General features: G+C 45.2%; 1 protein-coding gene across 1 annotated transcript; it reads left to right on the forward strand.

Annotated features, from left to right (window-relative positions):
- The first annotated feature begins 9882 nt into the window (after positions 1 to 9882).
- Positions 9883 to 55137, forward strand: LOC135915672 (nuclear RNA export factor 1-like). Its single transcript, XM_065448809.1, has 24 exons — positions 9883 to 10077; positions 10645 to 10803; positions 13133 to 13226; positions 13624 to 13685; positions 14802 to 14875; positions 17437 to 17520; positions 17645 to 17749; positions 20054 to 20125; positions 21925 to 22083; positions 23650 to 23757; positions 25044 to 25156; positions 29069 to 29105; positions 29758 to 29826; positions 33685 to 33740; positions 35112 to 35172; positions 37648 to 37688; positions 37955 to 38013; positions 38503 to 38618; positions 39547 to 39589; positions 46467 to 46539; positions 47579 to 47636; positions 49927 to 50057; positions 52317 to 52377; positions 54896 to 55137. The coding sequence occupies exons 1-24, from the start codon at positions 10041 to 10043 to the stop codon at positions 54932 to 54934; spliced, it is 1911 nt and encodes a 636-aa protein (XP_065304881.1). The 5' UTR covers positions 9883 to 10040; the 3' UTR covers positions 54935 to 55137.
- The last annotated feature ends 16952 nt before the right edge of the window (positions 55138 to 72089 follow it).

Below are 72089 nucleotides of genomic sequence, written 5' to 3' on the forward strand. Positions count from 1 at the left end.
CCTTGCGCTGGTATGCGCGAGTTGGCGGGTTCGAATCCCGGCCACGGCGGCAACATTTCGATGGGGAGCGAAATGTAAAAAAAGCGCCCGTGTACTGTACATTAGGTGCGTGTTAAAGAACTTCAGGCGGTCAAAATTAATACGGAGTCCCCCCCACGACGTCCCTCATAATCAGATCGCGGTTCTGGCACGTTAAATCCCATAATTTAATTCACTTACGTTGAACTTACTAAGCTTGTTTGTGCGTCTCTACGAATTCACTTCGAGTTGGACAGCGGTATAGGATCTGCAGCCTGATTAGGTTGTCAAGGACTATAGGGTTGTTCACAACATACATTGGAGACAACTTTACGAAGGCTATCTGACTTCTCTCAATGCTCGCATTCTCGACCAAAAATAAACTGTGTCGTATAGGACGTTCCAGCTCATTCGTTCCTAGCCTTACAGAAATAATCCACGAGCGCGCTCCAACAATGCAACCAAATTAGCTTTGTTTGCTATCCTCTTGAGTAACTCGAGGTATTTTTTTACTCTGAGCACAGATATTTAATTATGAAGAATTAATTAGCCCCATCTTAAATTATTCCTCTCAGCGCAATATCTTCAATCGAGAGGAATTGTAGAGCCCTATTGAGAAATGTCCAAATCATTTATTTGCATAATGATATCCGCTATGTCCTCTTCTTTTGTTTTAATTTTTCCGGGCTGTAAAAGAAGCGTGCGAGATTCGAAAAAAGAAAAGTATCACGTAATAGGTCCCTTAAGGATTTAGGAACGACTCGTCGAAATCTTTGGTTCGACGACATCTCCTCTGGTACTCCCGACCAGAGGAGATGGCTGGTTGACACGCAATGGTGGCTGTTCGAGATTACAAACGTGTACCACATACAAACGTGTACCACACACGGACTATGTGCGGTGCGTTTGTGCAGCCTGTTCTGGTGCTAACACTAAGGGCTGTGCTAAGTATGACATACAGGCTGTGTTCAGTACCTTCTCTCTAACAGGGGTAAATCATACTCTTACGCATCCTCATTATTTCGTCTTACATCCTCAAGAAATGAAAGTCACGCAGATTCTGATATGTCATAATAGGTACAACCTATAGGGCCGGCATAGCGTATAACTATTCCAATCTGTTTTTATTCCAATTCCGCCATTAGTGCTCCGTGATAGGTCAGAGGGGTTCGGGTCCAGCCCATATAGGGGCGGGCGCCACACCCATATGGGCAGAGCCCGAGCCAGTTTGACCTATCACGGAGCGCTATAATGGCCGATTTGGAATGAAAACAGATTGGAATGATTTTACGTCGTACTACTCATGGCCTAAAATACGAATATAATCGCTCTTTTGAGGAAGAAAAAAACGGACTTAGGCGTGTGTGTGGGGGACCAATGAACCTCCATGGAAGGGGGGGGGACCAATGAATTACCTGAAATATTTCCGTGCTCATGCAGAAAAAAAGCGGAGGTTACGGGATAAGCTGCCTTCTTTCCCGAGACACAACGTGATGTCATTGGCGAATGATGTCGCCTTCACAACATCGCCGCCAGGTAGTGGGAGGCCTCGCACGTAAATGAAGGTCTCTCAGTACTGAGCACAGAAATGGTTCAAGGCTGAGCTCTAGAAGAGGACTGGAAATAGAGGACACCTGTTGACGAACACTACGGGTAACGGAAAATGGTGCATTTTTAAGTCCATCAAGAAACACTGTGCTTCGGATATTTGCATAGGCATTTCTGAGAAACTCAAAAAATTTTGACGTAAAGAAAGAAATGCTGTCAATGCGATAAACAAGTAGCTATATATGTCCAAGGCGATCAAACGCTCTTTTTTTCTTTATCTATACAGTGAAACCAAAAGACTACGTGACTAGTGCAGCGTGTACGTCATACGTCACGCGTAAAAAACGAGAGGCTACGTATTTCTCTGCGACAGACATGTTGATGTCCTGATAATGTCCTATATAAGGAAGGCCCCAGACATCCCAAGTGCCGTATGAAAACAGCTGGATAACGGTTTTGTTGTCAAGGCTGAGAAGCGTGATTGGCCTCAATTCTTCTGGACGAGCTGATAACATGTCATGCTTGGGTATTAGGTCATGCTTGGGTATTCCCGTCGCGAACACTAACCGGGAAATCAAAGCTCTCAAAGCAGTGGCAAAATACAAAGGCTTTCGAAAACGGCACCAACACCTTTTCAGACCATTAAGAGTAAAACTAAGCGGACAAACCGACCGGCCCAGCAGGGGCCGCACGTTTCATGGAAGATGATGCGGCCTTTGCCTCATCAGCTGACGCAGTGCACAAAGGCAGTCGGCCACCTCAGGTGGAACCTAAGGCGCACTTAGTATCGTAACAAATCCGGCGGTACCATGACTCATTGATATATATATATATATATATATATATATATATATATAGTCATGCGGGCCACGTCCTTCACATGCGCTACAACGATAGGGATCAGGCGCAGGCGGTGACGTGACAGGTGAGTGCAGCTCTTGCAGCCGTAGAACCTAATTCGGGCTCGACTGGCTGAGGAAGCGCCTTCCTTGCAAAGCGCAGAACCCCGGGTTGCGCACATGGATGACGTCTGCATCGCCAAGCCGCAGCAGCTGACAAAGAGGATGCGGCGAGGGGGGCGCTGGAAACATCTCCGTAGGGCTTTACTCCGTAGCTCACGCTGCCATGCAGACATCAGCGGAGCCAGTCGATCAAACCGAAGGAAAATACGGAGCTTCATGGTAGTCTCCGCTAGTTCTTCTGTACACACGACGCCTGATGACACGTCCTTCAACTGAACAGTGCATGCGCCACTGTACCCACTACTCTGGACCAGATATAGAAAAAAAAATACAGTGACGTTTCACTTCTCGAACGCGGGTTATGCGCAAGCGCATGGCTGCTATTCCTTTTTTGTGCATTTGCGCGTAGAAAGTTTGCATTGCGGCAAGCCGCCCAGGACGTTCCTCGGGATCCTGTTGGGCGCGCCAAGATCGCGCCTCTTGCCGGACAAGTTCAGCTCGTGCCCGTCGCTTGGCGATGACTTCGGGGTCTGTCGAATCGCGCTCGGCTTGCCGCCGCTTGCGTCGCTGCTCCGTCCTTCTCGCTTGGCGCTCGGCCTCTCGATAACGAGGCGAACCCAGTACGTCCAAAGCGCGCACAGAACCCGCAGCAACTGCCAGAGGAAGTCAACCCAGCGCGCCTCCGCCTACCCTCCTCCTCCGCGACGCGTCGCCTCCTTTTCCTCCTCTGCTTCGCTCAAAGCCACATAGGCCTTCCTCTACAGGTGGCATTGCTTTGCCGAGCGCATAGATTGCACCAATATTTACTGTATATGCAAAAGAGATCCCGTAGGGAGCATATGCGGTAACTCTATAGAGCGCATTAGAGCGCATATTGTTGCACATGCAAAGAAGAGACGCCGCGAATATGCACGGCGAGCAAGCACCGCAGCGTCAAAGCACAAACGGAAAGGGCGCGAACGTGGTCGCGGACGCTCAATGGTGCGACGCCTGCAGTAACCTGGTGCGCGATTCCCTACACTCGACCTCCTCGGTGGTGGTGAAAAACTTTTATTGATGAGAAGGCCAAAAGTAAAAACAAATTAAAAAGCAGCGTTGTGGGCGGCCTTCAGGCTGCCGGTTGTGGCGTCCAGGCCGGCGCTCGCTTCCCTCTCGAGGAGAAACACAATATCGCCGATTTTACAGGCGGGGCATGTACGCTTGCGCGTAAAAGAGACGCGTAAAAGCATGTGATCGCTCGATGCGATTCAAGAGGCCGCGGCCTGTCCGCTTTATTCCCGATAGACCTGTAAGGTTGTGACGTTTTCGTCTAATAAATGTTTCCTCTAATAAAGAACGTAGTGCTTGTGCATCATTGTAATCGCGCGCCATTCGCCTGGGCGTTCCGCGTTTGGAGCGCCTATCATAAATTTCTAAAACACAGTTATAATCACATAAGAGAGAAAGAGAGAGAGAGAAAACATTTATTCGGACCATCGAGGTGGTTGCTCTTGAGGTCGAGTGGGTGGTGTCCTCATTCCAGGACTCCACTGGCCATGGCTGCTCGACGTACTTGCTGGATGAGAGCGTCTTGTCCCGCCAGGGTATCGCCGGTCAGCTGTACCTCCCACCGCTCAAATGACGTGCTAGGCGTCTTTAAGTGTTGAGGTTTGCCCCCGCACCCCCACGATATGTGGAAGAGTACAGGGCGTGTGTCGCCGCACCAGGGGCTGATGCCGCGATATGTGTGTGGGAACATTTTACTGTAGCTGTGTAGGTTTGGAAATGTGTTGGTCTGAATAAGTCTGAGAGCTATTGCATAGAGAGCGTGATCTATGCCCTCTATGTCTTGAAGCAAAGACGATATCACTGTGTGGACGTCGAGGGCAGGGTCGGAGAGTTGGATGGAGGAGACCCTTCAGAGAGTGGCAAAGACCGTGCACGAGTTCGCTAAATCGTGCGGCCTCAGTTGCTCGCCACAGAAGTCCGAGTTACTCGTCATCAAGCCAAGAAGAAAGAAAGGAGACCAAGAGAACGTACGCATCACCATCGACGGGACGACCATAACACCAACCACGCAAGCACGTATCCTGGGTGTCATCTTCCAGAACAATGGCAAGGCGGGAGCGTCGATCGACAAAATCAAAGTTTCAACGGAACAAATTTCGAACATGATCAGAAGAGTCACAAACAGACAAAGGGGATTGAAGGAGGACGATTTACTGACGCTCGTCCAGGCCTTCTTGACGTCGCGCATCGTTTACGCGGCGCCGTACCTCAAGTTGCTGAAAAAAGACAGGGACCAGTTGAACGTCATTATACGAAAGGCAACCAAGATGGCGCTGGGCATTCCGAAGCATTCTTCGACCGACAAGCTTCTCGGCATGGCCAAGCACAACGTCGTCGAAGAGCTAATAGAAGCTCATCTATCTAATCAAAGAGTTCGGCTCAGTCAGACGTCGGCGGGACGTCGCGTTCTTGCCAAGCTGGGCTGGCAAGAGGCAGAGCGGAAGGAAACGGGGCCGTTACCCAGGTTGTGGGTGCATAAAATCCACAGTAAGCCACTGCCTAGAAACATGAGGTCGGGTCGTAACGACGGCCGCAGAGCAGCTCGTATAGCGGCCTTGACGGAGACTTTGGGTCAAATAGTAGAAGAGGAAGAGGGGGTCACTCTCTTCACAGACGCTTCGTTACCCAAGTATTCATCGAAAGCAACGCTGGCAGTTACGACGCGGGATGTGCTCGTAACCTGCGCCTCCATCAAGACGTCTTTTCCAGAGGTGGCAGAAGAGGCCGCTATAGCGCTAGCACTCGCGCAGCCCAAGGTGGGAAGAATTGTCACCGACTCGCAAAAGGCGTATAACAACTACAGGAAGGGGTGGGTGTCTCTTGCGGCACTAGATATTCTCCAAAGTAAACGCGACGTACCTGAAAGGAAAGTTGAGTTAATATGGACACCGGCTCACTCTGGGCTGGAGGGCAACGAACTTGCCCACCAGTTCGCCCGAGAGATGGAACACCGGGTTGAGGAAGATGAGCCACAGTCCATATTTACTTACAGAGACATTACGAACCATTATAAGACGGAGAGGCGCCGTTACCCCGATCCTCACAAATCGCTTAGCAGAGAACAGCAAGTGATCTACAGGCAATTACAGGCAGGATCCTTCCCGCACCCTTACCTTCAAAACAAGATGTACCCGGAAAGGTACGAGAAGGATTGTACCTTCTGCAAAACTCATTTAGGCACGCTCCAACACGTCATTGGAGTATGCAATTTCATCAAGGCGATCCCCCCACCTCTTAACTGCCCCACTACCCTACCCCATGCCTCATCCACCCTTACCGAGCGATGGGAGACCTTGCTAACCAGCACCGCCCTGGAAGACCAGCTCGTCCTGATCTCCAGGGGCCAGGCGGCTAGGGAAGCATATGGGTCCCGTGAAGAGGGAACCACTTCCATCGACGGCGTCTAAGAAGATGTCGAGCTCGGCTCAATAAAGTTGTTTCTCTCTCTCTCTCTATTGCCTCTTCAGTGCTGAGCTTTCGGTGAGGGGGAGGATAAATCCTGCGGTTGAGTCGCTGGATCTCGAGTCGGTCGCAGTAATTGGATGGCAGGGGCACGAAGGTAAAGGGTGGGGATTGATGAGACGATTGGTTTTGCCCCACTCGGATGATTAGCGCTCGAGCTAATCACCTAAGAGAGTGCAATGACCTTAGCTGGTCCTACGAGGTAGGGTTTCAATGACTGAATATGTTCTCTTTGACCGCGTTTACAGGAAACTTTAATTATTCTTATACAATTATCTAAATTAGAGCTTAAAATGCGACCTGCATTGTCCCCTCCATAGCGAAGTACTCTAAGGTTCAAATCGCGAAGAAAGAAAAACAATTGTCGCGCCAGCTGAACCATTCATACCAAAATTGGAGTAACATTTAGTGCCAAAAGTTAAATCGGATAACTTCATCTGATGGATGTGGTGAAAGTAAGTTTCTTAAAGCGCCGGGATGTCATTTCTCTTCTGGCGTGTCAATTATTTTCGTTCCGCTGAGAGAAGACCCACCGTGGTGGCTTGGCGGCCATGGTTTTGCGCTGCTAAGCACGAGGTCGCGGGGTCAAATCCTTGGCGCGCTGCGGCCGCATTTCGATGGAGGAGAAAGGAAACATCGCCCGTGTACTGTGCACTAGGTGGTCAAAATTAACCCGGAATCCCCACTACGGCATGCTTCATAACCAGGTCGTGGTTTCGGCACGTACAACCCTAGACTTTAATTTACTTCAATTTAATTGAGAGAAGCTAATAGCGATCTTGGAACGACGGGGGGGGGGGGGGGTGATGTAGGCGCGCCTAAAGAGAAAAAGTTAAACGCAGCCTTCCTATTGTGAAGACGCAACAACAGAGGGCATAGCATCGCTAGATGATGTCGAGTAGGGGTCGTCCGGAACAATCACATTTTCTCGGGTGGTAAGACTCGCAGAGGTCAGTGTACACGCAGATTGATTTGAAGCCCTATGGCTCGCCTTCTGTATACTATATACATTCGTCAGATGTACTTGCAAGTACTTGCCGCTTAGGTTGTGGCTTACCACTCGAAAATTGCAGCTGGGGATTTCATCGTCTGAATAACCCCGTATTCCTTCCTTATTGGGGACGGCAGTAGGGTTTTTCTTTTTCGACCTGCGTTTTTCTCTTGGCCGCACCCTTTGGGCTGTATGGATCCAGTGTTTTTGTGCTGATGAGCTCACCCTTGGGGTGGCAACTTTTCTCTGTTCTTGAGCACCTTCTTTTGTTGCCTGCTGATCACTGTTAGAAGGTGGCTCTGTTGACTGCCCAAACTTTCCTCTAGCTTCCTTTTTCTTGAGTGCTTTTGTCCTCTGCCTGTGCTGCCGAAAGCGGTGGGAAACACGGTGCGTAATGACTCCCAATAATCAGGCCAGGCCAGAGCTTTCTTTGTCTCCGCCAAGCTCCCGCGCCTCCACAGCAGCCAACGTGCCTTTCTGGCACTTACTGACCGCACGGCCTTCGTAGCCGCAGTGCCGGCACCCTCACACAGCACCTTCAAATTCACGCTGTACTGTGGTGTCTATCATCAACAGAAAGTTTGGAACCGCGGATTTCATTTCAATTTTCACGCGGAGGATGTAGGTGGTCATTGGTCACGAAAGGAAACCTTGGAACACTGTCGCGTGTCACACTCAGGATATTGCCATACTTGCCTAGCGCTTTCGATAGTTTAACGTCTTGGTAGTAGGCGGAGCACCCAAACACTTGGACGACGTTTGATCGGGTCCCTCGATACTCAAATTGAAGTGCCGTTTTCCGAATCACGACCGGCGACAGGATCGGATAGGAACCGTTCAGCCACCGCGTGCGTTTTCAGGAAGATGTCTTCCTTCCCGCCAGTAAAGACTTGCACTTCACCTAGCTCATTCCACGAGAACTTTTCAGCGAAAACTTTCGTTAGCTCTACGGCACTAACGCATTGAGGGATGCGCTCGAGAAACTTTAAGGAATTGAGACGCTTTTGGCTAGCCATCACCGTTGCAGTATCGCGTGACTTAACGGTAAACCTTTGGCCACGGTACCAGACTTACGGAGCAGCACACGCAAGAGCTACCACCGCCATAACATCGTGACCTTAACAAAAGCGCCTAGGGTGCTACCGTCCATTAAAGAATCTTGCTGATATAAAGCAAACAAATACCACGGGACTTCCTCCACACTTTTATTCTGGCGGGCGGACTGGGTTGTTGTTGTTGTTGTTGTTGTTGCTGTTGTTGTCCTGAGTGGCCGTGGCACATGCCCACAGTGGGGGATTGGCCATGAATCGGATGGTTCAATTAGGTGCATCAAAATAATAATAATAACAAGGGAGTTGACAATTTGAGCGTTGGAGTTTAAAAGTAAACGTTTTGTGTTTGGAGAAAAAAGAAATAATCGGAAGAAAACCGGGTACAAAGAAAAAAATAATAATTTATAAGAAATAAAAGAAAGCTATGGTGGGGAGGGAGATCGATCAGTCTAACATGGAAATCGATTGGTTTCCATTGGGTAATTTTGGATTGCCAGGCAAACATTTCTGTGTCCCAACACAATAATGGAGGCTCCAAAAGATAGGATCACAGGCGCTGATAAATTTAGATTAATTGTGCGAAGCGGGATCTCGAGTAGTCGTTTGCTTATAATAGAAAAACGCCTGCAAGGCAACAAGAAACGGTCGTTTGTCTCCGCTTCGCCAGAGAATGAGCATAATGGTGAGGGAACCAGACCGGACCTGTGGAGATGGAAGTTCAACACAGGTATACGGCAGCGCAGCCTCATGATGGACACTTCAGTTTTCCGTGTTCGGCAAAAATGTTTGTGCCAAGAGTATAAGACATGTCGGTAACCCACAAAGTTAGTAATTGCGGAGCCTAATACTGCCTGCATAAGACATTCCTACGAAATCTAGCAGCTGTAAAATGAGCAGTCAAAGGGCAGTAAGGGAGAATCGGGCCACTTATCGATGCCTTGGCTAGAGAGTGTGCAATTTCATTTATAATTAGTCCTTTATGGCCAGGCACCTAAATCAAACGCACGCTTCTCAAGTACCCAGGTACCAATGATTGAAATGTCCTCATCACGCGAGAATCACGAGAAGCAGTAAGTGATGAGCACAACGATAACGAATCAGTGACTATCACGGTTGACGTAATTGATGGTCCTAATTTGCGTAATGCTGTACCACGGCCATGAATTCAGCTAGAAAGAGTGGTATGAAATCTGGCAGCCGAAGAGAAAATGTCCAATCGAGAATCGGGGAAAATACTCCTACACCTGACTTTTCTTCACATTGTGAAGCATCTGTCGCAGTTACAATGTTTGTTTGAAGGTTCCTCAGATGGGCTGGGTAAGGCTAAGCTAGGTCCTTTCCTCAGTTTTGTTGTCTTCCACATATTGTCAACAATACAGATGGTCTTCGTGATTAATTTTGATGAATCCGAGGGAAGCACACCTTGCATTGTTTTCCCTAATACGACACGCTGCGCACAAATTTTGGTGCGAATGATTTACTGTAGCTGTAGCCTACGCGTCTAGAAAATTTGTCCGAACCGTTTCAGGCACCCCTTGAGAGAAAGGCAAGAAACTGTTTCAAGTCTTCAGTGAACGATCTGGACCATAAAATGCACTTGTGATGCGAAATCCGAGCAAAAAGAGAACAGTTGTAAGCGCAACTCTTTTTTCCCCTAAGATTATAAGCGAAATATACATATCTCTGTTGATCGCCCCCTTTTAGACATCACCTGTTTCGGTTTCGCTTTCACAGCAAGCCAGAAGTCAATTTGAAAGACAACTCACAAGTCGTTTCTCGTTTCCTCCTTCTCCCCCCACTGCGCCTGCGCACCACTGCTGACTCTTGCCGACGGTGTGTTAGTCACGCGAGTAGAGAGTCCGTGAAAACTTTGTGCATTTTCTTTTTATTTATTTCTTCAGTCAGTGCAAAACTTCATATTGAATCCCAGATTGATATTGTGGACATCCGTGCTCTGCTATGTCGTCGAGAGGACCCCGCAACCAAGGTTTTTACGGTAAGATAATTAGGCTTAGACTTCGCACGGAGCTGCTATCCGCTGTTTTCCTTCGCGCGCTGCATTCACTATTTGCACAGCACTAGCTTTTAGATTTCTGATGCTCGTGGCGGAAATCAGGCAGCATGATTAGCCTGAATGCTGTTACCGTGATTTCGAGTGGTTGTGGAAGGTGTCTGTTGCTGCGTGTACGAGGAAATCGTGCATGCATGCAACCACGTTATCGCATTGCGCAAGGTGTGGATGAGGTCGAAGGAAACGTTGCTGGTGGCCCTCAAGTTGCCTTAAATTGGCATAGTGTAGCGGTAATCTTGCCATCGGCGATGCACTACTTAGTGAATAAATCATAGATCTGTCTACGATTACCTCAAAGTTAGCAGTTAACAAGAAACGGCGTTGTCGTTTAGTGAGACTGGATAGTCTGACCGCATCGAACTCCAAATCAGCGTGTACTGAAACAACGTTTGTTTTGTAGACCAAGGCATATCTGGCCGTTTGCTGGCTGGATTTTTCGACTGAGTTTTTGTTTGGCCTTGACCACATTGAGCGAACGGCCGTCTTTCCCAGGACATGACGACCGTGTTGGAGACCGCGGAGGCAACCGCGGACGTGGTGGTCAGCGTGGCGGAGGCAGGATGGGCAACAGAGGCGGATTTGGTGCTCCTATCCTCAAGCGTTACAACCGCCCAAAGTTCGGTGGCGCATCAGGTGGACAACCTGGCTACGGTAAGCGTTCAACCGCGATTTTTTTTTTACTCCCACGTATTTTTCACACCCTCACGTTGATATCGACATGCCGATGCTCTTTGGACTCCGCCTGAAATGTTACCATGGCGACTGGCACGTCGCGTGAAACTCCGTCCGTGCCAGGCACGGTCGACCGCTGGAAGGAGGAGCAACAGCCAATTTATTCTGAACACAGCTATATTGTTTTGTTGAGTGAGTTGCTGCCTAAACCTTTTTCTTCGGTCGTATCATCTGTGTCAGTAATGCTGTCCTGACAGTAAGACAACTTTGTGAGTGTAAGTTGAGGAAGGAGATAACCACAAGTCGGTCCATTTTTGTTTCTGAGCTTTCACATCATCGATTGACAACTTTCTCATAAACAAGTACGGTGAGTGAAGCTGGTTGAGGGAGCAGCTGTTAGACTTTTCTTTTGGTTGTTCATGTATGGGTATCACTGTCCTGATGTTGGATGGCTTTGCGAATGCAGGTTGAGTAGCAAAAAGAAAAGAAAAAAGAATGAATGTCAGTCAGTTTTGTTCTGTTTCTGAGCAAGACTGGTTGACCAGCTTCACTGACATACTGGGTATGTCTGTGAATGAAATTGGTTGGGAGTGTTAACTGTTAAAATTTTTCTCTGGCTGTGGTGTCTGTGTTAGCACCAGAACTATACTCAAACAGCAGGACTGATACAAGGACACACAGAAACACAAATTTTCTTTGAGTATAGTTCTGAAGATGAGCCAGCTAGCCCTCACCAAGATGTCAGAATCATTCTCCCAAATGTGACAGCTTTGCAAGCATAGAAGAAAAAGAACACACATGTCAATCAATGATGTTCTTTTTCTGATCTGTGGCGTCACATACTGGCACAAGTTGCTCTGACACAGGTGCACCTCTCAGTGAAACTGCTTGCAGCGATTCTCATTTTTATGATTGGATCATCTTACAGCTGCTCCTGACTTGTTTGATTGGCATTTAGGCCTTCGTTTTCGCATTTGCTGTTCTATTGAACCTTTGCAAAGCTGTGGGAAGGAAAGCTGTAAAGAGTACACTTAGTGTCTGCAACACAGTAATTAACCAGAACCGGTGGTGAGGAACTTTTTGAGCGCCCTCAGTGTTTGCTTAGTAGGGAAGGCATGACATTGTACTCCATCAGATGTAACGCTGTGGAGGCTGAAGATACTTTTTGCAGTGACTGCATTTGCACTTAGAAACAGTTCTGTCTTGACCGATTTTTGTGAAAACGTTCTTCATATAAGGTCAGTTCTGAATGAAAGAAAGAATTTACCCTTCGAAACAAACAAACCATGTGCTCATTTTGCTGCTAGCACGTTCTTCATATCAATTTGATTTTCTGTTTTTTATTTGCAGCCTCGCGTGCATGCTCACGTGAGCAAACGCCACTGGCGCGCTGCGAAACATAGACGGAACGCGCGGAGTGATAAAATGTGGAGGGTGGACTACTTGTGTAGCTTCTGCAGCGTTGCACCTGATGTATCAAGCAGAGTATAGTTCTAGATGCTTTCAGTCCGAGTGTGAGCTTATGTAATACGTAATACCCCAAAGGGGGTCTCGAAGGAAATAAAGTAAAAGGAGAATTTTTGTGTTACCAGGCGTATTGCTTGTAGCATTACACTGCTAAATGCGAGCTTGCAGGATTGAATTCCAGCTGCAGTGACTTGCATTGTGACGGGTAAAATACAAAAAAAAAAGGAAATTGTGGACTGTACCAATATATTTAGGTGCCTGTTAACATGAGCTCGAGGGGGCAAAAAAATTGTCTGGAGTGCTCTTCTGTGGTGCCCCTTTCACAGATTTGAGACACACAAGCAGCTGCTATAAAATGTTTTTTTTTCCAGAATTTCTCTTGCAACCCCAACTTTTGCTGTCTTCTTGTTACTTAGGTCTTTTAGAGTAATACCTTGCAACGTTTGCAAGCTTTTGCTCCTTCTTAAATTGAATGGGAGGCACGTTTTGCAATAACGATTCATTCTATAAGTCTCGCTAAGTTGTTGCCACAGTTTGTGAGGTCATTGATTCGCTTCAGGAATGTGAAGATTGAACTCCTGTCACGCCAAGCACTTCCGATAACAATCATGCCCAAGCGGATTTGAATTCCTTGATCACAATTTGCTACTTTCCACAGCTTGTACAATGGACCCAATCACAATAGAGAAATTTGATCCCGGTCGGGTACTATTGCGACTGAAAGTGCACCTGTGGCAGTGGCATTGGACATCTGTGTCCATTATTCACTTAGCTCACACTTGGAGGCGTTCGTGTCTGGGGATTGCGTGGCCAACTAATTGCTTCTTTTGTCCTTTTTCAGGTCGGCGAGATGGAAACAGGGCCAGGTTTGCAGATGAAGATGGGGACATCGAGATGCAGGGGGGCAACCTACCCGACCACATGCGCAACCGTTTGTGAGTAGATTGGCCAGGCATTGTTTCTATCACTGGCCCTCTGTTGCTCGGCTATAAAGGATTTCCGATGTGGCATTTTCTGATTTTTTTTTAATGTTTTTTTGTGTTCAGCATTCTTTGCCTGCTTAGGGCACTTTGGGTGGTATATCTATCTGTCTTGCCTCTTATGCCATCGTGGTTGTTTCTTTAGCTCGATATAAATCCGGTTATGCATGCCATGGTGTGACATGAATGCCATGCATCTCATGGCATGACATGTATGGCATCTATGACATGCTTGTCATCATCGAAATGCAAGAGAGGAGCTTTCACTCTTAGCAAACGAGTTGTGTGTTTCTGACCTTGTGTAATATCGTGCATGAAACTGTGGCAGTAATTTTCATTTTCTGACTTCCAGCAAGCCGTACAACTCGTACAACCGCAACAGGAAAAGGAGGGGCATGCCTGACAGGAGAGGAGGTGAGAGCATGGCTTTCTTTTTCTTTTTTTCTTTTTTGTACAGCACATAGTGAAGTCTTAAATTGCCATATCTACTCAATCCTAACATGCACCTCTCTCTCTCTCTCTCTCTTTCTTTTTTTTTTGTAACATCAAGTGTGTGCTTAATTTCTGTGCACATCTGTTAAATATGGTTTGCTGTACCATACTTGCTATATTCTGACGTGCACCCAGTTTGCGTGGCTTCAAATAAGAACATTTTGAAACCACAAAAACTTGGTGCATGTTAGAATTTAGTAAATACAATAACTAATTCATATCCGAAATGAAAATACATTCTTATATCCGATGTTTGTTAGTGGCACATCTTCATTGCACGCTTGTCTCGTAATAAACATTAAGATTTAATTCACATGCAGTAGAACCCCATCGATACGTTATTCACTATTGCATTCTCCTGGCTGCTCTGTCTGGCTGCTCTGTCGCATTTTCATGGTCCTGACCCAAATCCCATTGTCTCCCATGTATATATTATGTTCCCTTTTGATACATCGCCATTCTGTAATGTTCCCGCATCTATGTTGTGTTTGACCGTGGCAGTACTGTAAATGTGACGTTGCATCCAGCTACTACATTGCAACAAGCAACCAAAGCTTCTAATAAATGAATAAAGTTGCACAAGCCAGTCGCTGCACAAGCTTATCAGGAAAAAATGTGCACAGAGCAGTTAGCGAAGCACCCAAAAAAATGTGCATTGGTTAAAACATACTGGAAACCGCACACACTGGGTCAGATCTGCCAAGCTAGTAAATGTTAGCCGAGCGCAGGGCTACATTTATTTGGGGCTCGTGAGGGTCTTATATTCGTAACATAATCGCTGGTTCTCTTCAGCATCGCCGCAAAAAGCCTACGTTTCGCAATAATGTGAGAATGTGGTATGCTGGTTTCTCAGGTCAGTGTGGCAGTATCAAGGAAAGGTGAATGGTTGATTGAGCGTGTTCGAAAATTTGTTCGTGTCCCTTGTCTTTAATGTTATCACCACTTTCTGTGCTGTGTTCTGTCTGTGATCTTCGCTAGGAAAATATAGTGTATGAGAATGACAAAGACGCATCTTGCTGGTGTTTTGTTTCTTTGTAGGCAGGGACAGGGCTGTATACGTTCCGCCACACCTACAGAACAAGAGCAGTGAAGGCACATGGTACAGAGTTGTGGTGAGTACCATGAGCTATATTGCACAGTCCAGAAATAGGACCTTTTGCAGACACGAGCTTTTACTCCGCGTTGTTGTGGTCAGGAACTGTTCTGAGTGTTTTGGATGCCATGCAGAAAAGGCCACTCGTGTGAACGCATAGTAATTTGTTTCAGGAAGTGCTCCTTATTCCTGAAGCTCTTGTATTGCCTGCGGTCTCCACCCAGCATCGTACTTTGGGCAATCGCCATGGCAACCGTTTTCTCTGGGCTCTTCATTGTCACTTTCTTTTTCGGTCCTCTCATTTGAGGATGTTGGCTGGTAGCCTGGAGCAGAATATATTTTTTCTTAATATTAAAGAGTATATTCATATACATAAAGCACGCCTTCTTTTCCATAAAATGCGCGCTGAGAAAACGGTACCATTATTTCAGTGCCTAGCAACATGACAAGCACGCCGAATTCCTTATGGTCTGCGGTCAGAAATGTGCTGCCTTTTCACAGAAAGTGCTGCAAAGTGCAATTATCAATAGTTCAAAATGTTACCAAAAATTGCTGCAAGAAACACCAGAAAAAATCGCACAAGGAAGCATGGATGCATGTCTGGCACTTTCTGACACCCGACTCCTAGGAATAGCTTTGTGTGTCAGGTGAGGCTTGCCAGCAAGCCTACAGGTTCAAAGAGAAAGCAGTGTATGGTGGTGGTTTCTTTTTTATTATCAGGTACTGAAGATAGCTTGGCTATTCATGACATAATTAAAAGCGGTGCACTTGGAAATCACAGCCATAGTGTGTCTTCGTTTTGTGCATCTGTGTTGTCCAAGTGTGCTGCCCTTAACTACACCGCGGTTTTGTTAATGAGTTGGCATTTCGGCCATCCTGAAATGGTATAGGCTGGGCTCTATTCCTTAATGCTCTTTAAATCCTGTCGTAATCCCATTTCTGCCCTGTCCACTGACGGTGCCGACCTACTTTGGATAATAGCTAATAGCACTGCCTGGGTAATAGCTAATAGCACAGGTCTGAAAACGCGCAGCCGTGGCGCCAGATAGTAGCACGCGAAAGTCCTAAAACTTGACGGGAAAATGTGAGTGCTTTCTTTGTCTTTATATGTCACCTGTCTGTCACTCAAGCTCTGGTGTTTAGTGAGAAGTATGGAAAAGCTTGGTTGACTGGGGATGGTTAGTACTGTCGAACCCTGCAATAACAAAGTTGCATGCAGCACAAAAAACATTTCTTACATCCAATACATGTTATCAGAATACACAGTCGAACCTCGACATAGTGAGCGTGGATATAACAAAGTATTGAATACAACACAATCTGATGCGTGTTGCACTAATGTCGGCATGTAACGAATATCTTTATAATATATAACGATGGTATATTCATGTTTGATGTAGCCTCTTTCATTGAAGTTCAACTGTGTTCATAACATGCTGATTAACAGCAATAAAATTTTAGGTTTGCTTTGTTGCACTTGTGTGCGTTATGTCAAGGTTCAGCTGTTGCACTCGTTGCATGAAAACTGTTGGCGCTGGGACACACCGCAAGTGTGTATACCGTATGTACTCGCATAATGATCGCACTCGCGTAATGATCGCACCCCTAAATTTTGTCGTCAAAATTCGATTTTTTTTTATTTCCCGCGTAATGATCGCACCCCGAACTTGCCGCAGCGATATGCCGTGTGCTAAGTCTAGCTAATAATTATCGCGCTTACCATCTGTCGAATGCTACGCGAACGACTCTTCAAGACAAGCCAAGCGGCCTGCACGCACCAAACATTCTTAAGTAGATGCCTCATTTCATTACTTTCATCACTTTCCGCACATCTATGACAAAATGAGGTACAACCAAACTTGCCTTTATTATGGGTTGGCTTTATAATGGTTGATGTCAACAAAAACAATAAAGGCGCATTTCGATTCTTTTCATCTGCTTTTGCACTCGTGAGCACGCAACAAATCGCGCACGGCAATGATAGTAGCCACGTTTACTCTGATATAAAAGTGTACCCTATTCATACACCGACGCTTGTAACACAGCTAAGATATTCGCCCACCCTTAGCGGAAACGTGCCGTATTAGGATAGTAGTGAAGACAGATGTCGCAGTTTCCGCAGCATGTCGCCCATGCATTTCTATGTCACTGGCAGCTAAGCGCGCCCACCTGTTTCTGTCCCCTCAAAATGGACATGGCTACGTTACTACCGCAAACTTGCCGATATTAACGATATTATTGATCACTGATACGGAAGAAACTGTTTCAATACACGTAATGTACTCACGAGAAGAAGAAAAAATCGCGTTCGGTGCGCTCGGCTTGCTCTGCCGGCCGCCATTTTTGTTTTGGTGTCCCGCACCCGCAATCTCGCATCCCGCAGCAAACGCGGGGCGAAAAAAAAAAAAAATTTTTTCCCGGGAAATTTAACCCGCGTAATGATCACACCCCTGAATTTGCGTCAATTTTTCTGCCAAAAAAAGTGCGATCATTATGCGAGTAAATACGGTAAATGTTGGAGCACCTGACAGAAAAGCACATCACAAGTCGCTTTGGTTTTGTTTCATTTTTGTTTTTCAGATTCCTCATGGCAAGAAGCATGGGAAGGACTTCATCCTCAGAGAAATTAAGGCGAGGATGAGCATTCCACTCATTCCGTACAATGTGAGTCATTGTTTGCCGTCTTAATTGCTCGTTGTGGCCAACCCTTGCTCTGCTGTTCACACCTCACTTGCTGACTGTGCATATTTTTCACCTTCTGTATCAATTTTTTCCTTTGTCCTTCCAGTTCCAGTTTGACGGCCACAATGCTGTTTTCTATCTCAACGATGTCGCAACTGCTGCAGCGGTGCGCAACCTGAACAAAGTCATTGACACGTCTTCTGGTTTCAAGGTTAGCTTCTGTGTTTTATTGGCAACAATCTTTTTTTTATTGTTTGGGAGGCCGCATTGCTTGTCCATCACTCTACGCGCGGGAATGCGCAAATAAGGTGCCTTGTTGTTGCTGTTCAATTGTTGCTGTAATGTTTATTGATCGCTTGTGAGTAGGGGCATGCAAACAAGCAACAAATAGCTGTTGCTGTAAATTTTGTTTAAGAATCTTGTATTCACTCCTTTCGAATTTAGTCAGGGTCCGAAAAAAATGAATGCATGCCCTTTGGTGCCCCCTGAGGCACAAATTCCCACAGGCACGTCCGACAAAATAGCTGGGCCTAGCGTTGCCACGGTGGCTACGACTGCCAGTGTATTGTTGTGCTAGATAATCAAAAAGATGGCTTTGATTAATGCTGTTTTGAACCTGAGGTCATGGCAATAAGCAAGGAAAATTGGACGGCAAAGGGTTTCAACGTTCGAAATTTCAGGCCTCCTTATACATTGTCTCTACGGGGTTTTTAGCGGTACTGCGAAGGTGTCCTAATTTTCAGGCATGTTAGAAAAATCTGTCGTTGACTTTATCTGATTGAGCCAGGGATCGGTTCCTAGTCCCGATTTCAAATACAGTCGAACCCAGTTATTCCAATATTCAAGTGCCACGAAAATTCCATTGTTATAACTGATAGATGTTATAACCAGGCTGCATGACAAAATCAAAATAGGGGGATGGCAGAGCTGATGCGAGAAAACTATAATGGTGTGGAGGCCAGTGCCCCATCACCTTTTTCTATCCGGCTGCTGATTGTGTTCACTCGTTTAACTGCTTTCTGGGTGCTGCGATCGCTTGTAGCAAGCCACAGCTGTCGGCGTTAAACACTGGCACTGCTATAACAACTGCAAAGAAAGGGTCACGAGTGGCAAGCAATATGCGAGCACTTCGAGGCACTACTTTGGTAGCCCCAAAAGCGGCCTTTTAGAAATTGCAAGAACGCTGCCGTGGCAGCCTGTCAGCTTGAGAAATCCACAAGAAATGCTGAGGCGAGATTGCCACAAGCATCTCGCCATGTACTTCTCACTGGCTTGCACTAGAAAACCCTATGTCGGTCAGCCTTGCATGCTTTGCGCGAAGCTTGCTGATATCCTTCTCCAAGGCATCTAGGTGCTCCACGTAGTGCAGCAGAAGGTTCCTCGCGAAAACGAAGCCCCGGAGGGACTGAATCATCTGCCCGGCCACCTGTAAAGACAATGTTGAGGCTGCCTGCCCTACCGCGTCATCGCTGTCGCCGTCGCTATCAGATGCAAGCGTGTTCGCTACGATCGCCTCATCGGTTAGAAGCACTTAGGATTTCTTTTCACCGGCAACATCGTGCATTGCTGATGATCAGCGGGCACATCAGCCATCTTCCTTTTCGGCGACGAGTCAAACGAGCTGTTGGTCAAACAAGGCTGAGGAACCGCGTGGCTAGGCACGATTTCGACACAACCAACAAGCTGTTCGCAGAGCTGCACTGAATGAGAAGCCAGCGAGCAAGATGCGAGCAATCTCTGAGCAGTGTAGTTGGCACGGTCCATTTGTGTTTCGGAGGGTGAGGCGCCTTAGAGCTATGGGTGCAGTCCATGTTCGGAGAGGTGGAAGAGCAACGGGAGAGAGGCGCGCGGAGGCGGCTGGAAAATGAACGCACGGTGGCTGTTGAAATGGTGGCCCATCGTGCGGCGGCTCGAATTTCTAGTTTTTTTTCTTTTCAAGGATTTCCCATCTCACTACCTTTCGGCTCATACAAGCAGCAGCCAGACTTCGTCGTTATAACGGATAATGCAGCACCAGGGCGTTGTAGTAAGCGGGTTATTTCACCATGGAAGACATAGAGAAGTTCATGGTGCAGAAACTCATTGTTACAGCTTGTATATTGTTAAAACCTGTATCATTATAAGTGGGTTCGACTGTACAAGTCAAAGAATTTATATTCAAGATAAGTCAATATGATTATGTTTACCAGTTTTTAGTACAACTCAAAAACATTGTAAAAATATTTTTTTTTCTTAACATAACTGCATCACACCATCTGGACCGCAATTTCATAGTGATGCCTTCCACTTAATTATCCACACTTCTATGATCATTGTTCTTTGCCTGATGATCCCGTTGAAATGCAGGCGCAGTGTCAATCTGACCACTGAGGAAGTGTAAATAGGAATAGTGAAGAAATTGCAGCTCAAATTTCCACGATGTCCCAATGTTTATATTGAATGACTTGCAATTTTCGTAGTCGTGTGTTGTGTCTGTCACTGACACTTTTCTCCTGCGTCCACACATTGTCTGCAGATGGCCATCATAACCAAGGGCTCCGATGTGCCGATCGTGGCTGTCGATGATGACATAATGACCAGTCTCAAGGTAAGGCTTGTTTGGGTGCGTTTAAGGTGTCTGAATTTCTTTTGCAGACAGTACAAGTATTGTATTTACCAGATTTTAACCTGTGCTCGGCTTATTTATGGCTTCTGCGTAAGACAGCAATGTCTACCCAAGTCTGACATGCGCTCCAGCTTATGACGCGAAAGCAAGGTATCATGCCTCCGAATTTTAGTCTGAGAAAGATGAAAATAAAAATAAATTATGGGATTTTACGTGCCAAAAAGTACTTTCTGATTAGTAGGCACTCCGTAGTAGGGACTCCAGAAATTTGGACCACTTGGGGCTTTTTAATGTGCACCTAAATCTAAGTACACCGGTGTTTTCACATTTCTCCCCCATCGAAATGTGACCGCCATGGGTAGGATTCAATCCCGCGACCTTGTGCTTAGCAGCCCAGCACCATAGCCACTAAGCAACCAAGGCAGATAAAAAGATGAAACTGGTGGAACTTCTAATTTATAAGAGGAAGCTTTAGCTCTGAGCGAACTCCGATTTTTCTGCAAAAGTATGTGTAGAATGCAAAACTCTCTTGTGATACAGCCAGTGGATCAGTTTGAATATGTTGTGTATGAAAGAGAAATTTAAATTCTAAAAAGTGTAGGAAGCAGGACTTTGGATTTAATGTCTCAGAACTTTCTTGTACAAAATTTGTCGAACATTGGTAAGGCTTAAGTGTATAAGCGTGAAGCTTGCAAATTTAATTCAACACCAAAAACAGATATCGCAGTTCTGTAAACAGCGTCTGTCGGAGCATTGGGAGCTGACAATTTCATGTTTAGTGTGTGCGTTTGCTTAACAATTGAGCTACAGCAGTGGCCGTCTTGTGGTATGCTTTCTTGGGTATTTGTGTATGTGTACAGGCTAGTCCTGTGGATGTTGCTACTACTCATGACCATGGCGGCGCATCCTTTCATCTACTGGCATCGTGTAGTATGTGAGCTTGGAAGCAAGGGAGTGTCCAACTAGGCCTTTCACGATGCTAGACAAGGGGCTCAGTTTCAAGCAATGACACTCACACACTCAAACAGTTTTGATGACTATTGATACCATAAATTTGAATCTAGACTGACATTTTTTTTTTTTCAAATAATCATATATGTACGAAACTCTATGGTCGTCTTGTAGAGAATTTTAAAGAACATGATAGTTTTTAATTAAAAACGAAAAATATGGTGCATAGCTAGCACCATCTAGAAAAGTCTGTATCGCAGCTGCTACTCGCCGTGCCACTAGCCAGCTGAAGTACACGAGCGATGTCGCCATTTTGACCTGTTTCATATCGGCGTGCAGCGTGGCATTATTGTAATGGCACCAAACAGGTGACACCACTATAGTGCCGCTTTCAAATTAAAAGCTGTGTTAGACGCAGAGACGTCATCAAATGTTCAAGCAGGGCGGGACTTCAGCATTGATGAGAAAAACGTCCTTCGTTGGAGGGGCAACGGAAGACGTTTTTTTCTTATGCTGCAACGAGAACGAGGAGACGACAGCAATAAGGAAGATAGCGACGAAGCTAGCAGTGATGATGATGTAGAGTGAACCCAGCATGTTCATATTGAATAAAGGGCATTTTAATTTTGTGAACGCTGGTAAGGTTCTTTTTTTCTTTCGTTTCCCTTTTTTTTTTCTGCCTTCAGATCTTTGGGAGTCGGCTTAGAATTGAGTACGGCCTAGATTCGGCTAAATACAATATCTAGTAACTATGTCTCGATACATGCGAGCAGTTTGGTGGAGCTGATGATAAACAGCAGTAAACATTGTCTCGATTGGTCATTCTCCAGTTGGTGATGAGCAAGCGCTACGATGCCGCTCGCGGCCACCTCGACTTGTCGAACTTCCAAAAGGACGAGACCCTGAAAGAGCTCAACCTCTACATCACCTTTACCCGGACAAGCATCATGTCTATTGCGGTCAAGATCATCGTGGAGAACGTTCCTGAGGTAACCTTCACAACCTGCGTAATGAGCTTTTACTATGATTGTATGAATGCAGTTAAACCTCAGTATAATGAAGTCAGTAAAATCTGCAATCTGCTTCGCTATATAGAAATTTTGTTATGTTGAAATTCAATCTTTTATGTATAGTCGCCGGTGGATTTCTTTTGCAAATAAGTGGCTGGGAAATTATCTGAATCATCAGGCAATTGGAAAAAAGCAAATTTGAATGAGAAAAGAATCATGTTGCTGAATACAGAGTCGGTGTTGAAAGATGCAGTTTCATGCCATGTCGACGATATCTTCACTACGGTGGCAAGAAGCGAGCCGGCCACGATCTGCACCCACTCTACCCCGCAACTGTTAGTGTCGCCCGCAATGGTGGGACAACGCTATTATGAAAAGTGCTAGTAGCGGGGAGGGAATGCTTTGTCTGCCACTCGCTTCAACGGCGCTCATCAAGCCAGTTTCTTAGTTTTTTCTTATCTCAGTTTCTCAGTTATCCTTTTCAGTTCACCCTTGCACGCTTTCACTTCCACGCAACGCATGCACGCATGAGGTGTGATAGGATCTTACCGCACTTGTGCTTTATCCAGATAATGATGCTACTCCGCTTCTGTGGCGTAGCGCACAGTTTGAGGGGTGCAGTCGCATGTAATGCAACCATTTGACCATCTGCATCTGCAGAAGTTTCCGTTTATTGTCTGGGTATTTCTTTGCGGGGGCACTGAAATCTTGTTATGCAGTTGGACTTGCAAGAACGAAATCGGCATGGAACGTGAAAAAATTTGCTTATGTGAGAATTTCGTGGTTGCGAAATGAAACGGTACACATAGGCAATGCGTCGCAGAACAAAGCTTTGCTATCAAAATTTTGGGAGCCTACTTTGGTAAGCTTGCGAGGATATAGAGCCGCATTGCCGACAGTACAAAGCGCATTGCACGCATCGATCAACAGTGGCAGCGTACAGACTTGTACACTTGTCTTAAAGCCCTCAGTTTCTCAAAAAAAAAAGGCTATGAGTACAGTAAAGCCTTAATTTGTATTTCACAACGCCAGGGAAGAATTGTTGTGTTGTTGAATGTCTCAAGAAAACGTAAAACAAATGTTTATTACATTTGCAAATCTTCAACCCTCATTTCTGTTTTGCGCAAGATTGTGGGAGCTGCAATTCTAGTCATCTTGTTTGCAGCGGAAAAGGGCTCTTGGCATTTTTTGTAGTGCAGCAGCAGCAGGAGACATACTACTATATTCAAGTAGAATTGCTTTTCCTCTTTTTTAATGCGTGCACATAAACCGATAATTTTGTCGCCAGTGAGCTGGTCTGCAACTGATCGTTTATTGGGATGTTGTAGCTGGCTGATGAGATACCAGGGTTCGTGCTGCTGTCATTGCTTATTATCCTGGGCAGCTTCTACCGTGTTTGTGATAGCTGGCACTTACCATTGCCATTTGCAGCTGCCATGCGCATTGTGTGTGTGTGTGTGTGTGTGTGTGTGTGTGTGTGTGTGTGTGTGTGTGTGTGTGAGTGTGTGAGTGTGAACATTGTGACAACTGGGTGCTTTCGTGCAGGTTCAGACACTGGACTTGTCAAACAACAAGTTGACCACGCTCTACCCCCTTGGTCCGATTCACAGCGCATGCAAGCAGCTGCGCTCCCTCAACTTTGCCAACAACCGGGTACGTGAACATGCCATTCTTGTGGCTTCATCACGAGTGGGATTCTCTTACAGGGACCACAAAGGAAAATATGAACAGCGAGTCAGATGGACAGATTGTTTGTCTAGAAGTCTGTCACTGTTTCTTGTGTGCCAATATGACGCTGTGTGGCTGCTCAATCTTGAGTTGGCCACTCCATGACCAGTGGGTTGACGTGTGAGACCTCCCTCATGCCCTGCCGCGGTGGCTTAGTGGCTATGGTGTTGCATTGCCAAGTACATGGTCGCAGGATCAAATCCCGGCCACATTTCGATAGAGGCGAAGTGTGAAAACGCCCGTGCATTGGGAGCACGTTAAAGATTCCCTGCTGGTCAAAATTAATCTGGAGTCTCCCACTACAGCGTGCCTGATAATCAAATGGTGTTTTTGGCACGTAGAACCTCACAATTCAGTTACCTCTCCCTCTGCCACTTGGTGCGAATTGGCCAGTGCTGACGTGGTATGAGAGGTATCGCAGTTTTAAAATGGGTGGCACCACTCGGATTTTGATTTTTGCATCTTCGTCATTTTCTGGTTTGCAGAAGCTGTGTTCTTACCATGAAAGATGGATTTGTTGCTTATTATAGAAGCCTAATCTTTCAATCTAGCTGGACTTTACATTTTCCTTTAGTCTCCTTTGGAGTCGGAATTATCGCAGGAGGCGCTATGTGGGGTCCAAAGTTTCAGTCGTCCCTATGTATATTAAGTCTGTGGGGCTAGTGGCAATGCCGCAGGGCTGTTTTAGTAATCAAGCATGTCCGGGGAATTGGCTGTTGACTGTATAAAATGTATGCACTGCAGTCGGGACCTCACAGAATTTCGAATAAAGTGATTTCGTTATAGTAAAGATTTATTCTAAACAGCTAATAGTGAAACTCGATCCCAATTCATTTTGTGTGTGTGTGTGTGTGTGTGTGTGTGTGTGTGTGTGTGTGCACCCCACTAAAGTCAACCATCAGTTTATTTGGGTGGTTGGTTGGTTCTTTTTTTGTCATTCTTGGTTGCCATTCATTGGTGCTTCAATGTGCTAAACCACTGTTTGGTGGTAGGTACTATGTGAGGAGGGTGCAGTGTCAGAACTCTGGATACTGGCATACGGCACCATGATAAAAGCAAATGACCTAGTAGCATCTTCACTTTTAGCGTCTGTGACCTTCCATTGAAAAGGGGGCCTCACACCTTTGTGTCCTTGTACTTCTAGAATACTGTATATGACAACAAAGTATAAAAAGTTGGTGTCCGCCCCTTTTCCGATCGATGCACAATAGATTCTCAAGATGGCCGAGTTGGACAGCATGAAGGGCATGTCTTCTGTCCAAGAGCTGATCCTGGAGGGCAACCCTGTCTGCACAGCATACAATGACAAGAGCGAATACATCAGGTAATGGGCTCGGACATTGAATGACACGTCGCTTTCTCTCTAGAGAGGCTGGTATGAAACCAGCGGGACCCTTGCCATCACTGTCCCCTCTGTAATTTATCTGACAACTGAACTGTAGAGGGATGCTTCAGCTTTGGAACATCCTTAACTGTGATGGTAAACACACAATCCTATGCACTTGTTTTGATTTGAATGGTTCTTTCTAAAACTTTTGCGCAGTCATGTTTCCTCTGGAGCATCGTTAACCAGCACGGTTACAGCGCTGAGTCTTAACCTATGCACCTATTCGGATTTGGGCTTTTGTCTAACCCTCTACAGTACGAAATTTGTCAGCCTGTGCTGAAGAGCCTCCCTCACTCAACAAAATCTGTGAATCTTTAATAAGCAGTCAACATCTGTATAATCACATACGTTTTAGTATTTCTTTCACTGAATTTTAGTATTTTTTGGTTTCTGCATTCATGTTATTGAATTCTGAGGCAGGTATGCAGTTTGTGTAACATCGACTCTTTCAAAAGAAGTTATAGGCTTGTTTAACATCAAACATTAAGTCAACTTTGAGGCATACTTTAAGAAACAAACAAAAAAAGAGAGAAGAAAGGAAAGCTGACACTGGTAGAGCTTGTGTGGAAAATACTTCGCACCAAATGTTGAGAATGTACTATAGTCAATGAGTGCAACTGCAAAGGAATTTTTTAAGCGAGCGCTACATTTGTGAAGCTGCCTTCTTGGGCAACAATTTTGCAAAAACGTATTGCACCATTTATGGAAGTACAAAAACATTCAGCGAAGCACAAAAAAAAAAAGGTTAGACTTGTCAATTTCATTGGTTGACTGACAAACGCATCTATCTCTCTAAGCCTTACCACTACTGTGTGGCCAGGTGGACTGTATTATTTCTTCATTTTTTTATTAAATTCCTGAAATCTCCTTTAGATGGCTGCCAACATCTTCGAGGTGTGTGAGCCAGTGATAGCTCTCAAATTTCTTATTCTGCCTTCAGTGAATGCGGCACCAGTGACATGGGAATCGATAACGGTGTAATTGCACCACTGTCTAAATTTTGAGAGCAAATCTATCGAAGTGCTACTTCAGCCTTAGTGCCACTGTTCTAGCGTATTAACGTTCATTGAATGCGGTAGTAGACCTGCTGCTCTGAAAGCTAGCATACTCGAGCACCGCTCAACAGGATATGCACGTGACATTGCTGCAAGGGAAATTTGGGAAGGGTTGTTGATTCCATCTTGTTGATTCGGTGCGTTTGACCTTACCCAGCACCGTTAGCCGAGCAGGGAGCGCTGCATTCAAGTGCGCGAAATTGCAAGATCCGGGCTGCGGCCCTGGTGCGAGTTGCAGGCTCTGAATTGTGTGTGCCCAATCCTAATGTTAGCTGTTCCCGACAAAAGCAAAGTCTGCTGTGAATTTTAGCAGGAGGGACGTTTCGTCACACCTCTCTGCCATCAGCAGCAAACGGAGTAAGAGCGTTCCATTCAAAAGACACCCGTAATACCTCGTCGCAAGACAGTGCCGGCGTTCCACATCTGCTGTTTGCTCCATCCGTCCCTACTGTTTGTGTTGACATGCTCCGAGGAAGTCCCGACAAAAAGCAAGCCGCTCCGGCCTTGGTTTCACCAACTCTGCGGAGAAATAAAATGGGGAGGCCCTGCCTTCCCAGCTTCGAAGGAACCGCGTCAAGCCAATTTTTACTAATTTCTTTTTGTTTGTTCTTTGTTAAAGTATCACATTAATGCAAGAACTTCGTCAAGAACCCCCTCTTTTTTTTCAATGGGCACGGGAAGGTTTCGAGACTCATCCGCGGCAGGGAAAGACTCTGCGAAGGCAAATTTCTTTTTCCTTATCTCTCCCCATCTCCCACTCGGCTTTTTAGGAAATGTCAGGGCACCGGCTTGTTGAAGAAGACAAAAATCGGAAGAGTCTGCGGATCCCAATGACGGTTGGTAAAGTCTCTCTGCTCCCCGAGGGCGCCAGCCACCAGGGACCGACCTGCCTGGTTCGGATGTTTTGCTGTCTCTGCCACCGTGATGCCAAGACTGCTGGAACGAAAGTTAATATAGCTAGCTCAGATCCAGTCACGACTGTAAAACACGCTTGGTTAGAGCCGCCTCAAGATTCCCCCTCCCCTCTCGGTCCCCTATATCGCCCGTGTCGTGAATCTTCGACTCAGCAATGGCCTCTTCACCATGCCTTGCACAAGCCGGCAGTCTGGAGGTGGCACCTCTTGCTGCTGCTTAGAGAAGAAGATTCCCCCTTCCCAAAGTCGCCGAACAGATGATCCAAGGCACGGCTTGCAAGGATTCTCCCTACTGCTTTCTGCAGCTAGCACTCGAAGCCACAATCACCGTGGCTTGCGGCTGTCGGAGAAGCAGGCTGCGTGCAAGCGCAGCTGAGAAATGAAACACAGAGCAGTTCGGTGGATGAAGGAACTGGAGAAGGTGGCTGACTGGTTTTGGTCGGTGCAATCGGCCGAGGTTTGCGGGTCCTCGATGGTGCGCTTAGAGCAAAATTTTTTAGACACCTCAGTGAGTGAACTCTACAAAACCTCTGCAATAAGCTCTTCCGTGGTGATCTGTGCGCAGTGATCTGCGCCACGCTACTACCGTTATCAGAGCCCCGGCCGGCCCTTGCATTTCCGTGCAGTTGTCGCCTGCGGTCGCATGCTCGGCAGGGACTCTCAAAATTGCTGCAGCTATGCGTGCTCTGGCAACTCTTGTTCGAAGTTGGCACAGTGTGATCCCAGAAAGGCTGCTTCGAGGATCTGTATGCCTGCTTTTGACGCTGCAATTCTACTGCAACGCAGGGCCGTTGCATTGAACGGCGGTGGCCTTGTTTAAAATGTGAGATTGAAAGGCTTTGTGAGAAGCTTTGAACTTAGAACAGTGGATTGTTAGGATTTTATAACTGATAATTGATCAGTGATTTTTGCGTCCTAGAATCGGGTGGACATTTTGAGGTGGCTTCAGTGGGTCAGGTTAACGAAAGCGAATCAAAATTGTCAGTACCCACTGCAGCAGTTCTGGGGTTATTGCATTCTTCTACTGAGCAGGACTCCGTGAAATTTGATTCCTGGCTGCCGCAGTCACGTTCGAGTGCAAGCAAAATGCAAAAGTGATCTTGTACCGAAATTTAGGTGTACATTAATGAATCCCAGTTGGTCTGAAGTAAATCCGAAGCCTCCTCAGTACGGTGACTCCAACGAAATGTGTTGTTCAGTGCATTAAACTCCACACCTTATTACTTTTCCAAATTGTCAGGTAAATAGGTGCATCTTCTGGCTCACGCAGTGAGAGATATTTGGCAGACAGCTCTGGGCAGGAGTTTTGGGGCAGAATTTTCTTTGTCTACTGATATCAGCATGCAGGCTTGCATGTGTCAGATGTATGGAAGGTATTTTTTGTGTTGGGTCTGACTGCAATACTATGAGGTTTCATTGTTACCGTAAAGAACCCCGGAACTCCTTTTGGAGTTGTGCAATGGGTCCATAAGTAAAGGAAAAATTACCCTATCATGAACTAGTGGTAATATCCTAGGGAGGTAGTGAACAGACTTGTAAAAAGCGGTTGTAGAAGACGGCAAATAAACAATAACTAAAGCTCTAAATCTGAGGTAGATGCAAGCTACGTGCGACACGTCCTGAAATTGGGGGCAAAAACCCCTCTTTGTGTTTCACAAAAAGCTCGCTTGTGTTTGGCCCTTCCCGTTATGACCACCGCCGAGTCTCTGCTCGTCGAGGGGCTCTTGTGTGCCGTGAGTCTCTTGTTTTGGCAGGCACGTCTCCGGCCGCTGAGGTGGCAGGCCGGATTGGGCGGACTTGTGGCTGACTGTGCTTGCGGCGCGTGTGCGCGGTGGCGGGGCCCTGCTCCGCCCTGTCTCTCTCTTGTCTTCTCTTTGCAGCGCGGTGCGGCTGCGCTTCCCCAAGGTCATCCTGCTGGTACGTGCCCCCGTCCTCCCTCTGTTCTCCGTGACCGTTGCCTTGTTTGCTTTATTTGTTCTGCACGCAGTTTCATACGTAGCGAACTACGCTATGCAGGCTAGGGCGACTTCGACTTCTCCCCTCTTTCATTTGCTTGCCAAAAAATAGTCCGTCACCTTTGAAAGATGAGACAGGCTGCTTGTAAAATATAAAACCCAGAATTTATATTCTTAGGCTACTTGTAGATTAATGTAACATTGTCTGATTTCTTATAGACAGCTTTGGAATAGCGTCCCTCGCCTTACATATCATAAAAACAAGAATTTCACAAGATGTGACGATGCATGTCACTCGGTAACTTTTAGTTTAACCTACGAGTACGCAATTGTAAAATAATATTAATGTTAGTGTGTGTGTGTTTCTTCTTTTTTTTTTGTTTGTCTTTCTTTTGCTTTCAAAGTCTTCCCTCACACTACAAGTGGTAATTTCACTTTTGTAAAAGCATCATTTACGTATGCAGCTCAGCATATTTCTTTTCAGTGTACCTTTAAATTATATGTTACTATTAACAAACCTGTAAAAAAAAACTGAAAACAAGAAGTTTCTGGGTACTACCTCCCATGCAAGAGGCTGTACTGTAGCTCATGCTTTTCTTTTTGGTGAATCGCAGGACCACAACGAGCTCCCACCTCCCATCTCATTCGACCTGGGCTTGGAAGAAACGATTCCCTTGTCAAAGGTAACCAGGAGGTTTTATTGTGATGGCAGTCATGTTAGTTTCGTGTACTTTCTTTCGAGTCTAGTTTCCAGCATAGTTTTGTACTGTATTGAAGCTAACACAAGTACAGGTGTGCTATGTAGGCATTTTTGGTAATACAGTCGACGATTGATAACTTGGACTCCACGGGGAACATAAGTCCGAACTATTGAATGTATAAAAAAAAAATGCTTTATTTATGTTTTAAGGCCCCTGCACACGGAACAAGTGGTTGATGCGTTGCTGCACGCACTTCCGCTTACGTGCAACCAAGTCCACTTGTATTTCTGCCAGTATTGAGCTTCGGTGTACGCCGATGCAAGAACTTCAAAGGCTTGAGTCAGATCCGCATGTGGAAGGCTCTGCAGGACACGGCACATCATCATTTAAGTCAGAGTCACTGTTCGACGATGGGAGAACTTGCTCAATTATTTCGTCATCATTCAGTTCAGAACACGACGAAACTGCACTGTTGACGTCTGCAAAGTCTCCAAATCTAGCGGTGGCAGCAATTGGCACACCGCAGCCCAGCAGGTCATCAATGCTGCCCGCATTTGAGCTCCTTGTGATAAGCGGCAGTTCAGCCTCTTCATTTGCGGAGTTTGGCTCATTCGGACTGCGACTCGAGACTCCTTTGGAGTTTGGCTGCGAGGACAGCGTTGGCGCCATTTGAGACGGCGTATATATAAGTTCACAAGAAAGACTAGTTGGAGTCAGCAGGGCGCTGTCTGGATCCCAAACTAAACAAACAAGCATAGCACGGCAGAACACTGTGTGCAAGGAAAACACAGAATGACGATAGCAGGCCATGCACGGGGGTTCCGGAAAAGGATGCGATGATCGCGATGTTGATGCGACCTCATAATTCAAGCAAAACCTCCAAGATTGGCAGTTGCCGTTAAATCTCGGAGGTGTATAGTGGCGATTAAGGCACCGCTTCTGAGATTACCGTCTAGTGTGTAATCTCTGAGGCCATACTTGATCTCTTGTCGAAGTTGCCAGAGGAGATAATGGTGGCAGAATAGGTGTACGCAACAGCCGCAGATGGAGTCCGGATAATCGAATGTAGAGCTGCTGGCAGCTGTCCAAAGTATCGGCCATATTTACACATTCTATGGGGCTAAGTATGGACAGCTGGGCTAGTTGGTTGTGATTAGCATTATAAAATTATCGCGGTCTATGGGGCCATTGGCGGTGCCACGAAGCTGTCCGAGTTACCGAGCATGTCCAGATAATGGGTGTCCAATTTATTGGTCGGCGACTGTAACTAGAATTGTGGGGATATCCAAAATTTTGAATACGAATTGAATACTCTTAGCTATTCAGTTTCTACTCGATTCGGGAACTATTTGAAGTTGTCAAATATGACACGTAGCAAAACTTGGAGCTTTTCTATTAAAATTACTAAAGGGAATCCTTGCCCTGCAGTCCTTCAACTCCATGGGAATGATGGTTAGCACAGTCGAACGCCTTTATAAGAAAGTGCTTGGGACCTTCGGAATCATTCATTATACAGGTTACTTCGGTGTAAAGGTCGTGCACAGCTCACAGTAGCACTGCGACAAAATTATTCCTTTGTTGTAGAGGCGTTCAACTGAACATGGATTCGTCCCATCTTCATGCTTGCATACTCAAGCGTGCTTGCGGCCTTGTTTACTGCACTTGATCTGCCTTTATTGGCTGGCATTTAGAAGCAATTCTTTCTTTTGAAAACAGAGAAGGCAGTAAGACTTTGTACAAATGCATAATTGTTGCGAATCACTGTGTCTGTAATGCAATATTTTATTGAAAATGATCAGTCTGCAAAGTCACAAAGCCGTTTGAAGCCAGAAGGACGAAGTTTAGGCAAATCCATGTTCTATCTGTCATTCCCATGACCGCTAAACCGCCATCCTTGGAGCTGCCATTGACACTACCACAGTAGTTTCCTCTAAAAAAGTTTTGTAGTGAACTCTGTGGAGTGACTGAAAGAAAGGCTGTTGACTGTTCTAAATGATTCTGCTGTAGGGAAGGGAGTTGGGGATACAGCACAGAGCATCAAATTTCATTATTCGGACACCTAGTATTTGTCAACTGCGGGCCCTATTGTGTGCATACAGTCAGTCCTCAATATATTGAACGCACTTGTAACATATTGTCGGATATAACACAGTACAGTGGAATCTCGATGATACGAATCTCACGGGGTCACGAAAAATATTCGTATTAGCCGAAATTCGTATCATCGAAACAATTAAAGCTAGCTAAATTAAAGAGTCTGAGGTGAACTCACTCAGACACATGTATGTAAAAAGGATTTATTTCTTGAAGAAAAGTCTCTAATGTCCTCTGCTTCTTTTTCTTTGTCAGGTCAATTAGCAGACTGTTCAAATCCAGAAAAACGCGTGCACGTGTCGTCACTGATTTCGTCCGCGCACGCCTCAGAATTTAGCGCGCATGCAGCGTTTCAGCCGCCGGTGGTGGGTCCTTCGCCGTCGCCCACGTCTAACGCAAAGAACGCCGCCCGAAGCACAGCAGCCACTCCGTCCAATGGACGCAAATGATGAGGAAAAGCACAAAAGCAACAAAAGTGCTACCGCTTCAAACTCTTCGCGCCCAGTCGTGGCCTCTGCGCTGTCCGGCGCCGCGTCCGCGCCTCCGCACCAAAAGAGAGAGGGAGAAATCGCGTAATTGCGCGCTGTTCTCTCTCACTGCCATCGGTGGGGCTCGTGCTCGCGGTCGCGTCCATCCGTGCGCTGGAATCGTGCCAACTGTGGTCTCTCCTCCGCGCAGTGGCGCAACCTCCTCCCCTCCTTAGCAACCGGCGTGCCGCTCAGGGGCGCAGCTGCGCATAGCAACCGTGACGTCACACAGTAGCGGTAGAACGGGCGCGCGCGCGCGTCGGCGGTGGCACCGCCGCTCCTTCGTCAGCCGTTTCGTTGCAGTCGAGTGAGAGACCCGTGTTGCGTGCCATGCGGTTCGGGGAAGCGGCAGCGGAAGCCGGATTCCCCCAACACCAAACGCCATAAGAACAAGGAGCGAATGCGCATGCCACGAATGAACATGTCACCAGATGCGAAAGCAAGGGAGGCAGAATGGAAACGCCAACAGCGACTGATTAGATCGCCGGGTACCAAAGGCAGGGAAGCAGAACGAAAGCGGCAGCAGCGATATCGCCGAACACCAAAGCGAATGAATTGGAGCGCAGACGGCAGCAGCGTCTGGCTTTCGTCAAGCACACTTTCAAATTTCCAATGTCTTCGGTAATTTTCGTATCAACCGACGCGGGTCGAAAATTGATTCGTAACAACCATTCTCTAACACGTTGCAAAGTAATGGGGCTCGGCCGGGACCACAGAAAAATTCGTATCATCCAGAAATTCGTATCAGCCGTGATCGTATCATCGAGATTCCACTGTATAGTTATTCAATGTTGATCAACAATGGCAGAGGGTAACAAATAAATGCCAATAACAATTAAGAGATGTAACGAAGGTATTTTCATGCCGTATGAAACTTTGTTATAGTTCAACTGTTCCAACTAGTTCAACTGCAGTTACTTCCAGATTAAAGGAAATAAGGCACCAGTCTTGTTCAAACCCTGGTGCTGACTTCGAGTGAAGGTCTATTTTGTTTGCACGCACATGTTCATGAGGGCACAGGAACATGTCACATTTAGCCGTAGCGTTCATTGTGGGCAGCGTACTAGTGATTCCAGGTTATTTGTACAAAGCGATGACTAATCCTTAAGATTTAAGTGTGCCACAGACGTCTGGTCTAGTAAGCTTGTCAGTTGCTGCTGAAAGGCCCTCTGACTTCTTTAACTCACTTTTCGTGTTTCTGTTTTTTTTTCTCTCGCAGCCAAGTTACTTCCCCTCAGAGGAGGTGAAGCAGATTGTCGTGCAGTTCCTGGAGCAGTGAGTATTTTTTTTTAATTGTTATTTCTAGGTGTGTGTGTTATAATTGTTTTTTTGTCTTATAGCCAAGCATCGTTCTAATGCACCAGACATTATTGCATGCATGTGCTAGTGTGAGTGTGTGTGGGTGTCTGTGCATGCCTGTACGTGAATTGCAGCAGCAAAGTTTCTTGGAAACCTTACCTGAGGGTACTGTTGTGCTTCAAATTACTCTAGTACTGTTTCACGGATCGAAAGTACCTAAGCAAAGTTTTCTTGTATCGACTGAAGTTTTGGTGCGGCTTTATATATCTCTATTTTTAAAATTTGGTTTTCTTGCCCTTTTTTTTTTGCAATCTACATTGTGGCAGCCGTATAGTAAACCTCGGAAAATAATTCATTTGACCCGGAATTTTTCTCGGGACTGAATGGTCAGAGCTTAACCTGTGAAACTTGGAACAGCATTTGTAATGTTGTGACACTGCCACATGCCATTGTTTGTTTAGTTGCTGATACATCGAAGTTTATTTCTTATACTCGCTGGTGCGTGGCACGATTGTACACATTAGCCTCTGAAGATGGCTGTGTGGTTGCAGTCACAGTCAGAGCTCAGCTAATTGTTGTCGCACAAGAAATTATTGCTTGCAGGCCATCTTCCTCGGGCGTTACTATAACACAATAATGACACTCATTTATTTATCTATTTATTATAAATTTTTAAGGGCCTCATATGGCAAATTGAATAATGGTGGCGGGGGGGGGGGGGGCGGAGGTGTCACGGTAATAAATGAATGGAAGCAGAGGAATATCCAAGTATCCACCATAAATACATTAGAGCATAATACACTGAAAACAAAAAAAGCTAGCAGGCATAGTAGCGAAAATATAAAAGTTTGTGGGGAAGCAGACAAACAGCCATGAACAAAAGTTGCTCCTGCGTCAGTCATATGGAGATAATACATAACTATAAAACCAGAAAGTACAATACAGTGTACTAATGCATATAAGGGAAGAAGCATCGCGCTGTTTGACATCACCATGCAGGAAAATGGAAGTCTTATTGCGGAACTGGTGGAATTTTGCTAGCCTTGTTTTGGAGGCAATAAAATGAGCATGATTATTCCATAACTGTATCGCAACAGGGATGGCCAATCACCCTACTTCCCAGGTGCCTGTGAAGTAGGGTGATTATAAAGAAAGTGTGACTTAATGTTAATCATTAGCCATGTTCTCTTATCATGGGCCTGTGCTGGTTGAATGACCATGTTGGTAGCTCCTTGAAATGCTAGCATCACACCCCTAGCAGTAATTGTATGAAGAAACTCTGATTTACAGCTTTGTTTTCCATACTTCTGCACTCACCGCAAGATGTATTTTCTTTGTCTACTGTAGGTACTTCACCATCTTTGACTCAAAGGACAGGAGTGGCTTGTTGGACGCCTACCATGACAATGTGAGTTTCCATTGCCCTGTTGTTGTTTTTTCTTCAGCTCCTTGTGGCCTGAATTTGCTTTCTTAGGTGATATGGGGGAAGGGTAGCATGGGAGATCTAAGTTTTTAAGCATGAAATGCTTCTAGCTCCTGTTGTCGGCGGCCTTCAAGTGACCTTAAGCCAAAAGCCAGAGCCGTTATCCAGGCATGTTGCAATATCAAAACAAGATAATCTGGGCAGCCAGCCAAAACTTGTAAAGAACAAGCGGTGTCTGGCCCCCACCCTTTGTACAGGTCTGCATTACATATGCTAGTTACTGCCCAAACAAGGTACAAAAAGTATTGCTTCCGAGTTCTTCCTAATGTTTGTTCACAATATCACTCTAGCTGTAACTTCTACTATGCTAAAGCTTTATTTGTACACTTCACTTCATACCATACACTTCATCATCACATTTTGTTGTTGAGCATTGTTTTGAACATCAGCGGTCTGTGAGTTCCGTGGCGCAGGTTTTGCGTTGCCTCGAGAGATGGCGCCACATTGCGTGGCACCTCCTTCAGGCACTTCCACCCGTGGCGGTGACTTAGCGATCATGGTGTTGCGCTGCTAAAAACGAGGTCGCGGGATCGAAACCCGGCCACCGCGGCTGCACTACAGTGGAGGCAACATGCAAAAATACCTGTGTCCCGTTAAATATCCCCTGTGGTCAAAGTTTATCCAGAGTCCCCCACTACAGCATGCCTCATAATCGAATCATTGTTTTGGCATATAAAGCCTCAGAATTCAGTTCATTCTTCTTCTAGCTGGGCAGTGCGCTCCGTCTCCCTAGTGTCTTTCGCTGCCTGTCATGCGGCCTTCAGCTGGTTTTCTTCTTTTAGCTGGGCAACGTCCATGGACCAATGCACAGTATGGCATGGTGCAGTGTCGTGTGGCGGAGTAGGGTGTTCCATTGCGGGCATCACTACACCCGTTTCAAGATTGTGGCTCCTTTCATGTCCAACTAGTCTGCTTTGCTGGTTGCCAGTTCATGCTTACGTCTGCTTTCAATTACAAGAGAGCCAGCAAATGTTTTCCTTGCGTTGTAGAAATTGTTGTAAGGGAGGCTCAAATTTACAAGCTTCGTATTGCTGTCCAATGAAAAGGGAAGACACTTTTGCCGCTTTTGCAGCCAAACACGCAACCTTGCCAAGACATGTGTGAGGCCCTAGCAAATAAGCTGTCCTGGTGGCTGACCCTTTGTCCACTTTCTTGGGTATTTGTATGCAGGATTGTTAAACGTAGCCCTAGGGGCGTTAGCCAGTGCCACTTATAATTATCAACCACATGCGTCGTACAGTACACTTACTTAGGAGCAGTCAACTGGCCACTAAACCCTTATGTGGTTACCTCAAAGAATCATTGCTGTCAATAATGACCTTAGTTTTGCGCGTGGTTGTTACTCTGGGTGCACAAATATTTGTAACTTTGAATAACAAATTTGTTATTTCTCTATTCAATTTGGTCTTTGAATCTAATTGTCACTATTCATAAATATGAATATTTTTCTGATATATTGCATTTCAAATTGCGACTTGTGTGGAATCAAGCATAAAATTGGAGCAAGAGTGCAATCAGCCTTAGTAGACATAAAACACTAGGAGTTATGTAGTACAGCATGCTACACCACTCAGGGAGACAGACTTTTCTGGCTAAACCAATAATACCATTCACATTTGCCAGTGAGCCCAGAGTATGAAAATAAACTGCTTATCTGCTGCTAATGACCCATCTGGGCATTTGATAACCAACACATAATAATATGCAATGTAATGACAAACTCGCTAATGTTGTGAAAATGCTAGGATGTGAAGACCATTTTATATCAGTGGCCAGAATGATACTTGCATATTTAAGAACTACTAAAAGAAGTATTCAGTTTGATTTGCTTCTAGCACTATCCGATTCATATTTGATTTGGTCTAGATACAGCAGAACCCCGTTGATAGATTTATCAAGGGACCGCGGAAAAAAAAATAACGGCTGGGAAAGCGTAATATTGCCAAAGGGCACAAATTACCTCGCCAAAGTCACAAGCGCAGCTGAGTGGCTGCCAATACCATTATTAGACCTCTCGGCACTTGGTCTTTTACCGGGTGCGACACCTGTGTAATAAAGGGACACAGTGACTGGGGCCCCTTCACTCTTAATATGCTACACTGGAATATTTTGCACCTGTTTGCTGCATAACGTGGCCCTATTGCAGCGAGTTCATATGCAATGTAAGATGCCGGAACATTGCAGAATGGCAGTGTATGAAATGAGGAACATATCTAGGAGTCGGTCTGACGTAGGTCGGGAACGCGAAAACGCAACTGGGCAGCCGGGAGAAGGCAACTGCGCAGAATGTATCAGCAGGGTTCCACTGTATTTGCACACCCCTAATTGTTGCTGTAAAATGGAGGCCCCAGGTTTGCCTGGCTCTTCTCACTTATCGCATTCTTTGTGTCGTCGTTTCAGGCCATCTTCTCCATGAGCTCTGTAAAACTCCCACAAACAAAGTAAGTTTCTCTTTCTTTCCTGTCACAGTTTTCTCCGCCTTAGATACAAAGATGGCTTCCGGCAGATTTTGGGCCGCTCAAGTGTCGCGCTGAATAAATTTGACATTAGTATGATAGTTTTATTTCGGTGCGTGCAATTGCACAAAAGAAGTTAGGCTAAAGGTGACTTAGCCCGATGGTCAAAGCTTAAAAGCGAGCACGTAACGATTAGTAGTTATCTCTCTCACTCTCTCTCAGCTGAAATGTTTGCTTTCTATATTTTCCAGGACTGATGCCAGGGAATTCACAAGAGACAGCAGAAACATCATGAAGGTCACAAACCTTGGTATGTAGCACAGATTAGTGATAAGTTGTAGTATGGAGGGGTGCAGAGAAAATAATGACGTGAGAGGCGAATGCATGTGTGTGCTGGACCGCACATGTGGGCGATCCTCCTGTGGGTCCTTCTGGTCTTACGTGCACTATGAAACTAGGACACATAATTTGTATTCAGCAAATCGCAAACAGCAGCTCATTGATGTCCTTGAAAGAGAAATTATTGCAGCATTCTAAAGCTGACATGCAGTGAACAACAGTCTATCAGCTGACATTCTGCTGCTCCGTGCTTTTATTATTGGTGTCTCCTCTTAAAAATGTGAAACAGTGAAGTTTTCATTGTCTATGGGTTGCAACGCTTGACGGAAGTGGTAAAATCTGCGGCTCTGGTGATAATTGTAAATGTTTATTGTTGGGAGCCCTGTTGGTTGCTTGGAGCTTCTTTGCTGTTTTAAATTTGGCTCCTCCTGAATGTTCTGAGAACCGTTTCGTCTTCCAGAGTCTAGACGTGAAAAGCTCAAGACAGGGCGGGTCAACATCGTGTCGCTTCTCAACCAGCTGCCTGAGACTCGGCACGACCCTAGCTCTTTCACCGTCGACATCCCTCTCGTGACGGTATGTCCTTCCGGCTTTGTAAGCCTTATTGTTATTTTTCTTTTCTTGTAGGCCTCTCTGGCCTTGTCATATCTAAGTATCTATGTAAGTTGGCTCAATATAGGACCAGCACCGTCCAGTATTGCACCAGTGTAGGCCCAATTCGGGGCAACATTGCCTTTTTGTTACGTACTTTGCTTATACATGGCAGCCAACACTACGAAGGCTAGAGAGACTAGTCTAACTGCTTGCACTGCCAGCCTACGCATCACATGAAAAAGAAAGACACCAGGTATGTGTCATGTGACAATAAGTGTTGCAAAATATGACGCTATTTTACATGGAAGGCATCATAGATTTGAACCTATTTACCGTTGAATGAGTAGATTGGCATGTTTCTACGACCAGTGGTCACTATGCAGTGCGTGCGCTCGCAACCATATTATAGTATGTCACATACTGAAAACGCACAAATAATGTATGTCTTGACTTGACCTTGTGCCCGCAAGTTGCATTCGTAATATACACGAAGCCATTGCGTATAAGGCGTCGCAGATCAAAAGCAGCTTCCCGGTGAAATCGCTGTGTGAACTGCACTACTTGTGTACTACTGTACCTACAGCGTTGCCTGCTGTGGCGAGACCCAATGATGCTCGATGCAGAAGGAAGATTTACTAATGCCGCTTCACTTATTATTTCCATTTAGTCTACACTCGAACGAGCTTCATTGGCTTGTACCATGCCTTCTAATCTCTGTGCGAGTATATTGCAGAAATTGTTATCAGGCTACACATTAGATTTGGTCGTGCATTCTTGTTTCTAAGCCATAAAGCCTAATAACTGCAACATTGCTGCACTTTTTTATTTTTACAGCATTTTACTGGTTTCACTGCAGCAAGAAATTGTGACTGATCCCTTGTGTCTGACAAACATTTATTCCATTTTGCAGCCAACCTTGATGTGCTTTACGGTGTTCGGAATCCTGAGGGTCGGTGAGTGCCTCCCTGTCTTATTCACAGTCCTTAAGGGGAGACACGGCTCTTAGGAGCTGAAAATTTGCCCGAAAATCGAGTTTTCAGAAATGTCATTTTCGTGTTCCTACTACCATCCCGCACCTGTCTGCAACTTTTTATTTAAAAATACCTCGTATTGATGGCGTAACAGCGATTTAAAGATTCGTTGCCACACCCACAGCCCTTTAAATTGTGGACAAATTGCGCTTATTTCGGCTGCCTATAACTCGTGAACGGCTCGCTCAACCGCGGCCATTTTGGTATCGTTGAAAAGCTCGCGCGTTTAGCTTCTTTTTATCACTCAGTAAACAACCCTGCGCTCGTCGCCTTCACAAATAAAACGAGAAAAAAAAAGCGTGCATAGAGAGTCGTCATTGGCCAGTTAGGATCACGTGGCTACGATGGCGCCATGTTATTGGCTTAGGGCACTGGATAGAAAAATTTGGCTGGGAGAGGCGCCATTTTGTCTTTGGTGGCGACCGCGCCGTGGGGGTTCTGTGACTACGCCACGACAAAATGCCTGGAGGACCGAAAAAGTTCCACACTGTGTATCAGTTCGGCCGAAAGCGAGCAAAAAATAAGAAACGTGCTAAGGGCACGACATCACGGGACACTGCAACGGATGAGCAAGCGACTTTCGTCGCTAAGGCGCCCGACAACGGCGATGGAGGTGATAGCGTTCCAACAGCGCGCGGCTCTGGAACCGATGAGCAAGTGACTCCCGGTACTGGTGCATCCGACAACGGCGGTGTATCGCGCGTCTCTACAACGGATCAGCAAGCGATTCGCAGCGATGCTGGTGATAGCGATCTGCAGACCGACGGCATCCTTCGCGCCGACTCCGACCGTGTGATAGTTGCGGCTCGCGGCGATGCAGGTGATAGCGTACTGCAGAACGACGGCATCCTTCGCGCCGACTCCGGCAGTGTGAGAGTTGACGCTAGAACTGTCACGAGCAGCGAAATAGCTCAAGTGAGTGCCCGTGATCAAGTCACGCTTGATAGACTTGAGTCGACGCCGGCAACAGCGCGAAAGACTGCTGTTTTCACTGATGCAAGCGACGCGTCATCGGCTTCAGCCGTGGATATTGCAGCTTTATACGCGATTGTTGACTTGAACATTGTCAATGTGCTGCTTGCTTCCTTGAGATGCAAGGTATGCGGAGGTTGTGCGAAAGTAGTCACGGGCGACCGTGACTACGGCCTCGCCAAGAAACTGGTCGTGTTGTGCGAGAATTGTGGTGAAGTTGCGGCGCAATGGAACTCGCGCAGAGTTGATGGCGAAAAGACATGTAATCCGTTTGAGATTAACATGTTAGCCACACGTGCAATGATCAGCAGTGGAAATGGCCAAACAGCCATGAACGACATCTTCGCGTCAATGGGGCTTTCGCGCCGGGGACTCCACAATAAGACGTTTCAGCGGCACCTAAAGAAGACGCTAGAGCCTGCTGCCACCCGAGCTGCCGCGACCGTTATGACTCGGTGCGCGAAAGAAGTCACTGAATTGTATGAGGACATTAGCTTTGGACACAAAAAGAACATTGCCGTGTGCTACGACGGAACTTGGTTGACAAGGGGACATTCCTCACATATTGGTGTTGGAACTGTTGTTGAACTCTTCACTGGATATGTGCTCGATTACCATGTGATGTCTAACTTTTGTTTGGGCTGCGAGAATGGCCCTAAGCCAGACAGTGAGGGCTATGACCTTTGGAAGTTGTGCCACCAGTGCCAAAAAAACACAAGCTGCAAGTCTGGCCAGATGGAAGTAGATGCAGGCAAAATCTTGTTTGAGAGGTCACTTCAGCGACATAACCTTCGCTATACCACCATGTTGTGTGACGGTGACAGCCGCACATACAATGCAATTAAAGAAGCGAAAGTTTACGGATACATTGAAGTAGAAAAGGAGGATTGCATCAACCATGTTAGGAAACGCATGGGCACCGCACTACGCAACTTATTACAGGAACACAAGGGTGAAGGCAAACGAAGCCTCGGTGGCAAGGGGAGATTGACAGCTGATCTGGTCGACAGGTTGGCTGTCTACTATGGGCGAGCCCTAAAATCACATGTTGGTGATGTGGAAGCCATGAGCCGTGCAGTGATGGCAACTTTTTATCATGTGACTTCCACTGACAGTTGCCCAAACCATTCCCTGTGCCCGGCTGGTGAGCAGTCTTGGTGTCCCCACAATGCAGCAAAGGCCAAAGGGGAGCCAGAGCCTAGGCACAAATACAATTTGCCTAGTGATGTCGCTGCAGCTCTTTTGCCAGTGTACCAGCGCTTGTCAGAGAAGAGCCTGCTACAGAGGTGCCTGAGGGGAAGGACTCAGAATTCGAATGAGTCTCTGCACTCTGTAATCTGGAGCTTGCTAGCAAAAGAGCAGCACTGGTCTCTTGTTGCAGTACAGGCAGCTGTTGCAGAAGCTGTGCTGCGTTTTAATGCTGGCAACGAGTATGCAGCTACAGCAGTGCTATCAGAGCTGGACATGAATATAACACCCACTGGGTCCAGCAGGGCAAAAGAAAAGGACTTGCGGCGGAGTACAAGTTCTACCAAAAAAAGGGCAGCGTCACTTGGCCTTGCTAAGGCAGTAAAAAAAAAGCACCATGACAGCATGCATCCTGACTACTCCCCTGGTTCATTTTGAGATATATCGGTGGGGGGGATCTGTGAATAAACGGAAATATTTTGGCCCGTTTTCTCAAAGCAGCATTTCTGATGGTGTCATTGTCTTGGAGCAACAATATATTCAGTTCTGCTTATCCTACAGCAGTAATTATTTTTTTGCCAGAAAGGTAGTGAATTGGTCAGTGAAGTAGGCCTCAAATATGAATAAATATCATTACAGAAAATTTATAAAAATAATAATTTTGCCTGGCAGCTGCATTAGCTTTTACTTTGAAAATTTTGACATGATCTAATTTTGGTCCAAATTTGTGAAAAATATTCATTCTTGCCTGGTTGGACCCCTGTATCATCCTTGATCAAGTTAGTATTCAAGCATTTGCAGTAATCACTACAAACATGTCCTGAAATGTTTTTCCTCGTTTTCTCAAAACGACATTTTTGATGGTAGTGTAGTTTTGGAGTGACGATATCTCTGGTTCTACTCATCTTATTGCAATAATTCTTTTTTTGTCTGAAAGGTGGGCAAATTGGGAGTGCAGTAGGGCTAAAATGTGAACAAATATCATTACAGAAATTTTGAAAAAGTAATAACTTCTCCAGGGTTTCACTAATGCCTTCTGCTTACAAAAGTTTGACATGCTGTAACTTCGGTATAAATCAGTTTAGAACATTCATTCTTATAGCACTGCAACCTCTGATCATTCAACATCATTTTGATGTGCCAGTCTCCTTCATTAACAGCCAGCATTGTAGAGAGAACTTGCCTCCAAATTAGTCCATACAAGAAAACATGAATTGTTCATATTGTGAAAAGTACTTGTTGCATGGGAAAACCAATTGCATATTTGAAATCAGCATGTCCAAATACATAAGTGATAGAAGTTTTATCAAGTTGTGGCCACAAATAAAAAAAGTAAAATAAAGTGGGGTGTCCCCCCTTAAGGGGAGATGTGGGTCTTAAAACCAACTTTGTTAATTTTAGTGTGAACGGGATGATATTTAACAGTATTGTTCGGCTTTTTCTGCTGATTGCAAATATCTAATTAGATTTTGTATATCTTCATTAGAACAAATGATGCAAAGTTTTTAATACAGAAATTTAATCAATTTCTTACGGGACTTTTCAAAAACTTAACTTTGTCAAGAGGAAAAACAAAGTATATGGCCAGAACGCCAGAGAGTAGCTCTAGCCGGTGATGCTATTTTTATTGTTCTCAGTGCAATTATAATGCAAAAATACCAGATGTAAACATAATTTCAATATCTTTGCTAATTTTCATTTGTATTTAGTGGCAATTAAAATTTAGCCGGCAACTTTAGAAATAAATAAATAGCATCACCGGCTAGATCGCTTCGACACAAATATATTGATACCAAACATTTTGCTGGTACTTAGAAAGAACATATGAAGATACCCCGTAAGGCAGTGTGCGGTGTTTAAAAAAATTAAGCTGAGAAAAACGAGTTTGAACTTTTAGTTCACTATAACTTTTAATGGACTAACAATATGGCAATATAAATTGCACCACCATGTAGCCCTGTCTTTCAGCAACAAGTTCATGACATATATATGGCCATTTTGCAAAAATAGCATGGAGATATTGGTTGCAAAATCATGCATAGTCACTGAAAGCAATGCCAGAAAGCTAGCACCACGAGCTTCACATTCCTATTTTAGTTCCTTGTTGTACAGAAGGCACACAAATGACATCCCTATGCAAATAAGGCTGCGCAGAGTTCATGGCCACAACAAAATATGTCCTTTCCACAAAGTTTATGGCTACAACAAAAAATTTGAATCAAATCCCAGTGGTGGTCGCCATATTTCAATGGAGCTGAAACGCAAAAAAGTTCCTGTGCTTGTGTTGTAGCGCTTCCCAAGTGGTCAAAATTGGTCCAGGATCATATCACGGTTTTGGAACGTAAAATTCCAGAACTCAAATTTAAAAAAAATTATCTCTTGCACACTCTCACAATTGTGCATTCAGCAAAAGGTCACACCTATACCTATAAAAGCTCAGGACTGTAGGCAGAGTCTGTTGGTGGCTTGTGCCTCTTTGCAAGCTTGTTTATCAAAGCATTTCTGTTTGTGTGATCCTTGTTGGACATGTGAAGCCTCCGACGATCCTTTCGCGCATGCCACACGTGGAGCACTCCAGCACAAGCTTGGCACAGAGCCCTTACTCCTTGGTGGGGTCCTTCGAAGCATCAGCGTTTTCTTGGCGCACACGGGACACGGCATAAGTCCAAAAAAGTCTTGCACCACGGATAAATCCACGATGGCAAGTTCCGTTCCGCTGTCGCTGACGTCCTCTTTCGTGTCAACACCCAGCAGCTCAAACTTTCGCTCCGTTGCTGACTGCGACGCCAGGCGCCGTATCGGCGATCGCTGCGCGCTTGCTTCTTTCTTCGGTCGTGAAGAAAACGGTATCTACACGGTCTGCGCCAACATGCGAGGCGTGGGTGGACGAAGTGTTGATGCTAGACGTACTGGGTTGCAGCTCGGAACTCGATCCGGCAGAATCTTCAGGCAGACCAGCAGCCGGCAACTCCGGGTACACGACAGGCTTATCCGTCTTCTGTCGTGCATTCCACGGCCGCCTTCGCGCCTTGCCGAACGCTTGACGCGTAGTAGTCTTCATACGACGGTGTCCTCCAGCCATTCGGGCACCGAAAAAGACACTTTATCGAACGTTGTCGAGAAGCGAGCGGCCGAACGTTCACAGCGGCGCGATGAAACCACACAAACACGCAGCGCGCACGAGAGCGACCGGCCTGTCGGGAACGCGGGAATCGGCACTCAAACGGCGCCAGACCAATAGGAGCGAGGCGCGCGGGGGGCGTGCGCGCTTTGGCCAATCAGCGGCACGGGTGCATCCTTCAGAAATGACGCGATAGCGTCGGTTCCTCCTCACCTACGCCATATTGAACCGGCGCAAAATACGCACAAAGAAAGCAGCTTCCAAACAAGCTCAAAATGGCGCCCGCCGGCCAACGCGTTCGCAAATGACGACGGCGCGAAGTTTGAACATTTTTGGCGATTTTTTGCTAATTCCGCGGCCACCCTGGCCCGTATAGGTGTTCTTTTTTATTATTTTCCGATTAAATTTAGGTTCTAGATTTCGCGGAGGGATTCTTGAATGTATAAACATAGCGAAAACGCACTTTTTCAAAAATCGACTTTTTTGCGATTTTTTGACATTTCAAGACCCGCGTCTCCCCTTAACATGTAATGGTAAATGTGATAGGTTCCAAATAGTAACAAACAGTACATCTTATCTGCTGTAAATCTGACTTTAGCAGGACTTGCTCTTTGTTGAACTGCATGTGTCCATCAAAAGTGCAGCTCTGTCATGTTCATTTAATCAGCCTAGAATTGCGTTAGGGATGCCAATATCCTGCTGTTATCAGCTTTATTTTCACCACAAATTCGCAGCGGTAAGGGGTGACTAGGGAAAGAGAGCTGCAAATTATTCCATGTGTAGCAGCTAAGAAAACTGACACTTCAGGAAGTAGCATGTAATTAGATCGTTTGAGACAGACATAGTGATCAGAGAGAGGCAAGGTAGCGTTGTCGCCTACAGATTGCACCCATGTCAGTTGATGTGTCATCGTTCACTTGGGGATATTTTTGTGCAGTGACATAGAGTAGGGATCATGTGTGGGTAGATTACAATTTGGTTCAGATTAACTAGAGCTGAGGAGGTCAGGTGATGCATAGAGCAAATAACTAATTGCCTATGACAGTGACAGAATCGTTACCAAGGCAGGGAAAACTTGGTTGGGAGCAGCACAGAATTTGATGAGGTTTGGAAATTTGAGGATGCAGACTGGGGTTCCGTTTGCGCTGGACGGGGAGGATTCAGAGACTCCTGAAAGAGGAATGTGTTCAGCACTTAAGTTAATGATGTGGTGATGACTCTTGGCTGGCAGTCTATGGGGCAGTGCTGCTGTTTGATTTCAAAACAATCCGTATGTTTGATGGTGACGTGGGTATGTCCACTGCAAAGAGTTGCGATGCTTAATGTGCTGTCAGTTACCTACAGTTACCCATGCAGTACTCATGAATCCCTTGCCTAGGTTATTTAAAAACAGCAAATGGCTGCTGTGCCTTTGTCATCCAGGGTTTTGTAGCACTAAAATATGCATTGCCTGTTATGGCACTATCTCTCTTGTCACTGATTGTGTTTGCATTCTATTTTTTTTTACTGTCTCCTCAGTGAGCAAAGGTCTCATCGTACCATCGGTAAAAAGCTTCACGAGGACCTTCTTCGTTGTTCCTCAGGGGGCAGGGTAAGTCATTAATGTGAAGGAGCTGGGTTGCCTTTTGAGCACACCTTATTATTTTTTGTCTCTCAATTCATTGCCTCATATTCAAGAGATGCTAGCACCTCTTAAGAGGAGAGTTGTTGGGGAGGGGGATACACGAATACACTAATGGCAAACGCTGTGGTGTGCCGCACAATGCCCTGCCCAGATGGAATTTTTTCTTCCTAATTTTTCAAGATATGGATCTGGAAAGCGATAGATAGTGTGAATTTAATGTTGTAATTTCCGATGTGCATTGCATTTTTGTTTATTTGGTTCTTATTTTATGAAAATTTCCCTTAGCTTAATTTTCCAGAAAAGTTAGCAAACAAAGATGGTTCCTCAAAATTTGCTAACCAGGGTATCGGTGGCTCCTTCACAATTCAAGGAATCCAACGAGACCAACCTTATTGTTATGTCTACCCTAGAACAAGAGTAGCGAGACTTGGAAGTCGACTCTCAGAAGAAAGTTTCTCTGAAAGTCTCCTTTCCAGCAGTCGTAGTAGACATGTGTAGTACGTTTACTACGTATGTCGTTTCCAGCAGTCGTAGTAAACATAAAACTTAAGAAGTTGCATAATGAAGCATACTACATCTCTCTGAGCCAGGTTTATCCTTCTAAACCACAATTGTTCACATCTTATGGGAGTGTCTTGGGTATGGTAACAAATAGCTACCATCTGTTTGTATAAACTAGTGGGAACTGCAAATTTAATTTTATGACAAAAATTTGATAACATTGTGGATACTAGGGCATGAACATTATTTTATATTAAAAGTGAAGGGTGGCTGTTGAATCTAAAACTGCAAAAAGTATTCAAAGATGGATTCACTTTTTTGCACTATTCGATTCCTATTCGATTTGGCCTCAAAAGTTATTTGCATACCTCTATTAGCTAGTAAACCATAACAAAGCTGACAGTTTCATTGGGAGAGATGTCTGATTGTTGTGGACTTGACCTTCATATTCAGCTTTAAAACGGCCTTCAAAGGACCTTCACAGTGTGCGCTCTTTTCGTTGCAGGTTTTCCATCATAAACGAGACCCTCTTCGTCACGGGAGGGACTGAGGATCAGATCAGGGTGAGAGAGCTCTTTCGCGCATTGTAGTCACTTCTGATGGAAAGAGCACTTTAAGGGTATTAATATTAGGGGTGTGCAAATATTCGTAAAGTTAGAATATTATCAAACAGTATAGTATTTGTAATATTCATATTTGATTCGAAAAATATATATTCGATACATTTATTTGAATCAAATCAGATGTATTGCTGGCTGTGCGAGAGCAAAGACAGTTCTTAGCATTTGTTTTTATCTAAACCAAGATTATTGGGGTGATTTTGTGATAATATTGTGCTACTAGAAATTCCGCCTGTAAAGCACACTTGGCCACTGAACGGCTAAATTGTGCGGGAATGCCAGCTTCTCAGTAGCAAGGGGCAAGGGTTTTGCAGGTGGTGATGGTGCACTTTTTTTTTTTTTTCGTAGCACCACTTTCAGTGTCGAGCTTATTGCTTGACAGCAAGTGTGGTGAGTGATGACTGGTCAACGGCCTCCATGTTAACAGGCATTTGATACGGTATAATAATGCGCAGTCTGGTCAAAACAGCTAGTGGGAATTACTAAGTTTTCCAGGTTAACACGAGCCAAATGCACAATGTTTTAGTATAACAATTTACTGGCCTAGTTTTTCAACATTGACAATGCAGTTGCAATGTTCCAACATAAAAAATTAAGCCGATTTGCTAATAACTGCGTGTGCATATCATTCTTGATATTCGAAGCTAAGTATTAGTATTCAAAAATTTTGATATTCGCACACGCCTAATTAATATTAGCGTATATGTTTTTGAAGTTGTAGCAACTACAGCAAAACCTCGTTAATTCATATTTCACAGGGCAGAAAGAAATGTCTGAATTAGTCAAATGTCAAATTATGAGGGTATCAAGAAAGCAGTGTGTTTTCATTTACTAAATGAATTGGCATATCGTGTTCCTGTTTTATACAAAAAGCAGTGTGAAAGCTGCAATTGTCATCTCATGACTGATTAGGGCTCGCAGCGGCAAAGGCCTCTCGTCTTCCTTTGCAGCACGGCCGCGGCGCATGTCCTCTTCTGAGACCCACTTTTGACTACTGTGTGCACACCCTGATTATATTTATATTGTCTTATAATATGAGTATGATTATAATAGCTGGTTGCCAACAGATTGTCCATCCATCATGATGTATGGTAACATCATTTTTCATCCTCAACATATGGTGCACGCACACAGTCAAAACGAAACTGCCGTTTGCTTCAAAAACTGCAGACGAAAGCGCGGTTGCTATCGGTGCACTACAGACAGCGACTACGCAGTTTTGAAGACATGCCGTGAACGAAACCGTGGTCGCTGTCAATGCAGTTATGGATGATGACTATGTAGTTATAAAGGCATGCGGCGAACTCTCATGCGCACAAACAGGCACGGGGCGTTCCGGCGTTAACGCCATTCATGTATGGATGATGACTATGTAGTTATAAAGGCATGCGGCCAACTCTCATGCGCACAAACAGGCACGGGGCGTTCCGGCGTTAACGCCATTCATGTATTGTTTTTGCTGCTGACTAAGGCAATGCGGACTCTGTCGCTTGGTTTTAGTTGGATGCTGCTCTTACTCTTTTCCGTTGCACTATTGCAGCGCTCCGTGCCTGCGGAGCTCCGAGATTTGTCTGAATTAATTGATGTGCGGCCGAATATGTCCAATTTAATGAGAGTTTGATCGCATTAAATAATGCATAAGCCTGACTCGTCCTCTGGCCCAGAGGACGAGTTCGAATTATCTGATGTTCCTAATTAACAAGATCCGTTAGAAGCGTGATTAGTTGCACTGATAACATAGACAGACCAAACTAAGGGAGAAGAATAGTCCTTTATACTCGAATGTATGTGGATCTTTGGTAGCAGGTGTGATCTGCATAAGGTATTGTTCACCCCTCTCCCCCATTTTTCTTTTGATGTTGACGAGATTATGATTATCTTTATAAATTCTAATGTTCACAGAGTGGCAGGTATGGTGTTGCAATAAGACTTTGATAAGATTGTATCTAAAAAAAAAAAGTACTGTACGTTTTTCTTTTGGTTGCACTCGCATGTTGCACAGCAATCGCAGCAATCACACAAATGTGGTCTGAATGGAAATTGTGCTGTAAGGACATGTGTTATAGTAATTGAAGGCACTCTGATGCCCACCAGTCATTTTTCTAGAGTTTAAAGGGTTTTGAACCTTTATTTAACTCAACCAGAGAAAAAAAATGCTGTATCATTACCCCTTCAAGCTGATGAATGATGGACAGTTGCTTACAGCGAACCCTCTGTGCCTCCGTCTCTGCAGGCATACCCCACACCGGAAAATGCACCGCCGACACCTGCACCCGTGCCAGCCCCTGCTGCAACGAATGAGCGGGACGGCATGGTCGTGCAACTGTGTACCCAGACGCGGATGAACAGAGCCTTTGCGGAAAGGTCAGTTTCTGTTGCCGATGGGGGGGGCGGGCAAGCAATGGCGACAACTTGCACAAGACAAAGTGCTGACAGATGCAGGCTAACACAAATAGCAAATTTCTTGCGTGCTGAACATAAAAAAAAAAATTGACACGTACAAGTATGGTTGAAAGGATGTCCAGCATTAGTGGTCGTGGCCTTAAGTGGTGTTCTTTAACACCCCCAGTATATTTAGTTGCACATACAAAAATGCCTGCAAAATGTTGATGGCAGCATAACCAAATTGGTAGTGTAAAGCGACACTAAATAGAAGGATACCATATATACTCGCATAAAAAATGCACCTCCAACATTGCTCTTGAAAATACGAATTTCTTTGTCCTCGCATAATAATAACACCCCCAACCTTGCTCCTGCGCAGTCCCACAATCAAACGGCCTTGCTGTAGTTTTTTTTTTGAGTGACTAGACTCTCACGCATGTTTAAAGCCAGCGCACCTAATCTCGATGTCTATCACTGCATTGAAAGTATTTATTAATGATGCCTCATGAGAAATGCCAAGATCACGTAAACGAAATTTTGCAGTTATCCAAGCTGGTACATCCACGTTAGCAACCATAGCGGCACATTCACAGGGGGGGTGGGTTCGATAACCAAAAAGCTGGCGGCAAAGCCATGACGAGTGAACATTGGCTGCAAGCATGCAGTAATAAAAGGCTACGCATCAGTGCAGTCGATCGGGACCTTGTGGAATGAGCAACCGCAATAATGCTCAGCCTGTTCTTAGCGCGTGCTTGCCGGCAGTGCCGGTGCACAGGCACCTCGCAGACTTGAGAGAGAGAGAAGAAAAAAAAACCCAACTGGCTCTCTGCAGTAGCAAGATTACACAGTTTATGTGCTTTATACTCTCACATAATAGGAGAGCTCCCGGGAATGTGTGGTCAGGCACTGCGCGCAGGAGAAGCCAAGTGAAGAAAGGGCAACCGCTACTTAGCCGGCATAGTTGAGTGTGGTGTCGAATTTGTGTGTCTGCCACTCGCTTTGCTGCCCGACTTTAGTATCGCTGTGTGCGATGGGCCCTAAGTGTTGGTTATACCCCTGCTGCGCGACAGAGAGTTTATCCGCTCACAAAAGAGAAACGCTATCAAACACTGATAAACTGACATGCCGATGACATGTCAAGGAAAGAGCACACAGTGTGCTCCTGTAAACAACAGGTGCTGAAAAACAGCTCTTGAACAGGATGCTTACGATAACAGTAGATGGCCAGAAGAATAGCAGGAAAGCAACTCTTCCTGGCAGGAGAGATTTGATAGGCCAGAAAAGGCGCCAGGACAAAAGACAAGTGACGAGACCACCCCTTTCTGCCTGACGTGCTTGCGTTTCGAAGCTGCATCACAGGAAAGGGCACCACGCAGTGGATCACAGTCGGTCGATAGCACGCGTCTGACCAGATCGACTGTGGCTAGGGCTGTGGTTTGCTAGATGCATTTATAGTTGATGATGACACTTTTGCTACGAGCCCCAATTGGGGTGACAGGCATGAAAACATGACAGTCAGCGCACTGCCCCATATATTCTAGTTCACTGCAGAGCCGGATCGGTCCGATCCGGCCCTATGACACAGAAAAACGCGTTGGTTCTGGCATTTCAGATGTCGTATTGCACGGCGAACCGTGCAATACACAAAGCGAATTGCCGATTGTACCAAGTTCAACTGATATTGTGGTTTAATTGTATTTTCATTTGTATTATTACCTGAATCAAGTAGAGCAGATTGTTTCCTTTATGTATTCCTTGGCTTTGTGTAATTGTAACTAACAAAAGAAATTGTGCCCCTCAGTTTCCCATATTTTGATGTATGTGACTGGTGGCAGCTTCCTACCTCTAAAATGCCTCGAAGAGCCCCGAAGGATCCTTGGACAGTTGTTTCAGGGCCACCAATGTACCCTGGTGTGCTCATGATTTCGATGGCTGCTGGTTGGGCTATTTGGATGTGTCACTATAGCATTTGCGTTCCTTTAGGGATTGGGTTCAGTTGTCATAACTGTTAAAGTGCCAAGTCATTAGCGAGCACCTTTTTTGACATTTCTTCTGCTATAGATTTTATGCCTTGAGTACAAGTCTTCTGACCTTCTTTCATCTTTCGTGTAGGCCTAAATTAGTCTTCAAAATTGACCAAAAGGGGGGACCTGATGGTCTGCTATATCTTTCTGCAAAACCTGCTGGCTTTGCTTCAACTAACTCTTTATCCCAAAAAATCTTTTCTTTTCACCACAGGTGTCTGGAACAAAATGAGTGGAACTTGCAGAAGGCAATCGCGGTGTTCACCGAACTCAGCGTAAGTTTCCACACGTCTCTTTCCTGGCTCAAAGTTTGCCACTGTGATGCAGATGATTGACTTGCTTGCTTAAAAGTGAGCCATTGGTATAACGAAATATTGGGAATAACAGAGTAAATTTCTTATTTTTTTTGCTTGCTGATATCACTGAGGAAATATCACTTATAATGAATATCAAATCTAATGTAGGTTTTTTTTCCTGTCGTATGCTCAACTGTGCAATTCAGTTGGCTCATAGAAGCAGTTACAAATACACAAAAGCTGATTGTGAAAAGATACATTGATTCAGTGTCATAGTGCTATGTAATTAACTTTGTTCCGGCAGCTTTCTTTAATAGTATTTGCTTTATTCAATCTTATTTTCTGCAAGTTGGCCACCAGTTTACCTGCAAAAGATTTTTTGAAAATTTGCAATTAAAATAGTGAAGCATCACGTTACACATCTGCATCTATGTTATTACATAGATTCCCACATTGTGTGAGACAAGATGTACGTAATCCTTATATATTTACCAATTTTCTGTAATTTTCATAAGGATAATGGCCCTTAATTTTTCTGCTTCTAGAACTAATAGGGTGTAACTTCCTTAAGGGGGGACGCGGGGATCAGATCGCGAAAATCTCCAAAAAGATCGATTTTTGGCAACGACGCGTTTCGGTATCTGCAATGCCTAGTCTACATTGTATCAAAATGGTTTGACTGAAAACGCGCTAAAAGTGGCCGAAAAAAATTAATTCATCAGTGCGTAGGGCGAGAAAACGGCTTAAAATCGCGTAAAATCATCGCAGTTCGCGGAGCCCTAACTCGTCTTTCCCGCCACCGAACGCCGCCATCTTGGTATCGTTCGAAAGCTCGAAGTTTCGCCATTCCGTTTCTGAATTCTTCGGTCGTCGCCATCTTGTAACAAACACACAAACACAAAAGAAGCGCGGGTCTGCTAGAGGCGGTCACACGGGCCCTGCGATGAAAGCGGGCCTCCGATTGGTTGCCGTACTGAAAGGCGTCTCGCCATTGGTTGCTGCTGCAGCAGCGGGGAAGCTGGCAACCATGGCGGACCGCAGTTGTCTGCTTTGAAAACCACGCCGGCGTCTTTCTTCGTTTGACACTCGCAGAATTCGGATTTATGAAAGCTCCCAGGTCAGCGATGGATCGTCGCTCGTTCGAAAAGAACTTTTAAATGAAGCATGCCTTCGGAAAACGGAAGCGCAAGCCTCCTACGGTGAGAGCAAGACGGCGGCCAGCGGGGGAAGCGGAGAACCCGACTGAACACGCGGATAACGTGCCGCGTTATCTTGCACCGTGCGATTCCAGCAGCGAAGCCGACAATCGCACTGTGAGATCGACATTGATAACCAAGCCACCGGAAGACGTGCCAACGGAGGCTCTCGCACCTGTGCGTACGGCTGCGCGAGTCGGCAAGCGAGCCCGCGTTGTTGGAGGCGACGCGGGCCGAAGGTCTCCATCGCCGGCAGAGCCGGTGTGCGTTTCCGATGCATCGTGCGACAGGGACACGCAGCCTGCAAGTGAGCCCCAACCGTCGACGAGCTACATACTGTATGGTGACTCAAGGCTCACCAGACGAATCGTCGCACGACGCTAAAACTCTGTGCCCAAGATGCCAACAGCGTTCTGTGGGTGTACACTGCGATACCAGGCTCGGTCTGGCAATGAAAATGGTGGTCATGCACTACTCCAGACGGCGCAAGAAAAGGATCAATAACGCCTGAAGAAGGCATCCAAAGCCCACCAAACAATGAGGCAACGGTGTAAGAAGATGCCTGACAGCATTGATTCAAAATATTACAGCCCTGGTGCTTTTTAATAAATTTGCTGTGCTTTTAAAACTTTGCAGCCAGTTTTCTCAATTGCATTTTTTTAGTCCATCACCTCGCTCGTGGAAAGCGTAGCACAACAATGGCTGGACCGATTTTGGCCCAGTTTGTTTTGCTGTGATCCACAAGCTGTGCTTTATTTAAAGACAGTCTTGAAATGTTTCTTTATCTTTCCATTATTTAATTATTTCACAATTACTACATGGCTTCATGCAGAGAAGCACAGTCATGTGCATGTTATGTTGAGCAAAAAATTATTAGCGCACTAAAAAAAAAATCGAACACGGTCTTGATGTAGATTAGACATCTGGGCAAACATGCAAAGTATTCCCAGCTCCATATCATGTTTAGTTACTGTGCCAGGCTTTCCACAAGCAAGGAACTTATAAATTCTTATAAAACAAAAACTAATTAAGATATCCTAATGAAATTTTAGATTTGTCTCTTTATTGCAATGTGCAGCGTGTGTGCCAAATTGCAGCCCTTTCTGTCAAGAAACAAAAAAGTTAGTTCTGATCCCCTCCTCCCCCCTTAAATGGAACAGACAACTAAAACAGCTCAGCAGTTGTCAAATGATATTATTCCTGCATATTCTATGTAGTTGAATAGGGTAGGCAGAGTTGTGCCAAAGTTAAGCCTTTCTCAACAAATTTTTCACATCATGTTGTCTTCTTTCTTTTTCCAGGTTCGGGGAGCAATACCCCCGGAGGCATTCCAAAGCTGAGAACGTCATCTTGGCCAGCAGGGTTCCTCGTGATAAAGTGCAGGGGAGCCGCTGTTAATTTTCTGTAAATAGGCTTTTTTTTTAGTCATGTAAATAATTAGCCACCAAACAGTAACCATTTGTCACTCTTGTACATAAGATTAAGAAAAAAAAAGAGCAGCTGCAAAACCGATCATGTGCCACAATAAATGCATCTCACCGAACACTGCCTTGTCATTGTCATCAATACTACTGATCAATTGCAGACGACTGTTGGTACTCGGTATTGTCAGTCATTGTAGCTAAGTTGCAGCCGAATAGGTTAGTACCCGTCGTGGTTGCTCAGTGGCTATGGTGTTGGGCTGCTGAGCACGAGGTCGCGGGATCGAATCCCGGCCATGGCAGCCGCATTTCGATGGGGCAAAATGCGAAAACACCCGTGTACTTAGGTTTAGGTGCCCGTTAAAGAACCCCAGGTGGTCAAAATTTCCGGAGTCTTCTACTACAGCGTGCCTCATAATCAGAATGTGGTTTTGGCATGTAAAACCCCATAATTTCTTTTTTTTAAACAGGTAAGTATTAAGGGAAAGCTTCAGTGCGGGTGCACATATCTAATTATACGTGGGAAAGGTGAAATTTTTCTCACCTGCTGTTGTAGCGTAGCGAGAGAGAGTGATTGTGAAGAGGGAGAGGTGCTTTTTTTCTGCAGCCTTCTAGGGAGTTGCGCTCCCTAAAGCCTTGGGGAAGGGGAGGGGGACATAAAGGTGGCTTTGGCAATGCGCTGCGAGGCTCGAGGGGGCAAGATAAAATTGCCAGCTACAGCAACCACATTCCCAGGGGGGTGGACTACAAGCACACCCATGTTCCAAGCATTGGGTGCACGTTGGAGAAACCAGGCGGTGAAAATTAATGTGAAGTCCACCGGTGCTGTGTGCGTCATATCATGGTTCTGACTTGTAAAACCCAGTAGTTCAGTTTTTAAATTGTTTTTCTCGCCAAACATGGCACGGTTTTCATGAGGCTTGTGCATTTAAGAGTTAAAATCTGGCGTATGTACTAGAATGTAGGTTGGCCCTGCATGTTAAACTTGGAGAAAAAATTCGCGATGGTGTTGAGCTGCTAAGCACGAGGTCGCGGGATCGAATCCCTGCCATGGTGGCCACATTTCTATGGGGCCGAAATGCGAAAAGACCTGTGTACTTAGATTTATATGCGCGTTAAAGAACACCTGGTGGTCAAAATTTCCGGAGCCCTCCACTACGGCGTTCCTCGTATCAGATTGTGGTTTTGGCATGTAAAACCCCATAATTTGTAACAACCAGGTCTGATCGCTTCTCAGAAAAGTGCTTGTTCGGCGCGTACAGCACTTTCGCTGCTAATGTTCTTGATGAGGCCGATTTACGCCATGAATAAAGAGACATGCGTAAATTGGCATTGCGGAAAAAAAAAAGGTAAGCCCATAGCCCATTACACTGGACCCACCCAGGTCCAACTGCTCCTCCAAATGTTGCCGTTTCGCAGAAAAGGCGAAGCATCAATTGTGGTAGCAAATTAGCAGACAGCAATACGAAATAACGATAGTAGCCTTATCGGCCGTAAGAACGGAAACGTTTACTAGCTGAACTAACGAGCGTGGTGTCAGCGCAGACAGGCAAAGATGAACACATCACACTCGATGACCGCGGACACTCGCTGTCAAAACGCTAGCGTGAGCAACCACGGCAGCAGCGAGCGATGTGACCTTCGTACTTTCTATCGCTTCAACACATACTGAGCGGCGTGACAAAACGCGCAAACGTATGAGCTGTCTGCACATCGCTTTCAATATACAGCGCGCGCCACCTCAGCAAGTACACAGTTGCTCCCTCCCGCTCTGCCTCCCCGCTATCCTCCATTTCGCGCGCTAAATTGAGCCACGATTGTCAGTTCCCCTTGCGCTCGGTGCCAAACACGCAGTTGCTGCCGGAGCAAAACGCCGCCGTCTCCATCCCGACGACCCATCCCCCACGGCCTTTAGCGCAACGGAAGACGGCGCGCTTGCTCTCCGCTTTCCTTCCTCGAACCCGCCGTGGTTGCTCAGTGGCTATGGTGTTGGGCTGCTGAGCACGAGGTCGCGGGATCGAATCCCGGCCACGGCGGCCGCATTTCGATGGAAGCGAAATGCGAAAACACCCGTGTGCTTAGATTTAGGTGCACGTTAAAGAACCCCAGGTGGTCAAAATTTCCGGAGTCCTCCACTATGGCGTGCCTCATAATCAGAAAGTGGTTTTGGCACGTAAAACACCAAATATTATTATTATTATTATTCCTTCCTCGCGCGCGCCTGATTGAGACAGTATCGTCCGCTCTCCTTGAGCCCGGTGCGAAATACGCAGTTGCTGCCGGAGCGCAACGCCGCCATTCCCCTCCCTCACTCCCATCACCCCACAGCCTTTTGCGCAACGGAAGACGGCGCGCTTGCTCCCCGCTTTCCTTCCTCTCACGCGCCTGAGCCGCGATCGTCGGCTCCCATCTAGTGCTATCTTGCATATACAGCATACCGCGCGTGGCAACGCCTGCGGCGAAAATGCGCCTAGAGTATCCATATAATTGCTATGGTAACAAAAGGTGTGCTTCCGCGTACACATGACTTTCTGTGCTTTTGACTTGCGGAAAAAATGGCGACTATGACACGTTATACTGTCGGCACAACTAGATGCAATTACCTGAAAAGCACTGGTTCCGCGTGTCCAGTACTTCCCATATAATGACTGCATACGCCGATTTAGGCGATGAATAAATAATGGGCAAATTCGCTTTTGCGGACAAAAGGTAAGCCTATAGGCCGTTATGCTGTCGGCAAAGGAGGTCTAATTACTTTTGTGAAAAGCACTGCTTCCGATTCTACAGCAATTCCCGTTTAATACCCATGCGTACGCCGATTTACGCGATGGATAAATGATTGTGCGCAAATTTGCTTTTGCGCAGAAAAGGTTAGCCTATAGCCCATTATACTGCCGGCGAAACCAGCTCCAATAACTTCGCTGAAAAGCACTGGTTCCGCTTGTACAGCACTTCCCGTTTAATGCCCGTGCATACGCTGATTTACGATATGAATAAATAATTATGGACAAATTGGCTTTTGCAGAAAAAAGGTAAGCCTATAGCCCATTATACCGTCGGCCCAACCAGGTACAAGTACTTCATTGAAAAGCACTGGTTTCGCTTGTACAGTACTTCCCACTTAAATGCCCGTGCTTACGCTGATTTACGATATGAATAAATAATTATTGGCAAATTGGCTTTTGCAGAAAAAAGGTAAGCCTATAGCCCATTATACCGTCGGCCCAACCAGGCACAATTACTTCATTGAAAAGCACTGGTTTCGCTTGTACAGCACTTCCCACTTAATGCCCGCGCTTACGCTGATTTACGATATGAATAAATAATTATGGGCAAATTGGCTTTTGCAGAAAAAAGGTAAGCCTCTAGCCCATTATACTGTCGGCAAAACCAGGTACAAATCATTGAAAAGCACTGGTTTCGCTTGTACAGCACTTCCCACTTAATGCCCGTGCTTACGCTGATTTATGATATGAATAAATAATTATGGGCAAATTGGCTTTCGCGGAAGAAAGGAAAGCCTATAGCCCATTATACCGTCGGCAAAACCAGGTACAATTACTTCATTGAAAAGCACTGGTTTCGCTTGTACAGCACTTCCCACTTAATGCCCGTGCTTATGCTGATTTACGATATGAATAAATAATTATGGGCAAATTGGCTTTCGCGGAAGAAAGGTAAGCCTATAGCCGATTATAGTGTCGGCCCAACGAGGCACAATTACTTCATTGAAAAGCACTGGTTTCGCTTGTACAACACTTCCCACTTAATGCCCGTGCTTACGCTGATTTACGATATGAATAAATAATTATGGGCAAATTGGCTTTTGCAGAAAAAAGGTAAGCCTGTAGCCCATTATACTGTCGGCAAAACCAGGTACAATTACTTCATTGAAAAGCACTGGTTTCGCTTGTACAGTACTTCCCACTTAATGCCCGTGCTTACGCTGATTTACGATATGAATAAATAATTATGGACAAATTGGCCTTTGCAGAAAAAAGGTAAGCCTCTAGCCCATTATACCGTCGGCCCAACCAGGTACAATTACTTCATTGAAAAGCACTGGTTTCGCTTGTACAGCACTTCCCACTTAATGCCCGTGCTTACGCTGATTTACGATATGAATAAATATAATTATGGGCAAATTGGCTTTTGCAGAAAATAGGTAAACCTATAGCCCATTATACCGTCGGCCCAACCAGGTACAATTACTTCATTGAAAAGCACTGGTTTCATTTGTACAGCACTTCCGACCTAATGCCCATGCTTACGCTGATTTATGATATGAATAAATAATTATGGGCAAATTGGCTTTCGCGGAAGAAAGGTAAGCCTATAGCCGATTATAGTGTCGGCCCAACAAGGTCCAATTCACTGAAAAACACTGATTCCGCTTGTACAGCATTTCTTGTTTCATGCCCGTGCATACGCTTATTTAAGCGATGAATGAATAATTATGCACAGATTGGCTTTTGAAGAAAAAGCTAAGCCTAGAGCACATTATGCTGTCGGCTTAACCAGGTCCAATTCAGTGGAAAGCACTGGTTCCGTTTGTAGAGCATTTCCCGTTTAACGCCTGTGTATACGCCCATTTAGGAGATTTACAAATAGGCCTCGATTAATTTTCTTGAAAAATAGACACTACGGTAGGTCTATAACCCAAGGAATTAATGTCTTAACCAAGTTCAATAATTTGTCTCGAAAGCGCCGGTTCTTCGCGTAAATCATTCCCCACGCACGTACTGAGGCCGATTTACACGAAAAATAAACAAATAGGCCTAGATTTATTTTCCTGAAAAACCGAAAAAACGGGGCCAAAGAACAATGTTTCAGCCAGTTTCAATAATTTGTCTCGAAAGCGCTGGTTCTTCGCTTAAATCAATCCCCACTGTTAGAGTTGTCGGACGATCTCGCCGCTGCCACCATTGGTAGGAGTTGAAGGTCGTAGAGAGGAACTTGGGAGGAACTAGGCGCACAGGGTTTATTTACAGTATTTAAATTTTTAAAAAAGAGACACACCCGACAGTCTAGCGTGGCTTCCACATGGAGCACGCAAGACGAGCATACAGCACGCGAGCACCAAGCTTCAAACACGCAGCGCAGAGCACGATAACGAGCACGCCCTAGCAGCCGACAAACAGCTGCTTATAAACATTCCATGTTCCATAGATCCCTAAGTGAGGGAGAACGGCAGCTCAACCTGCTGAAAACTCGGAGCGTTGAAAGACCTCGTAGCCGGGCAGCCTCTGAGGGAGGGGGGAGGGGGTTTACGCTCACATGTCCCCACAACTTTTACTGCCCCCACCGAGACCAGACGGGCTTCGCAGAACTCGGGGCTTATGTATTGACCAAAGGAGGCCCCTCTTATTAACGCGACAGCGTTAAGGAGCTCGTGTCGCAGAAAAGCCGGTGTCGTCGGCGTCGTCGGCGTTGGCCGTGAGCGATAAATCCCAGCAGGCACTTCATGAATAAAAAACAACTTGCAACATGGGCTGGGTGGGAATCGAACAAGGTCTCCGGAGTGTTAGACGGAGACTCTACCACTCAGCCACGAGTTCGATGCTTCAAAGCGGTACAAAAGCGTCTCTAGTGAATGCGGTGTTGCCTTAGAAACGAGCTGTTTCTAAGGCTCAGGCGTGAGTCGCTTGCTCAGGCGCACATTTCGTTGCCGCGCCGAACGCGGCGCTGCTCAACGCTCACCGCGTCCGATGCGGGGCGCGTAGTCGCTGCGCCATAGCCCACTGTCTCACACCCCTTGGCGGGTCGACGGGAACGCTGTCGCGTTCCACTCTTGAAGGCGAAGCTTAAGCGTCCTCCAATTTTTCTCTTAGCTGATCCCCGCCGCGTGGCCCCCGGTTCTCCATTGTCTTGTGCCTCTAAATTCCAGAGCTGCTTTTTTCCTGTAGTCGCCACGAGTGTCAGCAGACTGTGACGAATCATGGGGCCCATGTACCTCAAAGCACCCTTTTGTTAGGGAAGCTCTCCTTGCTGCAGAGAGACCATGAAGACCCGGTAAATCAACCAACAATACACGGGGCACCAAACGTGGCTAGCCATGCTGCCGTAGTCTCCAGTTGTTCGAAAGAAGTTCATGTCGGCTAGCGCTGTCGTCCTCGCTCGTTCTCTGAAGTGCGCCAACACGGCGGATCGATCGAAGCATCTGCACCGGGCTGAGATAGTTTTGCAGAGCCCTACACCTGCAGGCCGATCCTAACACCACGCACGTGCTGAGGCCAATTTACCTCTTAAATAAACAAACAGGCTAGAATAATTTTTCTGAAGAATTGAAGAAACGGTAAGCCTGTAGCCCAGGAAAATAATGCCTCAGCCAGATTCAATAATTTGTCTCCAACGCGCTGGTTCTTCGCGTAAAACACTCCCAGTGCACGTACTGAGGCCGATTCACCCGATAAATAAACAAATAGGGCTAGAATAATTTACCAGAAAAATTGAAAAAACGGTAAGCCTATAGCCCAGGAAAATAATGCCTCAGCCAGGTTCAATAATTTGTCTCGAAAGCGCTGGTTCTTCGCGTAAATCACTCCCAGCGCACGTCCTGAGGCCGATTCACCCGATAAATAAACAAATAGGGCTAGAATAATTTTCCAGAAAAATTGAAAAAACGGTAAGCCTATAGCCCAGGAAAATAATGCCTCAGCCAGATTCAATAATTTGTCTCGAAAGCGCTGGTTCTTCGCGTAAATCACTCCCAGCGCACGTCCTGAGGCCGATTCACCCGTTAAATAAACAAATAGGGCTACAATAATTTTCCAAAAAAATTGAAAAAAGGTAAGCCTGTAGCCCAGGAAAATAATGCCTCAGCCTGGTTCAATAATTTGTCTCGAAAGCGCTGGTTCTTCGCGTAAATCACTCCCAGCGCACGTCCTGAGGCCGATTCACCGGATAAATAAACAAATAGGGCTAAAATAATTTTCCAGAAAAATTGAAAAAACGGTAAGCCTATAGCCCAGGAAAATAATGTCTCAGCGAGGTTCAATAATTTGTCTCGAAAGCGCTGGTTCTTCGCGTAAATCACTCCCAGCGCACGTCCTGAGGCCGATTCACCCGATAAATAAACAAATAGGGCTAGAATAATTTTCTAGAAATATTGAAAAAATGGTAAGCCTATAGCCCAGGAAAATAATGTCTCAGCGAGGTTCAATAATTTGTCCCGAAAGCACTGGTTCTTCGCGTAAATCACTCCCAGCGCACGTACTGAGGCCGATTCACCCGATAAATAAACAAATAGGGCTAGAATAATTTACCAGAAAAATTGAAAAAACGGTAAGCCTATAGCCCAGAAAAATAATGCCTCACCCAGGTTCTATAATTTGTCTCGAAAGCGCTGGTTCTTCGCGTAAATCACCCCCAGCGCACGTCCTGAGGCCGATTCACCCGATAAATAAACAAATAGGGCTAGAATAATTTTCTAGAAATATTGAAAAAATGGTAAGCCTATAGCCCAGGAAAATAATGTCTCAGCCAGGTTCAATAATTTGTCTCGAAAGCGCTGGTTCTTCGCGTAAATCACTCCCAGCGCACGTCCTGAGGCCGATTCACCCAATAAATAAACAAATAGGGCTAGAATAATTTTCCAGAAAAATTGAAAAAACGGTAAGCCTATAGCCCAGGAAAATATAGCCTCAGCCAGATTCAATAATTTGTCTCGAAAGCGCTGGTTCTTCGCGTAAATCACTCCCAGCGCACGTCCTGAGGCCGATTCACCCGATAAATAAACAAATAGGGCTATAATAATTTTCCAGAAAAATTGAAAAAACGGTAAGCCTATAGCCCAGGAATATAATGCCTCAGCCAGGTTCAATAATTTGTCTCGAAAGCGCTGGTTCTTCGCGTAAATCACTCCCAGCGCACGTCCTGAGGCCGATTCACCGGATAAATAAACAAATAGGGCTAAAATAATTTTCCAGAAAAATTGAAAAAACGGTAAGCCTAGGAAAATAATGCCTCAGCCAGGTTCAATAATTTGTCTCGAAAGCGCTGGTTCTTCGTGTAAATCACTCCCAGCGCAAGTCCTGAGGCCCATTCACCCGATAAATAAACAAATAGGTCTAGAATAATTTTCCAGAAAAATTGAAAAAACGGTAAGCCTGTAGCCCAGGAAAATAATGCCTCAGCCAGGTTCAATAATTTGTCTCGAAAGCGCTGGTTCTTCGCGTAAATCACTCCCAGCGCACGTCCTGAGGCCGATTCACCCGACAAATAAACAAATAGGGCTAGAATAAGTTTCCAGAAAAATTGAAAAAACGGTAAGCCTATAGCCCAGGAAAATAATGCCTCAGCCAGGTTCAATAATTTGTATCGAAAGCGCTTGTTCTTCGCGTAAATCACTCCCAGCGCACGTCCTGAGGCCGATTCACCCGATAAATAAACAAATAGGGCTAGAACAATTTTCCAGAAAAATTGAAAAAACGGTAAGCCTATAGCCCAGGAAAATAATTTCTCAGCCAGGTTCAATAATTTGTCTCGAAAGCGCTGGTTCTTCGCGTAAATCACTCCCAGCGCACGTCCTGAGGCCGATTCACCCGATAAATAAACAAATAGGGCTAGAATAATTTTCCAGAAAAATTGAAAAAAACGGTAAGCCTATAGCCCAGGAAAATAATGTCTCAGCGAGGTTCAATAATTTGTCTCGAAAGCGCTGGTTCTTCGCGTAAATCACTCCCAGCGCACGTGCTGAGGCCGATTCACCCGATAAATAAACAAATAGGGCTAGAATAATTTTCTACAAATATTGAAAAAATGGTAAGCCAATAGCCCAGGAAAATAATGTCTCAGCGAGGTTCAATAATTTGTCTCGAAAGCCCTGGTTCTTCGCGTAAATCACTCCCAGCGCACGTCTTGAGGCCGATTCACCCGATAAATAAACAAATAGGGCTAGAATAATTTTCCAGAAATATTGAAAAAACGGTAAGCTTATAGCCCAGGAAAATAATGCCTCAGCCAGGTTCAATAATTTGTCTTGAAAGCGCTGGTTCTTCGCGTAAATCACTCCCAGCGCACGTCCTGAGGCCGATTCACCCGATAAATAAACAAATAGGGCTAGAATAATTTTCCAGAAAAATTGAAAAAACGGTAAGCCTATAGCCCAGGAAAATAATGCCTCAGCCAGATTCAATAATTTGTCTCGAAAGCGCTGGTTCTTCGCGTAAATCACTCCCAGCGCACGTCCTGAGGCCGATTCACCCGATAAATAAACAAATAGGGCTAGAATAAGTTTCCAGAAAAATTGAAAAAACGGGAAGCCTATAGCCCAGGAAAATAATGCCTCAGCCAGGTTCAATAATTTGTATGGAAAGCGCTTGTTCTTCGCGTAAATCACTCCCAGCGCACGTCCTGAGGCCGATTCACCCGATAAATAAACAAATAGGGCTAGAATAATTTTCCAGAAAAATTGAAAAAACGGTAAGCCTATAGCCCAGGAAAATAATTTCTCAGCCAGGTTCAATAATTTGTCTCGAAAGCGCTGGTTCGTCGCGTAAATCACTCCCAGCGCACGTCCTGAGGCCGATTCACCCGATAAATAAACAAATAGGGCTAGAATAATTTTCCAGAAAAATTGAAAAAACGGTAAGCCTATAGCCCAGGAAAATAATGTCTCAGCGAGGTTCAATAATTTGTCTCGAAAGCGCTGGTTCTTCGCGTAAATCATTCCCAGCGCACGTCCTGAGACCCATTCACCCGATAAATAAACAAATAGGGCTAGAATAATTTTCCAGAAAAATTGAAAAAACTGTAAGCCTATAGCCCAGGAAAATAATGTCTCAGCGAGGTTCAATAATTTGTCTCGACATCGCTGGTTCTTCGCGTAAATCACTCCCAGCGCACGTCCTGAGGCCGATTCACCCGATAAATAAACAAATAGGGCTAGAATAATTTTCCAGAAAAATTGAAAAAACGGTAAGCCTATAGCCCAGGAAAATAATGCCTCAGCCAGGTTCAATAATTTGTCTCGAAAGCGCTGGTTCTTCGCGTAAATCACTCCCAGCGCACGTCCTGAGGCCGATTCACCCGATAAATAAACAAATAGGGCTAGAATAATTTTCCAGAAAAATTGAAAAAAAAAACGGTAAGCCTATAGCCCAGGAAAATAATGCCTCAGCCAGGTTCAATAATTTGTCTCGAAAGCGCTGGTTCTTCGCGTAAATCACTCCCAGCGCAAGTCCTGAGGCCGATTCACCCGATAAATAAACAAATAGGTCTAGAATAATTTTCCAGAAAAATTGAAAAAACGGTAAGCCTATAGCCCAGGAAAATAATACCTCAGCCAGGTTCAATAATTTGTATCGAAAGTGCTGGTTCTTCGCGTTAATCACTCCTAGCGCACGTCCTGAGGCCGATTCACCCGATAAATAAACAAATAGGGCTAGAATAATTTTCCAGAAAAATTGAAAAAACGGTAAGCCTATAGCCCAGGAAAATAATGTCTCAGCGAGGTTCAATAATTTGTCTCGAAAGCGCTGGTTCTTCGCGTAAATCATTCCCAGCGCACGTCGTGAGGCCGATTCACCCGATAAATAAACAAATAGGGCTAGAATAATTTTCCAGAAAAATTGAAAAAACGGTAAGCCTGTAGCCCAGGAAAATAATATCTCAGCGAGGTTCAATAATTTGTCTCGGAAGCGCTGGTTCTTCATGTAAATCACTCCCAGCGCACGTCCTGAGGCCGATCCACCCGATAAATAAACAAATAGGGCTAGAATTATTTACCAGAAAAATTGAAAAAACGGTAAGCCTATAGCCCAGGAAAATATAGTCTCAGCGAGGTTCAATAATTTGTCTCGAAAGCGCTGGTTCTTCGCGTAAATCACTCCCAGCGCACGTCCTGAGGCCGATTCACCCGATAAATAAACAAATAGGGCTAGAATATTTTCCAGAAAAATTGAAAAAATGGTAAGCCTATAGCCCAGGAAAATAATGCCTCAGCCAAGTTCAATAATTTGTCTCGAAAGCGCTGGTTCTTCGCGTAAATCACTCCCAGCGCACGTCCTGAGGCCGATTCACCCGATAAATGAACAAATAGGGCTAAAATAATTTTCCAGAAAAATTGAAAAAACGGTAAGCCTATAGCTCAGGAAAATAATGCCTCAGCCAGGTTCAATAATTTGTCTCGAAAGCGCTGGTTCTTCGCGTAAATCACTCCCAGCGCACGTCCTGAGGCCGATTCACCCGATAAATAAACAAATAGGGCTAGAATAATTTTCTAGAAATATTGAAAAAATGGTAAGCCTATAGCCCAGGAAAATAATGTCTCAGCGAGGTTCAATAATTTGTCCCGAAAGCACTGGTTCTTCGCGTAAATCACTCCCAGCGCACGTACTGAGGCCGATTCACCCGATAAATAAACAAATAGGGCTAGAATAATTTTCCAGAAAAATTGAAAAAACGGTAAGCCTATAGCCCAGGAAAATAATGTCTCAGCGAGGTTCAATAATTTGTCTCGAAAGCGCTGGTTCTTCGCGTAAATCATTCCCAGCACACGTCCTGAGGCCGATTCACCAGATAAATAAACAAATAGGGCTAGAATAAGTTTCCAGAAAAATTGAAAAAACGGTAAGCCTATAGCCCAGGAAAATAATGCCTCAGCCAGGTTCAATAATTTGTATCGAAAGCGCTTGTTCTTCGCGTAAATCACTCCCAGCGCACGTCCTGAGGCCGATTCACCCGATAAATAAACAAATAGGGCTAGAATAATTTTCCAGAAAAATTGAAAAAACGGTAAGCCTATAGCCCAGGAAAATAATGCCTCAGCCAGGTTCAATAATTTGTCTCGAAAGCGCAGGTTGTTCGCGTAAATCACTCCCAGCGCACGTCCTGAGGCCGATTCACCCGATAAATAAACAAATAGGGCTAGAATAATTTCCCAGAAAAATTGAAAAAACGGTAAGCCTATAGCCCAGGAAAATAATGCCTCAGCCAGGTTCAATAATTTGTCTCGAAAGCGCTGGTTCTTCGCGTAAATCACTCCCAGCGTACGTCCTGAGGCCGATTCACCCGATAAATAAACAAATAGGGCTAGAATAAGTTTCCAGAAAAATTGAAAAAACGGTAAGCCTATAGCCCAGGAAAATAATGCCTCAGCCAGGTTCAATAATTTCTATCGAAAGCGCTTGTTCTTCGCGTAAATCACTCCCAGCGCACGTCCTGAGGCCGATTCACCCGATAAATAAACAAATAGGGCTAGAATAATTTTCCAGAAAAATTGAAAAAACGGTAAGCCTAGGAAAATAATGCCTCAGCCAGGTTCAATAATTTGTCTCGAAAGCGCTGGTTCTTCGTGTAAATCACTCCCAGCGCAAGTCCTGAGGCCCATTCACCCGATAAATAAACAAATAGGTCTAGAATAATTTTCCAGAAAAATTGAAAAAACGGTAAGCCTGTAGCCCAGGAAAATAATGCCTCAGCCAGGTTCAATAATTTGTCTCGAAAGCGCTGGTTCTTCGCGTAAATCACTCCCAGCGCACGTCCTGAGGCCGATTCACCCGACAAATAAACAAATAGGGCTAGAATAAGTTTCCAGAAAAATTGAAAAAACGGTAAGCCTATAGCCCAGGAAAATAATGCCTCAGCCAGGTTCAATAATTTGTATCGAAAGCGCTTGTTCTTCGCGTAAATCACTCCCAGCGCACGTCCTGAGGCCGATTCACCCGATAAATAAACAAATAGGGCTAGAACAATTTTCCAGAAAAATTGAAAAAACGGTAAGCCTATAGCCCAGGAAAATAATTTCTCAGCCAGGTTCAATAATTTGTCTCGAAAGCGCTGGTTCTTCGCGTAAATCACTCCCAGCGCACGTCCTGAGGCCGATTCACCCGATAAATAAACAAATAGGGCTAGAATAATTTTCCAGAAAAATTGAAAAAAACGGTAAGCCTATAGCCCAGGAAAATAATGTCTCAGCGAGGTTCAATAATTTGTCTCGAAAGCGCTGGTTCTTCGCGTAAATCACTCCCAGCGCACGTGCTGAGGCCGATTCACCCGATAAATAAACAAATAGGGCTAGAATAATTTTCTACAAATATTGAAAAAATGGTAAGCCAATAGCCCAGGAAAATAATGTCTCAGCGAGGTTCAATAATTTGTCTCGAAAGCCCTGGTTCTTCGCGTAAATCACTCCCAGCGCACGTCTTGAGGCCGATTCACCCGATAAATAAACAAATAGGGCTAGAATAATTTTCCAGAAATATTGAAAAAACGGTAAGCTTATAGCCCAGGAAAATAATGCCTCAGCCAGGTTCAATAATTTGTCTTGAAAGCGCTGGTTCTTCGCGTAAATCACTCCCAGCGCACGTCCTGAGGCCGATTCACCCGATAAATAAACAAATAGGGCTAGAATAATTTTCCAGAAAAATTGAAAAAACGGTAAGCCTATAGCCCAGGAAAATAATGCCTCAGCCAGATTCAATAATTTGTCTCGAAAGCGCTGGTTCTTCGCGTAAATCACTCCCAGCGCACGTCCTGAGGCCGATTCACCCGATAAATAAACAAATAGGGCTAGAATAAGTTTCCAGAAAAATTGAAAAAACGGGAAGCCTATAGCCCAGGAAAATAATGCCTCAGCCAGGTTCAATAATTTGTATGGAAAGCGCTTGTTCTTCGCGTAAATCACTCCCAGCGCACGTCCTGAGGCCGATTCACCCGATAAATAAACAAATAGGGCTAGAATAATTTTCCAGAAAAATTGAAAAAACGGTAAGCCTATAGCCCAGGAAAATAATTTCTCAGCCAGGTTCAATAATTTGTCTCGAAAGCGCTGGTTCGTCGCGTAAATCACTCCCAGCGCACGTCCTGAGGCCGATTCACCCGATAAATAAACAAATAGGGCTAGAATAATTTTCCAGAAAAATTGAAAAAACGGTAAGCCTATAGCCCAGGAAAATAATGTCTCAGCGAGGTTCAATAATTTGTCTCGAAAGCGCTGGTTCTTCGCGTAAATCATTCCCAGCGCACGTCCTGAGACCCATTCACCCGATAAATAAACAAATAGGGCTAGAATAATTTTCCAGAAAAATTGAAAAAACTGTAAGCCTATAGCCCAGGAAAATAATGTCTCAGCGAGGTTCAATAATTTGTCTCGACATCGCTGGTTCTTCGCGTAAATCACTCCCAGCGCACGTCCTGAGGCCGATTCACCCGATAAATAAACAAATAGGGCTAGAATAATTTTCCAGAAAAATTGAAAAAACGGTAAGCCTATAGCCCAGGAAAATAATGCCTCAGCCAGGTTCAATAATTTGTCTCGAAAGCGCTGGTTCTTCGCGTAAATCACTCCCAGCGCACGTCCTGAGGCCGATTCACCCGATAAATAAACAAATAGGGCTAGAATAATTTTCCAGAAAAATTGAAAAAAAAAACGGTAAGCCTATAGCCCAGGAAAATAATGCCTCAGCCAGGTTCAATAATTTGTCTCGAAAGCGCTGGTTCTTCGCGTAAATCACTCCCAGCGCAAGTCCTGAGGCCGATTCACCCGATAAATAAACAAATAGGTCTAGAATAATTTTCCAGAAAAATTGAAAAAACGGTAAGCCTATAGCCCAGGAAAATAATACCTCAGCCAGGTTCAATAATTTGTATCGAAAGTGCTGGTTCTTCGCGTTAATCACTCCTAGCGCACGTCCTGAGGCCGATTCACCCGATAAATAAACAAATAGGGCTAGAATAATTTTCCAGAAAAATTGAAAAAACGGTAAGCCTATAGCCCAGGAAAATAATGTCTCAGCGAGGTTCAATAATTTGTCTCGAAAGCGCTGGTTCTTCGCGTAAATCATTCCCAGCGCACGTCGTGAGGCCGATTCACCCGATAAATAAACAAATAGGGCTAGAATAATTTTCCAGAAAAATTGAAAAAACGGTAAGCCTGTAGCCCAGGAAAATAATATCTCAGCGAGGTTCAATAATTTGTCTCGGAAGCGCTGGTTCTTCATGTAAATCACTCCCAGCGCACGTCCTGAGGCCGATCCACCCGATAAATAAACAAATAGGGCTAGAATTATTTACCAGAAAAATTGAAAAAACGGTAAGCCTATAGCCCAGGAAAATATAGTCTCAGCGAGGTTCAATAATTTGTCTCGAAAGCGCTGGTTCTTCGCGTAAATCACTCCCAGCGCACGTCCTGAGGCCGATTCACCCGATAAATAAACAAATAGGGCTAGAATATTTTCCAGAAAAATTGAAAAAATGGTAAGCCTATAGCCCAGGAAAATAATGCCTCAGCCAAGTTCAATAATTTGTCTCGAAAGCGCTGGTTCTTCGCGTAAATCACTCCCAGCGCACGTCCTGAGGCCGATTCACCCGATAAATGAACAAATAGGGCTAAAATAATTTTCCAGAAAAATTGAAAAAACGGTAAGCCTATAGCTCAGGAAAATAATGCCTCAGCCAGGTTCAATAATTTGTCTCGAAAGCGCTGGTTCTTCGCGTAAATCACTCCCAGCGCACGTCCTGAGGCCGATTCACCCGATAAATAAACAAATAGGGCTAGAATAATTTTCTAGAAATATTGAAAAAATGGTAAGCCTATAGCCCAGGAAAATAATGTCTCAGCGAGGTTCAATAATTTGTCCCGAAAGCACTGGTTCTTCGCGTAAATCACTCCCAGCGCACGTACTGAGGCCGATTCACCCGATAAATAAACAAATAGGGCTAGAATAATTTTCCAGAAAAATTGAAAAAACGGTAAGCCTATAGCCCAGGAAAATAATGTCTCAGCGAGGTTCAATAATTTGTCTCGAAAGCGCTGGTTCTTCGCGTAAATCATTCCCAGCACACGTCCTGAGGCCGATTCACCAGATAAATAAACAAATAGGGCTAGAATAAGTTTCCAGAAAAATTGAAAAAACGGTAAGCCTATAGCCCAGGAAAATAATGCCTCAGCCAGGTTCAATAATTTGTATCGAAAGCGCTTGTTCTTCGCGTAAATCACTCCCAGCGCACGTCCTGAGGCCGATTCACCCGATAAATAAACAAATAGGGCTAGAATAATTTTCCAGAAAAATTGAAAAAACGGTAAGCCTATAGCCCAGGAAAATAATGCCTCAGCCAGGTTCAATAATTTGTCTCGAAAGCGCAGGTTGTTCGCGTAAATCACTCCCAGCGCACGTCCTGAGGCCGATTCACCCGATAAATAAACAAATAGGGCTAGAATAAGTTTCCAGAAAAATTGAAAAAACGGTAAGCCTATAGCCCAGGAAAATAATGCCTCAGCCAGGTTCAATAATTTCTATCGAAAGCGCTTGTTCTTCGCGTAAATCACTCCCAGCGCACGTCCTGAGGCCGATTCACCCGATAAATAAACAAATAGGGCTAGAATAATTTTCCAGAAAAATTGAAAAAACGGTAAGCCTATAGCCCAGGAAAATAATTTCTCAGCCAGGTTCAATAATTTGTCTCGAAAGCGCTGGTTCTTCGCGTAAATCACTCCCAGCGCACGTCCTGAGGCCGATTCACACGATAAATAAAGAAATAGGGCTAGAATAATTTTCCAGAAAAATTGAAAAAACGGTAAGCCTATAGCCCAGGAAAATAATGTCTCAGCGAGGTTCAATAATTTGTCTCGAAAGCGCTGGTTCTTCGCGTAAATCACTCCCAGCGCACGTCCTGAGGCCGATTCACCCGATAAATAAACAAATAGGGCTAGAATAATTTTCCAGAAAAATTGAAAAAAAAACGGTAAGCCTATAGCCCAGGAAAATAATGCCTCAGCCAGGTTCAATAATTTGTCTCGAAAGCGCTGGTTCTTCGCGTAAATCACTCCCAGCGCAAGTCCTGAGGCCGATTCACCCGATAAATAAACAAATAGGTCTAGAATAATTTTCCAGAAAAATTGAAAAAACGGTAAGCCTATAGCCCAGGAAAATAATGCCTCAGCCAGGTTCAATAATTTGTCTCGAAAGCGCTGGTTCTTCGCGTTAATCACTCCCAGCGCACGTCCTGAGGCCGATTCACCCGATAAATAAACAAATAGGGCTAGAATAATTTTCCAGAAAAATTGAAAAAACGGTAAGCCTATAGCCCAGGAAAATAATGTCTCAGCGAGGTTCAATAATTTGTCTCGAAA

The sequence above is a fragment of the Dermacentor albipictus genome, chromosome 7, assembly GCF_038994185.2.
Source record: "Dermacentor albipictus isolate Rhodes 1998 colony chromosome 7, USDA_Dalb.pri_finalv2, whole genome shotgun sequence".
Lineage (NCBI taxonomy): Eukaryota > Metazoa > Arthropoda > Arachnida > Ixodida > Ixodidae > Dermacentor > Dermacentor albipictus.

Excerpts from the sequence above, each read along its gene's own strand:
- LOC135915672 (XM_065448809.1), top strand. The coding sequence starts at position 10,041 with ATGTCGTCGAGAGGACCCCGCAACCAAGGTTTTTACG. Across the intron at positions 17,521-17,644 it reads TTCCACTCATTCCGTACAAT|TTCCAGTTTGACGGCCACAA; the intron begins GTGAGTCATTGT and ends TTGTCCTTCCAG. Across the intron at positions 46,540-47,578 it reads GTTGTTCCTCAGGGGGCAGG|GTTTTCCATCATAAACGAGA; the intron begins GTAAGTCATTAA and ends TTTTCGTTGCAG.